The 72089-nt window shown below is 42.9% G+C and overlaps 2 protein-coding genes across 2 annotated transcripts; one reads left to right on the top strand and one right to left on the bottom strand.

Annotated features, from left to right (window-relative positions):
- Window positions 1-31482: 31482 nt before the first annotated feature.
- On the bottom strand, window positions 31483-34249 carry LOC122662964. The gene is made up of 3 exons (XM_043858674.1): window positions 33917-34249; window positions 31832-32851; window positions 31483-31767 (listed from the first exon to the last, which is right to left on the bottom strand). The coding sequence occupies exons 1-3, from the start codon at window positions 34247-34249 to the stop codon at window positions 31483-31485; spliced, it is 1638 nt and encodes a 545-aa protein (XP_043714609.1).
- Window positions 34250-53805: 19556 nt separating this feature from the next.
- On the top strand, window positions 53806-60016 carry LOC122662205. The gene is made up of 2 exons (XM_043857783.1): window positions 53806-53814; window positions 59702-60016. The coding sequence occupies exon 2, from the start codon at window positions 59715-59717 to the stop codon at window positions 59916-59918; it is 204 nt and encodes a 67-aa protein (XP_043713718.1). The 5' UTR covers window positions 53806-53814; window positions 59702-59714; the 3' UTR covers window positions 59919-60016.
- The last annotated feature ends 12073 nt before the right edge of the window (window positions 60017-72089 follow it).

Raw genomic sequence — 72089 nt, 5'->3', positions numbered from 1 at the left:
GTGTAATAAACCTGAAATCAACCTTGCATACAGCTGAAACCAAGTTTGGTACCTGGAGAAATCGTGGGTTACTATTCATTGGGCTGTCTGGGCAGCCTCTGGCAGCCAAGTGGTGGGCCTAGTTGAAAATCCACAAGGACCAGTGTACAGAACACCCCTAGGGGTACATGATGCCTAACATGCATGGGGGAATGATGTGGCCGCTGCCCATGGCTAGCAACCTTGGAAACTCAGCCTGTTCACGTTTTTGAAATCTCTGGGTGATGCACTGGGTGATGTAGACATCACCCAGAGACATCGCCCAGTGTGAGAAATTTGGTAGTTTTGCTGATCTGGCTTGGGGGACTTTACCCATTGGCCATGATACAGTGTAGGGAGATGGAAAATGACCAGAATGCCCCTCCCCACATCTGTCCATATGCGGGAATGCTTTGGGAACCTAAGTGGGCCCCACAGGACTTGGAAACCTTGCCTGTGATTGGTCCTGCAGCACTGTCAAGTTGGGGACAGAACTATAAGACTAATGTAACCTAGGATCATGTACCAATATAGTAAATGACCATTTTGCCCCTAGGTCACCAACTCTGGATGATGCACAGAGACATACACCTAAGGCCAGTGCAAGGCCCAAAGAATTCCAAGTGAAGACCGTCAACCCGGTGAGCTTAGATCAACCCTAGGACCTCCAAAAATAGTTTTGAATATTAAAATGACAATTTCTGAATTATATCTAGGATTTGATCCCGCGCTCGAGACCCACAGCCAGACTGCAGCCGGAACTGAATTTGCAATTGAGTTCTTAGAACCAGACCCAGGTGAGTGAAATATTATCGTGTATGTATGTGTAACTGTATTAACATGTTGGCAATTAAATTCTTAATTTATAAATGCTGTGTTATTTAAATTCTGTTCAATTACTTAAGAATTATTACACATTGATTGTCTGTTGATCAACACTGTGATTCTTATCTGATGATTGTGAATGTTAGACTAGATGCCATAGTCGGCTTGGAAATAAAGCCGATGGTAGCCCGTAGTTTGGGATATGGTTGACATCGCCCGACTTATACGATGTCATATAGTCATGGGGCTAGAGTTTCATCACCCGTGCTACGTACCCTTGCTAACAGGGGCAAGGTGTTGGATAACTGTGAGGACTATCGTAAAACCCTAGAGGCGTTTACGCCTAGAAGCCTTAGCACAGCTGGGATGCCCCAGGGCAGATTTGCCGAAAAGCCTAGGGCTATAAGCTTGGGAAGCACCGAAAGGTGAATTTTTGGCTGAGTGCCACACATAAAGATTATGCACCGATTTGGTGAGATTCTATTGAGTCGGTTAGCTCACAGGAGTTAATCTAGAGGGCCGGTCGGGCTGACCTGGGTAGGGAGATGCTGGAGCCGGCTGGTCCTCTTCGACAACTCAATGGGCATATCGCAGGAAGGGGTAACCAAACCCGCACCAGGGATACATGTATTGGGGATTGTAGTAGCACTAACCTACCTTAGTTGTATTGTTAAGTGGCTAATAAATAATCTGGACTTGCATATCATGTAGGATCATGTGGATTGTGGTTGCATGTGTATGCATGATGATATGTTTTGCTTATGAGCTCAGTGGGGCTCACACTCTGTTATATATGTTTTTCTTCTAGATGATTCTACAGGTGGATGCCGCTGTGGAATGGAGGCTCATTACAAGGAGGAGAGCCCTGGTTATTATGATGATATTGGTGTGAACCCCAACAGAGGTCATGCCGATGATGCGTGCATTCTCGGTGGTCATTGATGAAGACCAGTGAGGAGTGTACTTGATGCTTTTTGTCTTGGGGACTCCTTTTTATTTTTGTTAGGAGTTTATCTCTGTCTTGCTTGTGGTGGAATTTTAGTTTTCTTTTCTTTTTGGGGTTGAGTTATCTCACCCTGTGCATATATATATATATATATATATATATATATATATATATATATATATATATATATGTATTTCCTTTTAGCTTTTGTTCCTGTCAGTTTTACTTTCCAGTTTGTGGGTGTAATGGGGAATGTATTGGAACAAATTTATGTATGTATATATTATCATCATTCTCGTATCACTACGCTTTCTCTTTTGTTATTATAATTGTAGTCTATCTGCGACACTCTGATCTTGTTTTTGGTAAAGTGATGAATGTGGGACCGTGAATGTAATAACTGCTTCTAGATCCGTGGGGGTTTGGCTGATTGCCGTTATGCAATTCGGGTCACCTACTTAATCCTCCTAGGGGGTGGTTTAGGGTGTGACACTCTCCCCCTCCCAAGTAAACCGTGGAGGAGAAGAGATAAGAGAAGAAGGAGAAGGAGGAAAGAAGAAGAAGTAGTAGAAGTAGGAGAGGAATAGGAGGGGAAGGGAAGAAGATGGAAGCCATGCCAAGATGACTGGCTGCCCCACATCTCATCCCCAAGCTGATAGGACCTAAGGGAGAAGAGAAAGGGGAGGAGAAGAGATGGAGAGGATGGTTGGAAAGAGAATCTGACCAAGGTAAGCCCCCCAAACCTAGTTCTCCCCCATTTCCTCTTTGATTTTGATGGTTTCTTGAGCTTGAGCTAACCTAGGGTTCCATTTAGGACTCAAGGTGATGCTTGACCCTAATTGGGAGCTCTAATGAAGCTAATCCAGACCTCCAAGTGCTGCATTTGTAGCCATTGTTGGTGAACCCTTGGTCCTAAGCCATGAAACCCAACCCTTGGACCAATTTGAGACCAAACCTTATAGGATCTTGGATCCATGAGGTGAGCCTCGGATCTAGTGACCCTAGGAAGGCTTAGACACCTCTCCCTTATCCCTGAGAGCTTGAGGTACTCCAAGCTTCAAGCTGGAGCAAAAGCCCTCTAAAATCTCGAAAGAGACTGCCGGCGGACGAATGACCGGATCCACTAATCATGGTACCGTCCGTCAGTTCGCCTAGGATAACCCCTGTGTGTTGGAATGCCTAGATGAAGGAACGGACTCAAGTTTGTTGCATCGGCCAGAAGCCAGTTGCTCTCGGGTATGTCTCAGGGATTGAACGGATGCAGGGCCGGACCCAAGAAGCACATCCGCCCATTGATCCGCTCCCTTTTAGGTGTGTCTCAGGTGTCGAACGGATGCACGACCGGATTCAAGTGAAATGTTTCGCTCGTGGGTCCACTCGCTCTGTTTTTTACTTTTTAGCCTGAACGGAGTTAGGGACAGACTCACCTCTGCTGAAACCGGCCATGAGTCCGCTCGTGCTGTCTCGGTTGAAATCTGATTTTAACCTTGAGGGTCTAGCTTGGGACCCTTCTATGCATGATTTAATGATTGTTTTTGTATTCCTAGGCTACCCAACTCGATGGATAGCGGGGAGCCCAGGTGAGATTCATGTCAACCACATACGGCATCGCCCATGTTGGGTGAGTGGGTTCTGGGTGATTTGTTGGGCTTAAATATATATTTAATATGGAATCGTAAGCAGGTTATTATATATTTATAAGCATTGTGCGCATTGCATTATTATCCAAATGTGATCTGTTATGAATGTGATAGTATGCTCACCATTGTATCGGGCTAGAGTGTTGGGTGTGCCGGTTTCGAAACCCCAATTTATTTAAATTATGAAAATTGCTATATGTCATCCTGATCTGATGTCCTGTGCCATGCTGGTACCCGGGTACTAGATGGAATGGGACGTTGATGCACCCGAAATACCTCTCGGGACGATAGGACCTGCATATAGTATATCTGTGGCTAGGATGTTTGTTCCCTTATGCTACGACCCTTGCCAACAGGGGTTTATGTGTTGGATAGTCTGAGCACCTGTGGTTAGTGGTATCAGAGCCATGATGCTCTGCACCGGCCACAGTCTGGGCGTAACCTCTTGATTTACTCTCCACAAATAGGTTCTAAATTAAAAATCTCAAGAACATAAAGTGTTGTACGTGGACATAGGAGAAAACTAATTGGAGTGAAAACAAGAATCTAGATGATAATAGGTAACATGGAACTTAGAACTCAAAAACATAGGCTGTTGAATAATAATTATGCAATTGCTTGGTTGAGTCCTAAGTAGATACTAGCTAGGTAAATATATGCTACAATTCATAGACGGTAATGAATTATACATAACCAACCCAGAATAATCCACAATGATCTAAACAAGGGGGAATTTAGCAAATATAAACATACATATATAAGACTAATTACAATTTCCATATTGTTCCAATCCTTCCTTGAAGCTAGTTAAGCCTTTCCCAACTTCAAACCTGTGACTTCATTCATTCCAACCTGAACATGTAATCTTACCCTACCAAATCAAGCATATAAATTCAACCATCAATTTGTTCCAAATTCTCTGTTTGGACATAACAGTGCCCGTTTCAATCTCAAGCATAAGGTTTCAAAAGATCCAACCCAACACATCTAATTGTTCCACCCAAACCAAGGGTACATTCATCCATCATAATTCAAATGTTCTAGAAGTTCACCAAACCAACTGACTGAAAGAAAGAAAGAAAATGCAAGTAAAGGCCAAAAGAAAATAGTTCCAACATCCCAATCCATCAAAAGGCAAGAAATTAAAAGAACTGATTCAAATAACTTTAGAGAACTGCTGGGGAAGAACTGAGATAGGCATCTGCACCACCACCACCACCGTGACCCAGGAAGGCATTAAGATCTTTCACTCCTCGCTCTATGCTCTCTAGACGCTGAGCCTGATCAGAGAATTGCTTCTTGACATCGTCGAAGCCATCCGCCATCCTCAAGTTCAGTCGTCGAATAGCCATCATGATGTCGCTACCTCCCCTAGGTGCATCCAAAGTACCTACTACTGATGGTCTATAACCCATAAACTCTAGGTCATCATCGTTGTCATCCTCATCCTCCTCCCTGGCCCCTCTACCATTCCCGTACTGCACCTACTCCCCTGCACTATCATAATCATAGTATAGGTTCATCTTCTGCAGTGCATTGAACCCAATAGGTCCCTCAGTGCATGTTCCCTTGGGTTCACGGTCAAGATCAATCCCAAGGAATAAGAAAATCCTGGTGAGCAGTCGACCATAGGGTAGAGTGTTGTTTCAAGCAGCATTCATCACCGCGTGGGCCATGTGCTGCATGACCACGTGAGGTAGACAGATGGGCTGGCCAGTGTACAGAGAATGAGCCAGAACTACAGACATCAAAGGAGGAAGGGTGTTGTGTCCCTTAGAAGGAGCCAGATTGGTTTTGGCTATAAAAATCAGAACACGCTGTGAAGGAGGGAACTTGGAAAGATCTTCGTTCTCCTTGAACCTGTCATTGGAGAGAACTTTAAACAATTTTTGCTTCTCGTCTGGAGGGGGGCACTTGTCCGGATGACTGCCTTGAGGATAGTATACCCTCTCACCTTCTGAGGATACACTAAGAAGAACCCCCAGCTCCACGGCATTGAAGCTAATGACCACTCCCTTTACATAGGAAGTCAACCTGGAGCCGTCGTCATCTTCCTGGACCATTACCAGATTTGCATAGAATTCCCTGACCAGTGTGGGCTAGTAGAATTCTGGTTGAATGAGCATGTCGGTCCAGTTCAGCCAATCAAACCGGGCCCCCACTTTATAGGCCAAAAGCTCCTCTACTATTACATGTCTCTTTACAAGAATCTTCCTGTTAAAGAGATGGTCCCTGTAGATTCCTTCAGTTTTTTCTGAGGTAAATCGGTTTGCATTGTAGGCAGTGGGGATAGCTCGCACAATGGATAAATCTCTCTTTCTTTTTGGACCCATGATCAGATTTCCTACACATAAGGCACAAATCAAAGAAGGACGATAAATGTAAGCCAAAGTGGAATGGTGATATAGGATTGGCAAATAAATTATAGGAGTAAATGCTTAAAGGATATGGGAAGGACTTGAAGAGGAAGCTATACATGATGAGGAAAATCAAAATATACACATGTAAATGATGAGAATATGAAATATGGATACCATTGGAGACATGTTGAAAAGAAAAGAAACAGGGTTAATTCACACATGAAGCCTACATGAGATCCCTAGTGTCAAAATATGAGGTCAACACAAACGATGTATGTGCCATTGAATATTATATATTTCAACCAATGTCAAATAAGCAAGTTATTGAATGAGATATCCCAACAAGAGACAAGAACTAAAAAGGATCCCAGGGATTTTGCAAATAATCCCATAAATAAGAAATGCATTGGGGATACATCAAGTGAATGAATTATTTGGAGGATAGAGGATAGATTTCAAGGGTTTTGTCAACAATCTTACAAACAAGAGAAGATGCTTGAAGATAAAATAATGAGATAAATTCCTATGAGATTCTAGGGTACATAAAGAATTAAACACAAACTTGAAGATTTCCCCAAAGCATGGAAGGATTGAGGTCTTACCCCAATTTAAACCTAGAATTATTCAAGTAAATCCGACTACACTTGACAACCATAGCAATCAATCTCTAAAATGCTTGTAAGGGCTTTAAAAATTTATAAGAAATACAATAAACAAACAAGGAATCCAACTATGTAGTGCCATTGATCGATTAGGGCTTGATTCTAACCCAAGAACCCTAGCCTAAATAGATTTTGGCTTGGATTTGGTGTGCATAACCATGAAAATGCAAACAAAATCAAATCCAATCACAACCTAGGATTATCCATCTCAAATCCATGAAGAAAAAGGAAGAGAATATGAAGAGACTCAAGTCACAACTTCACAAATGGAAGAAAGAAGAGAATGGAAAAGAGGAATGGGAAGAAAATCTTACCTTGAACAAGTTAGAGAAGAACTTTGAGGCTTGAGATTGCAAGAAAACCCCCAAGAGAGTGCTAGGAAGCCCAAATGAAAGTCCCTGTAGAGTCTTTCTCCCCTACGGTTGCGTTTCTCTTCCTTAGAGCCAAAAGTGAGTTTTAAAAAATGCGGCTCTATTTTGTTAAAATTCTGCGAACGGACGAACGAACAGATCCACTTATCATGACTCCGCCCGTCGATCCGTCCCGCATAAAACTTGAAATTTTGGAATATTAGCCTGAGCAGATCAATGAGTGGATCCACATTCATGAGTCCGCTCGTAGATCCGTTCGATTCATTTTCTCTCAGCCATTGACCCTTCTGAGAACGGACGAAAGAACGGATTTATGTTCAACATCCGCCCGGTTAGTCTGCTCTCTCTATGTTTTGGTGGAGCCATGAATGGACCCGAAGTACTAATTTTGTCCGTGAATCCGCTAAATTTCTTTTAGAATTTTGAGCTCAAATTTTGGAGGCCTTTTAACCCCACCCATGTATGATGATTTTGTGTCTATACCCTAGATTGAACACCCTGGTTGTGTAACCCATTTATGGGGACCACCTAAGCCTCATCTAATGCCTCAAAATTGAAAGGGATTAGGACTTATACCCGACTGGGTCAGCCAATATGAGATGGCAGACATTAGTATATGTTGTGACTCCCCTCCCATGCGAGAGAAGGAGAGTTATCTTTGTGGATGAAAATCCTTAGACCCCGTTAGGGACTGAACCGAAACCTATGGATAGGAAACCCTGAACCTATGTGGTGTAGAAACCCTTATAGGGGTTTATAGGGTCCAACTCTTAGCTAGGCCTGAAGGAAGGAAACACTAGGCTGGTTTGGACAGGTTTAGTTGAACAAGCCATAAGGGCCACATGTACTTGGCAATCATTCATGATACCTAAAGCTAGTGACGACTCTATTTGTACTTTACTTGGTTCATCCAAACCTTGTATAGGCTCATAGAGGGAGTCCTACACTGTGACTTGATTTCTAAAGAGACCTAGTATACCGTACTTAAAGACCTCTTGTTCCTATGGATTGACCTAGGTTATAGATATGTCAGTAGGGATATGAATGTAATTATTTGATTTATACCTATGATTGGTGTGACTAGAAATAAATAAATGTATTTCTTAAACCTTTGCATGTGACTAGAGCTATTCTTTTGAGACACAAGTGTGACTTTGGATTGACCTTATGGTGGTAGCTAGTTTAAGCCCCAACCCTGGTCAACCAGACCTTAATGTTAAGAGGGAACTAATTTAAAAATGACCGGGTAGGTTAATAATGGAACATGCCTAAAGGATTTGACTCAGACAAAAACCATGAGAAGATTATGTGGTTCTCAAGAGAGGACTAGTATGGACTTTTCCCCTGTGGGATAACTGTGTGATAGGGTTAAAGGTTATGAAAGCTGAAACTGAAGGAGGTAACACGACCTTTTCCAACGACAGATATGAAAGGAATAATGGTTCGCCAGATGCATTCCCTCCATGCTGGGAGTGACATATATGGAGGTCCCATCAATATTCCAAATCATTCTACAACTGGGTTAGGTAATGAGATGACCCAAAGTAAAAGCATTCAGAATGTAAACCCTGTGCTGGGGACTAGGCAGGTTAAATCCTGCAACCCAAGAGTAACTAAAATAGTGAAGGCCTGAGTGGTATCACCTGATCTGGAGGATCTAGAGAACTGTCTGCTCCTGTGGCTTAGTTAGTGTGTAAGACCTTATGATTACCTTTGGAGTGTGGTAACCCCGACCCATAACCCAATAGAGCTTAGGATTACTGTGAACCACACCCCGGTGGTAATGTGACCATAAAAGAAAAGAGAATTGTAGAACCTGACTTGTTGTGTCAAATAGGCATTGTCTTATTTTGACCTGAGCTTTGACTTAATCCAAGTACTGGGCAAGTAGACATGTTGTTATCCAACAAGCCCTTATCCTTGAGACCTTAGTCACCTCAAATTTTGAGGACAAAATTTTTAATAAGGTTGGGGGGATGTTACACCCGCACCCCAGATATACCCCTATACCCGGGGCAATTTAGATCTTTACCTAGAGGGCAATGCCATGGTGGCATTGGCCAACACCTGCAACCTTAAGACTTAAGATATTACTAAAAGTATCCCTTTGAAGACCTAGAAGTGTGGGCCAAAGCCCTGTAACTTTCCTTTAAGTTTGGGCCCTGACAGCAGCACCGAAGTGACGAATGGACTCACTTATATTGAATCCACTAGAGGATCTGCCCGTGCTGTCATCTACCTTTTTGGTTCCTTTTCCCGTGGGACCCACATCCCGGTACCCTGAACACTATATTTAGACCTTTGGACCATATGGACCCCTACCCTTACCATTAGATGGTTAGTTGAACCATGAAAATGGGCCCACAAAGCATAACTTAAATGAATAATGGGTTTTATATACCCTAACCTAAACCAAATAGACCTTAGTGGACAATTAAGTCCTATGGACTTAGGGTGCACCCCAAACATGACCTAATGGACCTAATGGTTATGACTAAGGCCAAACAAGCCCTAAGACCTAACTAAAACCCATTTAAAGACCTAAGGGCCACTAAGTGTTTGGGGGTACCTAAACCAAACATGGCCTAAGGTCCATTTGACCCTTGAAAGGGTAAGAGAATCCTTATTCTCTTATCTCTCCCTTCCCAAGTAAACCATGGAAGAGAAGAGACAAGAGAAGAAGGAGAAGGAGGAAAGAAGAAGAAGAAGTAGAAGTAGGAGAGGAATAGGAGGGAAAGGGAAGAAGATGGACGCCATGCCAAGGTGGCTGGCTGCCCCACATCTCCTCCCCAAGCTGATCGGACCCGAGGGAGAAGAGAAAGAGGAGGAGAAGGGATGGAGAGGATGGTTGGAAGGAGAATCTGACCAAGGTAAGCTCCCCAAACCTAGTTCTCCCCCATTTCCTCTTTGATTTTGATAGTTTCTTGAGCTTGAGCTAACCTAGGGTTCCATTTAACACTCAAGGTGATGCTTGACCCTAATTGGGAGCTTTAATGGAGCTAATCCAGACCTCCAAGTGCTGCATTTGCAGCCATTATTGGTGAACCTTTGGTCCTAAGCCATGAAACCCAACCCTTGGACCAATTTGAGACCAAACCTTGTAGGATCTTGGATCTATGAGGTGAGCCTCGGATCTAGTGACCCTAGGAAGGCTTAGACACCTCTCCCTTGTCCCTGAGAGCTTGAGGCACTCCAAGCTTTAAGCTGGAGCAAAAGCCCTCTGAAATCTTGAAAGAGACTGTCGGCGGACGAATGATTGGATCCACCAATCATGGTACTGTCCGTCAGTCCACCCAGTATAACCCTTGTGTGTTGGACTGCCCGGATGAAGGAACAGACTCAAGTCTGTTGCATCCGCTCGAGGCCAGTTGTTCTCAGGTATGTCTCAGGGATTGAATGGATGCAGGGGCAGACCCAAGAAGCACATCCACCCGTTGATCCGCTCCCTTTTAGGTGTGTCTCAGGTGTCAAATGGATGCACGACCGGATTCAAGTGAAATGTTCCGCTCGTGGGTCCGCTCGCTCTATTTTTTACTTTTTAGCCTGAACGGAGTCAGGTACAGACTCACCTTTGCTGACACCGTCCGTGAGTCCGTTCGTGCTGTCTCGGTTGAAATCTGATTTTAACCTTGAGGGCCTAGCATGGGACCCTTCTATGCATGGTTTAATGATTGTTTATGTATTCCTAGGCTACCCAACTCGATGGATAGTGGGGAGCCCAGGTGAGATTCATGTCAACCACACACGGCGACTCCCGTGTTAGGTGAGTGGGTTCTGGGTGATTTGTTGGGCTTGAATATATATATTTAATATAGAATCTTAAGCATGCTATTATATATTTATAAGCATTATGCGCATTGCATTATTATCCAAATGTGATCTGTTATGAATGTGATAGTATACTCACCATTGTATACGGTGCTAGGTGTGCCGGTACCGAAACCCCAATTTATTTAAATTATGAAAACTGCTATATGTCATCCTGATCTGTATGTGTCGTGCCATGCTGGTACCCGGGAACTAGATGAAATGGGATGTTGATGCACCCGTAATACCTCTCGAGACGATAGGACCTGCATATAGTATATCTGTGGCTAGAATGCTTGTTCCCTTATGCTACGACCCTTGCCAACAGGAGTTTATGTGTTGGATAGTATGAGCACTTGTGGTCTGTGGAGGTGGGAGAGGCCAGGACAGGGGTAGTGATGGCTATCTAGGTCTGCCACTGGGTGATCATGATGGCTTCTACCGGCGTAGGTCCCCTCATGATAATTGAGGTTTCACTGGGGCGATAGGATAAGTGACCCTCAATGTCTCCCGAGTTGTCACAGTAGCATACACTTGACCGATAGAATTGTGTGTTAGGTGAAAAATGAATCTAACATTAGCATGCATCATTCTGATTGATATTGTTTGTGTAATGTATGCGCATTCCCCTTTGCTCCCACACTAGCTAGTGTAACTAACCCCGTTGCGCACCCCTTTTTAGTTGTTATGAAGGAGGTACTACTTAGATGAGCATCGTTGGATGCGAATCTAGTGGAGCCGGTGACTGTGCCTTGGATGTAGACGTATATCCAAAATTGGTGCCCTTGTGGCAATTATTTATCATTTAATTTTCTATCTTTATTTTCACATTCATGTATAAACTATGTGTTTAATTATAGGAGAGATTGAAGGGTTACATTTATGAACAGTGCACTATGTGATATCATTAGAGAACCGATGCTCTATAATTTTACATGATTTAATTAAATTTTGCTTTCACTAACTCTGTATTTGGAACGACTTATTCCATATTGGTACGTTCCTTTCTGTTATCAATATGTGATGACAGGGTGGACTGTGGCTCGGGACATTGTATCTGTGATCCTGGTAGGTAGTGGGATGACACGGGTTGTCCCAGTCACCCCCTATGTGGCAGTATATATATATTACATCGGGATGGGGGTGTGACAACTAATCTCCCTTGAAATTGTTTACCCAAATTAGAATGTAGGGTATTCATCCTCTAGGGTCTGCAAATATAGCTGACTCGAATCAGATCGAAGGGATGTAACCTCTCCAAAATTGGATCAAAGAGGTATTTTAGAAGGGATGGAGGAGAGCTGGGTTAGAAGATGGAAATGGGTTTCGATGGTGGTGGTGGGGCTGGCGGTGATGCTGGCAGTGGAAGAGGAACGGTGGCGGCAGTGGTGGCGACGATGGTGGTGCTGACGGAAGAAGAAGAAGAAACACAGAGAGGAAGAAGAGGAAATGGGGTTTTGGGGTTGAAGATATCTAGAGGGGTAAAATGGACATTTTAACTTTGGGTGCTAACTGTGCTTAACGTTAGGGGGAAGGTTGCCATTTTGACCAAGTTTGGCAAGTCCGTAACATATTGAATACTTAGAGGGGGTGTCCGTGAAATTTGCCCAAAAAAAAAGAGAGGCTTTTTGGCGACGGTAAACATATTACCGTCGCTAAAGATTCATTTTTACCGACGGTTATCTATATGTCCATCGTATAAATTAGATTTTCCTTGACGGTATACCAAAGACCGTCGTCTAATATTTACATTTATAGTGACGATTAAAACCGTCGTAAAACATAAACTTTTAGAGACGGAAAAGTCTACCATTGCAAAAATACATTTATAGTGACGGAAACATAAAATGTCGCCACAAATATATTTTTAGCGACGGTAACATAATGTGTCGCCACAAATATTTTTTTAGCGACGAAAATGTAAAAAGTCGCCAAAGATGATTTTGCTAGATGGGAGCAGTTTTACCGTCGCTATTTTCCCCGACGTCACTTTAGCCGTTCAGCGACGGAAATCTATTTTTAAACCGTCGCAAAAAATCATATTTCTTGTAGTGGCTATTCAACCAATCTGAGAACTTGGGTACTTGATTTTTTGGAAGCCTATGTGATAAGGAACTGGCAACCCAAATCGTTTTGGCAAATGGACACTCAAGGATCACGTGATCTATTGTCTATCTGTTTGCACCACAACGGCGACATGATGGATCGATATGAACTTGCCGTGAGAGGAGACTGTCACCAGTAGCAACGCCTTCCGCACATATTCTGTAGAAAAATAATTAATTATTCGGAGAGTTTGGAGTGACCATATCCATTTCCACACCGAATTAGGTACAAACTCCCATTGATGTACACGACAAGAAGAAGAACCCATGGCTGCATGCTCGAGATTTAGATTTGATAAAAGATTGTTTGCTGATTTTATAGTAAACACCCCCGTATTTGATGCACCTGACATTTGATTGTCTTCACTAGAGTATAGGCTCAGATTTATTTTGAGAATTACACCCCTATACTCCGGATGGAAATACTATTAGATCAAATCAACCTTCCACGATCTGTTGATAGGGTCAATAATATCTAAAACAAAATACAATGGGTAAGATGCTTGTTTTAGATGTTTCGCCTTTAAAAGAGGCTGGGCCAGCACCCAACTATCACACCAAAAATTCACTAGTGATCTATCTTTCAATTTGCCACAATAGGACTTGTAATAGTAATTTCCTCCCTTCCAATAGCCTATGCCAGCCCCATGAAGACTTAATATCCAAGTGAGCCTAAAGTAAATTGCATGTTGGAAAATAAATGTCTTTGATGAAGCAAAGAATGAGGGAACAAACCTATAGGTAATGAGTACATATGTTAAAAGATGCCAATATGTCATAAATATGGGAAAAGACTGGGCACACCACCATGGTGCCCAGCATGTGTCCTTCTCTCTCCTCCCATTTTGGAAAAGACTTCCTTACCCTTTTGTGTCCAGCAATATGATTTGTGTGTGCCACTAATTTATCGAAAGTTGATGGCATAACCAACCATCTCCCTATAAATATTTTGCATACACATGCATTATGTAAATATATGTACTACATTATACTAAAACATGCGTACAAGGGTCTCCTACTCTTCTTCTTCAATGATCTATTGAGGTAGTAGAGGCCACCAAGAGAGAGAGAGAGAGAGAGAGATGATAGATAGAGGAAGAGAAGCTTACGTTTTAGTTACCTTTTCCGGCAACTTCTGACGTTACCTTAATAGCTTAGATTTCCACAACTTTGTTGCTTACAAGATACAGTTCGAATAAGAGATTCCTTGGAAGCAACTCTCTCTTCTCCTATCGTAACTGAGCTGGAATAGAATCAGAGATACGAAGGCGACACATCATCTCTTGGCTGGAACGGATATCACATCATCCTAATTTTTGGTGCTCAAGTGTTGTAAGTTGGTAAAGGATGCTATTTACCGTAAACATGATCTACCTATTTTTTTAATGTCTTCTTCTATCTAACATGTTACTGCCAGCTGACTATCGTTTCTAGACACTCTCTTCTTCCTCTTCCACCGGACCACACAGGGGTTCTATCCAAGCACAGTGTCAAGGACGAGGGGATCTCAGGAGCGAGCTTCTCTGCCTGCTCTTCTTCTAGGCTCTGCGTTCGCCACTGCCTCCGCCTAACAGTGTGTCTTCTCTCCTTTATTTTGCTGTGAACCTCCCTTGTTTGATGTTTCTCCCACTTTACGTTGGGCGTTACTTCTTTCTGGACTTTCAGGCTTCCCCTTTGGTTGCTTGTTTTACTTTTTGGCTATGTCTTCGTGTCTGCCACTGCCGAACTGGGTGGTTTCTCTTTCTTTTGTTTAGCCTTGAACTCCCTTGCTTGATGTATCCTCTACCTTCTATAGGGCGATACTTCTTGCTGGACTTTCAGTCTTGCTTTTACCTCAGTTTGCTCTGGGATGTTTGCTCTTTCTCTCGGCTGAGCTGTTCATGCCCTTTTGCTTGCTATTTCTAGCTTGCATCGTTCCTGTGGTTGGTTTTAACGGCTATCCACATTTGCCTACGACTTGTTATTGTTTTTTTTTTTTTGATACTGTTGCCTGCATATGCCTTCAGGGATCTATGGCTGCTAGAGGTGATCCTTATAGATCGGCTGGGAGAGGGGCTCGTCGCAATCAGTGCGGCCGTTGGAGCTCTGGAGCATCTAGCTCTAACCCAGCTCTTGGTCGATCTGCTTCCTACTGTTCTACTAAGGGATTCATTGATGTACCGGTGGTTTCTGATACAGGGATGCTGAACAAAAAATAACGATCCTTTTCCAACTGCCCAAACCCGGTCCTATTTGGATTTTCGGTTGGTGCTCAAACACCAGCTGATAATATTATGCGAAACTTTTTTACGTCCTTGTGGATGCCAGTGGGGTTGCTCTCATTCACTTGTTTGGATAATGGAATGTTGGTGATTGAAGAATGTTTGTGATTGAACTCAAATCAATGGCTGCTCGGGATAGGTTAATGTCCCTCTGCCCGTGGTGGTGTGACAGTGCTGTGATCCAATTAGTTCCCCATGCTTTTGACAATGTATTTTTTGCTGCTGAGAGGTAGGCGGTGCATTTGTGGATCCAGGTAACCCCTGTACCAGTGGAGGCTTTCTCTTTTGATACTATTAAGCAAGCTGTTTTGTGCATTAGAAAAGCAATCGAATTATATTTAAAGTCGGATCTGGGGTTGCCTCCAAATACTGCAAGAGTGAAGGTTCAATTTAAATCGCGCCGTCCCATGTCTTTGAAATCCAAAATTCGAAATAATAGGGGAGATCTGCTGCCTGTCACCTTCAAGTACGAGGCAATTCAGAATCTGTGGAAAGTGTGGCAGATTATGTCATGACATATCCACATGCCCTTCCCTTACGGGTTCTTTTGGTTCTGTGGGGCCTCAGATTTTTCCTAACCTGTTTGAGCATGCATTGACTAGTCCTCTTCGCATGAATTTCTTTAGCCTTCCGGACGTATCATACTCTGTGGGTACTGATAGTCTGAAACCTGACTTGAATGTGAGCTTCTTCAAGCCGAATCCACCAGAGCCAATCATTACCGATGTCACAGAGGAACTGAACACTAGTGATGCTGATTTTGATAGAAACAACATCTCCATGGACTGGGAATTATCTGCACTGGATGACTTGGATGCGGGTATTGGGCTGAACTCTGGCTGTTTCGTGAGTCAGATGGACTTTCCTCTGTTGTTACCTTTTCTTGAAGGAAGTTCATGCAACCTTACTAGGTCTTCTCCTTCGATGGATTGTATCACGGATATCTTGTTCGACTCACAACCCATTAGCTTTCCGAAAATTGACGTGGCTAGACGCTCTGCTGCTTTGCTTGGGCCTGCTGATGATAGATCGGGTACCCCATCTCTACTTGACCTTGATCCCTCTTTCGGTAAAGTGCGTTCTCGTGTTGATGCTACTGCCCCCAACCCCACCCTAAGACCTACCACTGCCCATGCCGTAATCTATAGGGAGGATCTTACTGGAGGGCCTGTCCTGAAAAAGAGGAAAGTACTCTCATCCCCTGTTCACCCTGATGTGGCTTTTGAGTTTTCGGCTTTCCGCCAGGTGTTGGATCAATCAGTGTCTTCTTCTATGGATCCCAGCTCTTTTCTTGATCTTGTCAAACCTTATGTTGCGGAGCTCCATCTGGATGCTATTATCAGGCCTGCCACTTCTGCTGCTGTTCCTGAGATCACCTGGCACCGAGACACTACTGCTGCGATGAGACCCCTAATGCATAATCCGGTACTGTTCTCCACTTACCTTCGACATCTTTATAATTTTATCTCCTATTTTTTATCACTTTACTTTGCATATCCTTTCGTATCTGGATTCTCAACCAACGTGCCTTTCAAAGACAATTTATTCCTCGTCGCCTATTTCACTTTTGTATGTAATAGTATCTTTAATCTTCCTACAATGTTGTTTCTTGCATGGAATACTCATGGGTTCAATAGTAAATTCACTCAGAATTGTCTTGCTTTTCATGTTTCTCAATACAAACCTGATATCATATTTCTCTGTGAAACCAAATGTGTAGATCATGCTATTTTAAGGCTTAAACAACCTTTACCTTCATACAACTCTGTGAGCTATGTGAATAGTATGGGGCTAAAAGGGAAAAAAGGTGGTTTGTGGTTGTTATCTTCCCCTGCCGTCACCTTATTGAGACAAGAGAAAAATACAAACATGATTGCTGTGCTTATCTGTTTGGATACTATCAATTTTTGGTTAATATGTATCTATGCTCCTCTCCAACTGACTGATAGGACTTCTTTTTGGAAGGAGTTGTCAAATTTCTTGGAGTTCCTTAATGAGCCTTTTTGCTTATTCGGAGATTTTAATGAAATCATAGATGAGTCGGAAAAACTTGGTGGGGCTCCTTTCCACCCCTCCCCTAGTACCCTATTACTTAGGGAAATTATTTCGTCCTTTCTCTTGAAGATGTTCATTTTAATGGCCCTAGATTCACTTGGACTAATAAACAAAAACCCCCCAAGCTTGTGAAAGAATGCCTTGATAGAGGCTTGGCTCAACTTTCTTGGTTTTCTAATTTCCCGGACGCTTCTATTACCAAACTATCTGCTCTCGGCTCTGACCATAACCCCCTACTACTCTCCACGGTTGGTTCCAAACCGAGTTATAAAAAAATTTTCCATTTCCAAGATGCTCGGACTTTTCACTCTGAATTCAAATCCTTTTGCGACTGTTGTTGGAACCAGCTCCAACAGGACCTCATCACTGTCAAACTTGCCTCCTTGGCTAACTCCCTCAGACTTTGGAACAAAAACACTTTTGGTCACATTTCTAACCTAAAAAATCGACTCTTTGACCAATTTCTTGAAAATGCTGATGGGAGTAACCCTAACTCTGTTCTGCTTGATAAAATTCAAAAACAGGCAGAATGGATTTTTTATGCTGAAGAGGCTTTTTGGTTACAGAAATTGAGACATATGTATATTAAGGATGGGAATCGTAACACAAAATTTTTTCATGCTGTAGCTAAGACGAATCTTAGGAAAAGAAGGATCAATTTTATTCTTGACTCCTCAGGTAATAAGGTGGAGGATCCGATGGCTATTGCTCACTCCTTTACTTCCCACCTGAAGAATATTTTTGTTACATCCGCGCCCGGATTTACTATTAATTATAATTTCTCTCTCTTGTGACGTGTAGATTCTGTTGTCGTGTACGCTGGTGAGCTATTTTCACTTGTGGTCAAACCTAGCCACAAGATTGTTGACTAGTTCATGGGCCTGCCTGTGGAGGAGAGGTTCCTTAATCGGCAGTGGGGAAGATTTATCGATGGTGACTTCGTCGATCATCCTCCTAGAGCGAGTCCTCGGAGTGAAGAGTACTGGAAGGCATTCCCTGTGTCCCCACACGTAGACACCTCTTTCGGTGATGAGCTTAGCATCGCGATTTGGGAAACTCTTCGGGATCACAAAGGACACGTCGTGACGGTCAGGGGTAAGATACTGCTCTTTTGAATGTTAGTATACCTTTCCCTTGTTGGCCTTGAAGTGTGGGCCGAAGCCTGATCAACTTCCTTAGAATTCTGCCCTTTACAATAGCAACGGACGCACCAGTGGACTCACCAAGACTGCATCCACCCGTTAGTCCGCCCATGCTGTTTATGGCCTTTGTGTGTTTTCTTGATGGGACCCACACCCCGTGCCCCGGACATCCTAATTAGGGACCCAGACAAGGTTGGCCTCGCCCTTGATCTCCTTGGCTTGTGGGGGTTCTAAAGGTGGACCCATTGGCCTAGTGGGCTTTTAAATGAGTTTTGGCTCTTAAAGCCCAAGCCAAACAAGCCCTAAGTGGGGATTGGATATAAGACCAAAGCTTAGCCTTCAAGTCTCATTTATTCCTCTCACCTACCCAAAACATTGGAGACTTGGAGCATTGAAGGCTTTGGAGAAGAGGAGCTTGAAGGGACTGTGGAGGTGGAGAATCATCCATTAATTCATCCTTGAGGTAAATGCCCTCACCCTTCCCCCCTCTCTTTTCCATTTTTCGGGTTTGGAGATTCCCTTGGGATCGGTTCCAAGCTTGGGGGTTCTCTTGGAAACCCAATAAACCCTATTGAATGCTCCCTTTGAGACCTATATCCCCTTCCCTTAATGCCTTCATGGAGTTGATAACCTAGATGATGTTCAAGCATTGGAGACCTAGTTAGGTTTGGGGAAAAACCTTGGAGATGGATCCAATCTCTTGTTTCCCCTAAATTCCTTATAGGACTATGTGTTTTAGACCAACAACGAAGGATTGGACCCACCTCCCCAACCCTAGGACCCTTATGGTTCCATGGATGAAGGGCTGGAGGTGAGGATCTTCATGGATTTCAAAAGAATGGCGACGGATCAACGAGCGGATCCACTACCGTGCATCCACCCATTAGCCCGTCCAGTATAACCTGGCTGTTTAACCTGGGCGGAGCCATGAGCGAACCCACTTGGTAAATCCGCCCGTAGCCCAGGTCACTCTCGGGAAAATCTCAGGGTTTGGACGGATGCACGACCGGATCCGTGTTCCACATCTGCCCGTGAGTTTGTTCCATATATTTTCTGGGTATGGCCTGGGCGGATACACGACCGGACTCACTTGGCTGCCTCCGTTCCTGCATCCGCCCCTGCTATCTTGATTCAAGCTTCAAATGAATTGTTGGGACCCTTCATGGGACCCACCTATATACCTCTAACACTGTTCTCACGCATCCTCAGACTTTAGAATCTGTATGGGAGTACGTGTACTAGAGCAAACATTATCGAACACACCAAATGATAAGTAAACGATCTATGAGTGGGCTTTGGGTGATGTTTGGGCTTGATATATAAAGTATAACTATATAGATCATATGATTGATTATGCTTACATTCATTTTTACCATGTTGCATCCTTGCATATAAAACCTTGTTGGATACGAATTAATGAAATGTGGATATGTTACTTTACTTCATTTTATTGGCTTACGGTGCTGAAACCCCAGGAATTCTTTATTATATTTATTGCTTCCCATCCTGATCTGTATGCGCCGTGTCGTGCTGGTACCCGGGTACTAGATGGAATGGGACGTTGATGCACTTGAAATACCTCTCGGGACGATAGGACTTGCATGTAGTATATCTGTGGCTAGGATCTATACTCCCTTATGCTACGACCCTTGCAATAGGGGTTTATGTGTTGGATAGTCTGAGCACTTATTGCCTGTGGAGCCGGGAGAGGTCAGGTCAAGGGTAGTGATGGCTATCGGGGTCTGCCACTGGGTGGTCTATGGCTTCTACCGACGTAGGCTCCCTCGTGATAATTGAGGTTTCACTGGGGCGATAGGTTAAGTGACCCTTAGTGTCTCCCGAGTTTTCACAGTACCATATACCACGACTTAGACTATTTTCTAAGTGGAAAATACATATTTAACATTACATGCATCATGGACTATGTGTGATTGTGTGTTTGTGCACTCCCCTTTCCCCTCACTGGCTCAGTGGAACTAACCCCCTGTGTACACAACTTTTTAGATTTTGATGCAAATGGTGGCTATTTGGCTGGCCTAGAAGCTCAGCTAGCGGAGTATGACAGTATTGGTGTAGAGGATTATGCTTACGGGCACTGATGTTGTTTGGGGATTGTCCCCGCCTTTTGATTCTTTTAGGGCTTTGTGCCCGTATGAACACTTTTTGTAATAACTTACTAATATTCTGAGTAGTTATGTCATGGTCAGTTGGTGGTCAACTTTAACTATTACTGCATCACTTAGCCAGCTGAACATATTATAATTGCTATATTTAAATATTGCTTCCGCTTTTATTATCTCTGTTGTTTAATGAAATATTTCTTTCTTTATGCAAATGTAATCATTTGGGTAGGTCCTTGGTTGTTGACTATGGCTTGGGACACTATGTCATTGATCCTGGTAGGAATTGGGGTGACGTGTGTCATCCTAATCACCCTCTTGACTGTACTTAAGGCATAAGCTCGGGATAGGGGCGTGACAACGTGGTATTAGAGCGTGATGCTCTGCACCAAACATGGTTCACCAAGGACTCTTGATTTACTCAACACAATAGGGTCTAAATTAAAAGCTTTTAATAGGCATGATTGAAACGTGTGCAGAACATAGGAAGAAGACTAGCTAGGGAGAAATCTGGGAACCATAGCAAATAATAAGGACAACATGAGAATTTAAAAGAGTTAGTATATAAATATATATCAAAATATGTTCCACAGACAACTAGTTGTTATACTGCTTAACCTCCTGTGGAGGCAAGCCAACCACACACAAACCATAAAGAAAGTTCCCAAAATTACAACTGGCAGAACCATAATTACTTGTTAAAAAAAAAAGAGATAAAGAAAAGCCAAATAAAATACTGTTCATCAACACACCCAACCAAACCACAAAAGACATCAAAATGAGAAAGGGAAAATAGAAACTCCAATAGCTTGGGGCCTAGTCCCCCATCTCCTCATCATTGCCCTAGTCATCTTCATCATTGCCCTCGTAATACAGATATGCATTAATGTCATGAATGTCCTTCTCCATCCTTTCGAAGCTATGGTTGTATGAGGCAAACTGTCCATGGACACCTGTAAAACCCTCTAGCATATCTGAGTTGAGCCTGGCCATGTTGATGTTCATTTGGCCCAGGGCATCTAAAACAGTACCCATATCCGAAGTCCCAGAACTGGAGGCACCAGCAGCAGACTGCACTGGGACCCCTTCCTCATCATCATCACTTGCCTCTGCACCTACATCTCCACCACCCTCTGGGACCACTGGCTCCCCATCACCATATGTGTTGCCTCTGATCTGCATGCAGGCCAGGGAATTTCTCCCAAATGGTTCCTTATAGCTCTCACAAGGTGGGTAATCCTTCAGGTTAACCTGAAAATGCTGGAAGATACGGGTGAGAAGTCTTCCATAGGGCAGGGTCTTCTCTATTCTAGACTTGAACTGGACTTGCTCCATATGCTTGACTATGACAAAGGGCAGACTTCCTTGGATACCCTGATGCAGATAGTACCCCAGAGTAGTAGACATGAGGGAAGGCTCAGTGTTATGGCCCTTGACAGGCACTAGATTGGACTTGGCTATCATAGTCAAAATTCGCTGAGAATTGCCAAAAGCAGTCATGTTTACCCGGTATTCGTATTTGTCATTAGTCATGGTGTTGTACAAATGCTTATATTCTGCCTTGGACATGCAAGTTAAAGGATCCCTCCCAAGTGGATGGTACACTTGGTTCCCCATAGAACTAATCCCTAGAATGACTCCCAATTCAATCTCATTGAATGAAATTCTGACTCCCTTGACAAAAGAATTTATTCGGAGTCTCCCTGCATCCTCTTGAATCACTGTCATGTTGGAGTAGAAATGCCCAACCAATTTGGTGTAATAGTACCTGGGCAAGGTCAACATGTTGAACCACCCCAAGTGCTCGAATCTTGGCCCCACCTTGAAGGCCACTAACTCCTCCACTATGACATCTCTTCCCACCTCAATCTTTCTACAGGGAAGCTTTCTAGTATATAGGTCCTCCACCTCCGCTGACACAAAGAGATTAGCATCAAAGCGGACTGGGGCTGGGACTGGAGCCGGTGTTGCTGCTGCTGCAGGAGCCCTGCTTCCCCTGGTTTTACGAGCCATCTTTTCACCTTAAATGATCTACACACACCAAATAAAAACAAAGGAGATAATGTGAGTGATTAATCACTCCAATGTTAACAAAATATGGTAATTTAAAACAAAAAAGTATAACAAACCATTGATCCACAATCATTAGGACAGTAAAAGGGAATTGGTATGACAATAATTCTCTTCAGACCCAGATTCGAGAGAGAAAATTTCAATAAACCCTCTATGGAACTAATATAATAAAATGGATCAAACACAAAAAAGAAAGTAACATATAACATATATATACCCAAGACTAAGAATAGATCTCCCTCTAAAATGCCAAGAATTGGAAATTTCTTCAACTTTCCATAGAGACATTAACAATGATGCCAAACAAGAGATAGTATACTAAAAATGCCAACAAACCCATGTAAGGTGGGGAGAATAAGCAGTACATTTCATGTCATAAGACTAAATCACCAAAACAGTGGGAGATTTTCGATTTTGGCAAGGGTTTGACTAACCCTAGCCCCAATCGATGGGTGTTACATGTTTAAACATGTTCACAAATGGTTTTGGAACTTAAAGGAACACGAAAGACAAGATTTCAACATCTTTCAAACAATCAAACCCAATATGGAGAAAAAGGGGAAGAAAACCTACTTAAAAAAAAACCTAGGAGAAGATAAAAAATCAACTCAAGGGAACCAAAATGGGAAGGGAATCACATACCTTGAAGTGAGGAGATGAGATTTGGGGTTGACGAAGTCCAAATCCACGATCTTGGGGCTGAAAATTTCTAGCGGACGAAGTTTGGGCTTCTCTTGCTCTGTTCCTCCGCCTTCACCCAACAAGCCAAAATGAAACTGAACTGTGCGGTTAGTATTCTTACAAAAAATTTTTGAGCGGACGCACGACCGGACTCACTATCGTGAATCCGCCCGTGAATCTGCTGAGTATAAAGACCCTGACCTTTCGTTTGTTGAACTGAGCGGATGAACGAACAGAACCATGATCCAAGGATCTGTCCGTTGATCCGGTCGGCTCAGTCATCTCGGCCAATGAACATGCTGAGAACAGACGAATGAACGGACTCATGTTCCACATCCGTCCGTTAGTCCGGCTAGTCTAATTTTGCGAACGGAGTCACGAATGGACTCAGAAGATTAGATCCGTCCGTGAGTCCGCCCGTGTTCTAAAGGGCTATTGGCCTATATTTTTGGCTCAGCCTCACTCTTAGGGTCCTAGCTACTCTTGTGTGTTGTTACACACACCTTGTTTAGAATTTTATGCTTGCTTCCATAAGGTCCCTTACCTTGTGTAAGTACCGTGGTCCTCATTGTGACAAGGTTTCCATAGCCTCATTGGTGACATGAATATTAATTTTGAATAGAGGGGTGTCCTTCTGACACATCATCATGGGATTGGGGGCATGCATTAAAATATGTTAAAAAAATGTGAAGTCGCCACCTAGGGTTAGGGCCTAGGACCCAATAAGTGTAGCCCTGTCCGTCATGAACAGAGTCGGGCTACGAGGCTCCATATGGTCTGGTCAGAGGTTCGGGTAAGGGGTCAGGTTACAAGTATGGGAAGGTGTTAGGCACCCATCTTGCCCGGCCGAAGCCGGTCTCTCTATTATAGATGCTACTAAATGACGAACATTCTCTCTCCTTGTGTGATATTGAGGCTAAATACATACAACAATTTATATTTACAACATATACATTAGAGTGGTAAAACACTAAGGACTACATTGGATTAATAAAGTGCAGTAATTATACCTGTATGAGGATATTCCCTTGGCTCAAGGGAGACGAACAAATGGGCTGACGCCGATTTCTTTTGACAGAGTAACGGCTCTTCTAAGTAGCTTGGCGGTAAGCAAATGGATAGAATAACGACTGTAATGGGGAATTTCGCTTGTTATCTGTGCACTGACGGGATAACAAACTCTAAGAGAGGGAATCGCTTGATTATCGAATGGGTAATCGAAGGATCTACCCATACTTGAGGATCTCACTTAATCGAGCACTCTTAAGAAAGGAAATCAGGGCAAAGAGGGCAAATAAGGGGTGAAATTCACACCTGGGGGGTCTCCCTACCCTGAAACTCCTTTAAATGAAGGGAGGGGGACCCTCCTATTTATAGGGGAGGGTGCCCCACAATCTGGGCCAGAGAAGTCCTCCACGGCATCGTGGACAGTGTGGTCCCCCTCATTTCACTTGTTGGGCCCAAATGGGCCATTTTTGGGTTCTAGAAGGTATTTGGGCCCATGGGCCAGGTATTTTGGGGATCTAGAAAGGGGGAGGATGCGTCGTCCATCGTCTGTGTCCCGTTGTCATCCTTGCCAAGGGTGGTGACAAAAATCAGTGGCTATAGTTTCCCCCTCTTTGGTACAGGCCTGTACCAACCGCTGAAGGGTAAAGACCAAAGACCAACCGATTTTGTCACCAAGAGCATGTGCTACTGACGCTTTGCTCAAAGGCGGCAGAGTTGCCAAAACATGTGTTTAATCACGACGAAATCGTTCGATAAACCTTGAGAAACAATTAGGAAGATGGTATCGTGACTAAAGGGTGTAACGATGATACGACATCGCCCCAATTTTAACATGTGTAACAATGAGACGGCATCACGATTGATTTTTGAAAATGTGTAACGATGAGACGGCATCGCGACCAATTTTTGAAAATGTGTAACGATGAGTCGGCATCGCGACCGATTTTAAAATGTGTAACGATGAGACGGCATCGCCACCGATTTTTGAAAATGCATAATGATGAGACAGCATCGCGATCGATTTTAAAATGTGTAACGATGAGACGACATCGCGACCGCTTTTTTTAAAAATGTGTAACGATGAGACAGCATCGCGACCAATTTTTTAAAATGTGTAACGATGAGACGGCACCACGACCGATTTTAAAATGTGTAACAACGAGACGGCATCGTGATCGATTTTTTAAAAATGTGTAACAATGAGACGGCATCGCGACCGATTTTTGAAAATGTACATCAGCAAAATTTTTTTTTTTGGGGAAACCATGGCGCCGTGAGGGGGTCTGTGGCCATGACACCATGGGGGCTATCTCATGGTGCCTTGGAGATTTCCATGGCACCACGGTCACGGTAGGCCTCCCCTATATATAAGAGAGGTCCCCCCCTCATTTTCCACCTTGTTTTTTATCTGAAACTCTGCCATTTTTTGCATTTTCAGCATTTTTGGGTGATATGGCTTACCGTAGGCGCCCTCGATAGTCCTCTCACGGTCCGCTACTCGGGACCACAAATGTGGACGATCACGTGGATTGGTACCCAGTCGGTACGACCTTGCGGGACACCTCTCGCCATATTTGCTACGCTATCTGGGGACGGTTGCCCGGGGTAAGTGTTCCTACTTAGTCTTGTATTTCCTTATTTATTACATTTATTTAATTATTAGTCAGCACTTAGTTATTTAGACACAGATAGCAGGGCGGAGTCCTTAGATGCTATATCAACTATCCTTGGGCACACCAATCAAGGTAAGTCCTTAGAACTCCCTCCTAGGTTCCGTTAGGTACATAAATTGTTACAAGGCCGTCAGATACCAAATCGGTAATCTTTCGGCCCAGAAATCAAGGCAGTGCCATCAGACGCGACATCGGCTGTCTTTTGGCATGCAAATCGAGGCAAAACCCAAAAAACACCAACTTAGGTATTTTTAGGCATGCCAATCGGTACAAGGCTGTCAAATACAAAATCGGTAATCTTTCGGCTAGAAATCAAGGCGATGCCATCAAACACCACATCGGCCATCTTTTGGCACACAAATTGAGGCGAAACCTAAAAACACCAACGTAGGCATTTTTAGGCACACAAATTGGTACAAGGTCGTCAGATACCAAATCAGTAATCTTTCACCCTAGAAATCAAGGTGATGCCATCAGATGCCACATCGGCAATCTTTTGGCATGTAAATCGAGGCAAAACCCAAAAACACCAACTTAGGCATTTTTAGGCACGCAAATTGGTATAAGGCCGTCAGATACCAAATCGATAATCTTTCGGCCTAGAAATCAAGGCGATGCCATCAGACGCCACATTGGCTATCTTTTAGCACGTAAATCGAAGCAAAACCCAAAAACACCAACTTAGGCATTTTTAGGCACATAAATTGGTACAAGGCCGACAGATACCAAATCAGTAATCTTTCGGCCCAGAAATCAAGGTGATGCCATCAGACTCCACATCGGCTATCTTTTGGCATGCAAATCAAGGCAAAACCCGAAAGCACCAACTTAGGCATTTTTAGGCATGCAAATTGGTACAAGGTTGTCAGATACTAAATCGGTAATCTTTCGGCCCAGAAATCAAGGCGATGCCATCAGACGCCACATCGACTGTCTTCTAGCACGTAAATTGAGGCAAAACCCAAAAATACCAACTTAGGCATTTTTAGGCATGCAAATTGGTACAAGGCCATCAGATACCAGATCGGTAATCTTTTGGCCCAGAAATCAAGGCGATGCCATCAGACACCAAATTGGCTGTCTTTTGGCATGCAAATTGAGGTGAAACCCGAAAACACCAACTTAGGCATTTTTTGGCACGCAAATTGGTACAAGGCCAGCAGATACCAAATCGGTAATCTTTCGGCCCAAAAATCAAGGTGATGCCATCAGATGCCATATCGGCTGTCTTTTGGCACGTAAATTGAGGTGAAACCCTAAAACACCAACTTAGGCATTTTTAGGCACGCAAATGGATACACGACCAGGTTGATCATGTTTAAATTTACATTTTTTTATTATTATTTATTATCAATTGACTGGTCTCTAATTGGAATTTTCTTCTCTTGTTTTATGTAAGGTAAGACTATTCCTATGCCAAAGAACTATGGCACGTAGAGAGTGCAGGAGTGGTACGCAGAGCTTTGCCTGGATGTATTATCCTGGGCCAGGCATATCGGATTGGGGCACATCGCTGCCTGCCCCGTCTGTGAGCTGGACACCCTGACCATCCAGGCTCTAGTGGAGAGATGGTGGCCGAGCACCCACACTTTCCATCTCCCACTAAGAGAGGTGACCATCACGCCTCTCGACTTCTATATGATCACGGGGCTACCGTTTGGAGGGGCGCCAGTGCCACTGAATCCAAAGGACCAGGCCGACCGCCTCTCCTACTGGGGTCGTATGACCGGACTCGAGGTCAGCCACAGAGGCATTCCAGCTGCCGCCATAAGGCAGTTCTGGAAGGCGAAGTGGGTGACTGATCAGTCCCCTTCGGAGGAGCACGACCAGGAGGCGAGGTGCTTCCTCCTCTACTTGTTGGCCGGGGTCATCTTCAGCGACATGATCGGTAAGGTGACCGTGGATGCCACATTCTGCCGCTTCTTCGAGGACTTTGATGCTGCGGTTGGGTTTGATTGGGGAGGTTCGGCTTATGCCCACCTCCTTTATATGATGGACTTCTTGGTCCTGGGTTCCCGAAACCTCCTCGGGTGCTCCTATGCCATATGGGTACGTCTTCTCCACTTTTCTTCTTTTCTTTTATTATTATTTTTATTATAGTGTAAACTAACCAACTTCTTTTGTTGTTTTTTTTTTGTTGCTTACAGACATGGAGCTATGAGGTCCTATCCTTTCGGGGTCCCTTCTTCAATGGAGGAGAGGATCAGGGCACTAAATTCCCTCGGGCTCAGCGCTGGTCCATAGGGACTCTATTAAAAAGTGGGCGTCACAAGGATCTGTCGGTCGTTCAGGGTCTCCTGAACGACCTGCAGCTCGAGGATGTAAGTTCGAAACCACTTCTCCTTATTATTATTATTATATTTTTTTTTTGCATTTTTTTTGTTTACTAACACCTTCTGTGTTTGATAGACCTCCCTTCGCCCCTACTTCTTGGAGTATCCTCTTGAGCCGGAGCTCTTCCCTCGGGCAACCGTTCTCTGCTCTCGCCGGATCCTCTTTAAGGGTCCGTGGGGGTTCTCCTTTTATTTAGGAGAGTGGGTGTCCCCGCAGTGGTTTGAGGAGAGACTTGTTCCTTGTCTCCCTTCGGCTCAGATGCACTCCCCCCATCTCCTAAAACCGGCAGATATCCAATGCCTGCGAGTGGGCGAGTCGACAGCGCAGCTGGCCGTCGTTGGGGATTACACAGCCTTTCTCTACCAGGAGATGGTCTGCGTCCCCTTAACCCCGGAGGGTCCATGGGTAAGGCGCCATTACTTCTGTCTTTCTCTTTTTTTTTCTTTTTCAAAATAATGAAGGAATTGTGCTGACTAACTCTTGTTCTTTTGCAGTACCCTGTTCTCCCTCTCATTCCTGGGTGCTTCGGGCGAGGGCAGTCTTCTCACTCCTCGCAAACGACAGGGGTGGACCCTAAGGTGGAAACTTCTAGTGGAGTCCCGCCTGTGCGATTGGCGGGCATGGACGATCATATCCCTTGCTATCGACCATGGTCGTCAGGCGTGACGACCTAAGTATGCTAGACATCAAGCTGCCGCCCCTAGGGCAGCAGACCAGGTCCTAGGTCTTCCTCTTCCCTATGATGGGGCAAATTTGCTTATTTATTGCATTTTTACATTACTTTCTTTTTGTATTAGGTGAATCCCTCATATTCTCTTGTTTTCTGTAGGTGTTTACGGACCGGTACACCGACATGCGGCGTATAATGGCCAGTCTTGATGAGGTCATCATCTCTCAAGGAGAGACGATCCGTTACCTGGTGAGTTTTCCTCTATCACACCTTTCCCTTCCTTTCTCTTTCTTAGATTTTGCTTTTTATTTATTTTTTGTTTGTTTTGTTGTTTTATCTTCTTCTTCTTTTTTTTTTAGAGAGAGCGGGACAGGCTTCGTCAGGCCGAGTTGGATAGATGCCAGATCGAGTTAGCTCAGGCCAGAGTGGAGATCGATGCTCTTCAGTTGAGTTGGGGTGCACCCGATGGTACCGGGGCGAGCCTTTCTGTAGACGATTATTACCGCGATGACTAACCTCCCTCTCTTTTGTTATGTGTATATACTTTTTATTGTACATTTCCAAAAGATTTTATTATTTTTTGTTGAAAGTGGATCATTTGTACATATTTTTTTGTATGTTCAATACCAGAATGATTCTTTCTCCTCTTTTTTATAGAAGCACAAATTTTATTGATGATAGATTTGATTACAGAAGGAAGATGGATCAATCAGCTATCACTTGTTTACAGCATTTTCCTTTTCCAGTTTTTTGAAAGTAAAATCACTAGTTCTTGGGTCAGAACTTCTGGTGCCCAAAAATTCCTTAGCTTAGGTGATTCTTGCTCTGGGGACGCTAATGAAGGGATGTAGAAGCTAGTATGGGTTAGACCCATGAGCCTCACATAGTCGCATCCAGGTGTTTCTGATAAATCTGCCTTGGCCCTTATCCAATGGCAATCCCATTGTATATCTCGAGTAGTCCTCTTATCTAGGTATTCTTTCCAATCTTGGATCTTGCAGAATTCCTGCGTCTCTCTTCTTACTTGATAATGCATTGGCCGGAGTTGAGGACACGGAATTGGTCCCACTAATCTCAGCTTTTCTACCAACCACATTTGGAAAATTGCTAGAGATCCATGGAAGAAATCTGTTCCATACTTCTGAGATTGGCTCATGAGGTCAAATCCTTTGAAAGTCTCTGCCAGAACTGTGGGAACAATGTCACACCCTTTCTCTATTTGATTGACAACTTCTGCGATCATGAGAGATGTTCCCTTCCCTGGAGTTGTTAAGAGGTATTTCCCGATCATACAGAATAGATACGCTCATTTTTTGCATTGAGTTCGGGCTTCTTCTTCGGCTCTGTTACTACCAAAGATTCTTACTATCTTCAATGCATCAACTTTGTCATAGTTAAGAATCTATTTTAACCCCTTTTGGTCCATGGCGAAGAAGTCTTCTAGTGTCTTGAAAAGCTGATCTTTCTGCATGATCGGGAGAAACAACTTTCCTCGAGGAGGTGCCATCATGCAGGCCCGGAATTCTTTAACAGTTGGAGTTATCTTGATTTTCCCGAAATGGAAAGCATGCAATTGAGGGTACCAGCATTTTGAAACTTCTCTGAGTAAACCATGATGGATCTTCAAGCATCTGATTCTTCCCAGTACTGACAAGTGGAGATCATCCAGAAGTGTAGGTTCCTCTACATGCATACGGAGGTTCCATTGGCGCAACTGCTTCTTTCTTTGGTCCTCGCATACTACCTGCATCAAGGATCCTGTTAGTACTTTGGGGCATGAAATGAATGAGTCTTCCATTAATAGCCAGCTCGGAGCAACCCTATACCTAGTATAAGTCCAAGAAATGAATTGAAGGCCAAATGGCGAGACTTAACCATATTTGCAGGGGATGCCGGGTGGCAGGATCACAGACGAGACTAACACAATGCCCTCTTCTCTTTTTCTCTTTTCTTTTTTGCATTATATATTCTATTTTTTTTTGTTTTTGTTTTTGTTTTTTTTTTCTTTTTTGAGACCGCACCTGAATACATCGAGTTGCCTACGTATCCCTTGAGAGGAATCAGGTCAAACGTAGTTCAAGTTACTTCAAGAAACCCAGATGAAATATTTCTTCAATTGATCCATGCTGACTAACCCCCAAAGATCTTCTCCATCAAGGTCAACGAGTTGAACCGCCTTGCTTAGCAATATGGCTTTGACTCTGTAAGGCCCACTCCAATTGGGCCGGAACTTTCCTCTTGGATCATGAATTGGGGCCCTTTGCTCTCTCAAGACCAAATCCCCTTGTTTAATGTTTTGAGGGCTTACCCCTTTATTGAACGCCCTAGCCATTCTTTGCTTGTATTTCTTGAGGTTATCCATGGCTTTCATCCTTCTTTCATCAAAGAGGTTGAGCTCTTCATATCTAGCCCTCACCCATTCTCCTTCTGGCAATTGGTTGTCGAGTAAAACTTGAAGGGAGGGGACTTGAATTTCTATGGGCAGTACAGCCTCTACTCCGTATAGAAGAGAGTACGGAGTTGCCCCAGTAGAGGTTCGGATTGATGTCCGATAAGCCCATAAAGCCAATGGGAGCTTCTCCGCCCAATCATTATGCGCATCTACCATCTTCTGCAATATGACCTTTACATTCTTATTGGCTACTTTGATTGCTCCATTAGTTTGTGGTCGGTAAGTAGTGGACTTATGCCTCTCAATGCCAAATTTGGTATAGAGTTCTTCCACTTTTCCTCAAAAATTCAAGCCTTGATCTAAAATCAATTGCTGAGGCACATCGTATCTGCAAATGATGTTTTCTTTTATGAACTTTGCCATCTTAGCAGCAGTCAGAACTGCGTAAGATTGAGCCTCCACCCATTTCGTGAAATAGTCAATGGCGACCAGAACAAATTCATGCCCGTTAGAGGCTTTGGGAGTTATCTTTCCAATCACATCAATTCTCCAAGTAGAGAATGGCCAAGGGGCGATCAACGAGTGCAGCTCTGTTGGAGGAATATGGATAATGTTGGCAAATATCTGGTATTGATGGCATCTCTTTACAAAGGCAGCACAGTCAGCTTCCATTGTCGCCCAATAGTACCCCATTCTGAGGATCTTCTTGGCCAACATCTTTGCATTCATGTGTGGTCCACATATTCCTTGGTGGATTTCCTTCAATAATAGTTTGAGCTTGCTCCTCATCTACGCATAATAGTTGGATTCCATCATAAGATCTTTTATACAGCAGGCTTCCTTGGAGGATGAATTGAGTAACATATTTCCGCAAATGCCTCTTCTTTCTTTTGGAGAAATGCTTGGGGTACCTCCTTTCCCTGATGTAATCAACTATTGGTGCATACCAAGGTCTTCTATCCTTGGTGAGCGCATTGACTGGCTCTCCATATGCCGGGCTAGTCCGTCTTTCTATCAGAAAAGGTCGGATCCTATCCCAAGGATCACATTCTACCATGGAGGCTAAAGTAGCTAAGGCGTCCGAAAACCGGTTGCTATCTCTGGGTAGATATTCAAAAGAGACTTCTTTGAAGCATCGGGCCAATTGCTCCAAATAAACCTGGTAGGGCTTTAACTTTTCGTCCTTAGTCCTCCACTTCCCTTCAGTTTGACATATCACAGCAGAAGAATCTCCAAAGACTTTGATCTTTTCCACTCCCACAGACAAGGCCATTTCCAACCCAATGACACAGGCTTCATACTCTGCTATGTTATTGGTGTAGCCGAACTCCAACTGGAATGCCATAGGTAAATAAAAATCTTCTAGGGTTATGAGCAACACCCCGGCCCCAAACCCTTTTTGATTTGTGGCTCCATCAAAATATAATTGCCATCCTTCATTCAGGTCTTCTTCTGCAAAGTGCAGATCTTCATCTGGGAAGGAATCCTTTGTTGGTTGTGAATTAGTCTTCACAGGAAATGCTGTCAAATGGTCTGAGATTGCCTGCCCTTTTACAGACTTTTGATTGACATAGGTTATGTCGAATTCCGATATAACAACAACCACCTGGCCATTCTTCCGGTCAATGCTGGTTTCTTGAAGAGATATTTGATTGGATCCATCCTCGAGACCAATTTGACCGGATGTGATATCATGTAATGCCTTAGCCTTTTAGTCACCCAAACCAGGGAAGTGCATGTTTTCTCCACTGGAGTATAGCGAGTTTCATACTCTAGCAATTTTCTGCTCAAGTAGTAAATTGTATGCTCTTCTCCATCTCTTTTATCAATTTGTGCCATCATCGATCCAATCGATGCTTCCCCTACTGACAGATATAGGAGCAAAGGCTTACCCAATACGGGAGGGATCAGTATAGGGGGACAGAGCAGATACTCTTTGATTTTCATGAAGGCATTTTTGGCATTCACCATTCCATTCTTTTGTTTACTTCTTTCTTAGAAATTTGAAGATGGGTTCACAGGTCATGGTTAAACGTGATATGAACCTGCTGATATATTGGATGTGGCCTAAGAATCCTCACACTTCTTTCTCCATCCTTGGTGGTGGCATTTCTATGATGGCCTTTATCTTATCAGGATCTAACTCTATCCCTCTTTCGCTAACTAGGAAACCCAGCAGCTTTCCTGCTCTTGCCCCAAACACATACTTCTGAGGGTTTAACCTTAGCTTGTATTCTTTTATTCTTTCAAAAAACTTTCTTAGAGCTGTAAAATGACCTTGCCGATCAATGGATTTGACTATCATATCATCGACATACACCTCTACTTCTTTGTGTATCATGTCGTGCAATATAGTCGTGGCGGCCCTTTGGTATGTTGCCCCAGCATTCTTTAATCCAAAAGGCATCACGTTATAGCAAAATATCCCCCACGGTGTGGTGAATGTCATCTTTTCTCTGTCCTTTGGGCACATGCTAATTTGGTTATATCCCGAGAAACCATCCATGAAGGATAGTAGGGTATGGCCTGCAGTATTGTCGACTAGAATGTTGATGTGGGGTAGCGGAAAATCATCCTTAGGACTGACCTTATTTAGGTCCCAAAAATCAACATACATTCTGACTTTCCCATCTTTCTTGGGGACTGGGACAATATTGGACAACCACAGAGGATATTGAGTCACTTGGAGAAATCCTGCATTCCATTGTTTGATGACTTCTTCCCTGATTTTCTCACTCCATTCCGATCGCATCCTCCTTGGTTTCTGTTTAACCAGATGAGCATCTAGATACGTGGGCAGCCTATGTTGCACGATCTCTGAGTCGATGCCAGGCATGTCCTTGTAGGACCAGGTGAAAACTTCCTCGAATTCTTTGAGGAGAGAGGTCATTCGGGAGATTTCGTCATTATTGAGAGAAGAACAAATTTTGATCATTCGAGGGCATTGGTCAGTTCCTAGATTTATGAGACTTGTGTCCTCTCGGACGGGTTGAGCTCTTCTTTGCTCCAATTGTTCCAATAAGTTCTGATGTTCAAGAATATTGTCATCCTCAGAAGAATAGGAAGAAGAAGATGAATCATACTCGGAATCAGCAATTTCATTCATGATAAAAGGAGGAGTACAGATAGACTCAACAGATTAAAAGTTTCTAACAGATACAAACCCAGAAACAGACTCAGATAGGACTAAGCTAGAGCTGGCTACCACTTCAGACTCACTGATATGGAAATTCTCCGTCATTCTTACCCAATTTGCTATGGATCCTTGAAGAGGTTGTATGAGGAGCTATGGTGCTGGCCCTTCTTCTTCTTCCTCGATGATGACTACTACTTCGAACAACCCGCCAATCCCTTGATCTTCTTGGATTCCATCCTTTCTTTCTTGATCTAGTTCCATGGCCAATTTAGTCTACTTCATCTTCAAAGAATATCTCAAACCCCAGCTGAAGTTGGCCTTTCTCTTGATCAAACCATGGCTCATGGTTTCCACAATATGGAAAGTTCTCCCCTTCCTTCATGAAGTATCCATTCAGAGTCTTGAAGTAAGGAATGCTCCCTACTGCATTGTTTCTTTGTCCCAAGGCTTCCTTCTTCATGTTCCTTCTCGGATCAAAACCCAAATAGTGACGGTTGGCATTGGCTTGTATTTTTGGGAATGTCGGGATTCCTTGCTGATTCTTTCCCAATCCTAGTCCTGGAAAATACTTCATATTCTTCATGATTTTCACAGAAGCTTTACTCCACATCATTGGAAACTTTGCAGGGACGGGCTCTTCCTCATTCATAGATACCATGCAAATATTTCCAATCTCAAATCCTCCTAGTTGCACTTCTAGTAAGGGCGACCGCCCCACCTCTATGTTACCCAAAGTATGCACCATTTCTGGGTCTTCGAAAATGGTGATCACTTTCTGGTCATGTATAAACTTCAGCTTCTGATGGAGACTTGATGCTAAGGCTCCTATTGAATGCAACCACGGCCTTCCAAGCAGATATTGAAAGATGCCTGAATGTCGATGACTTGGAAATCTATGGTGAAACAAGTCAGTCTTATCTTGATATTGGTGGTGAGAATCCCGATCACCTCCCTCCTGGAGTTATCATATGCCCTGATAGTCTGGCTGGACAACTTCATTTTATCCAGGAGTAAACCCATGCATTTTGCAGCCCTTAGAGGCATCATATTAAGAGTGGATCCATTATCAATCAGAACATGAGGGACTTAATTTTTGTTACACTCTACGGTTATATAAAGTGCCCTGTTATGATTCTTCCCTCCTGGGGGTAAGTCTTCCTCTGAGAAAAAGAGTGATTGGATGGCATAAGTGGCCCCTACTATGTGAGACAATTCTTCTGGTCCCATTTCTATGGGTACTTGTACCTTGTTGAGGGCCTTCAAAATAGCTTCTCGGTGAGTTGGTGAGGCCATCAACAATCCCCAGATTGAGATATTGGCTTGAGCCTTCTTTAGTTGGTCCAATACTCGATTTTCTGGTTCGTCACTCGGTCTTGAATGACTAGACTGGTATTTTTCCACCGTTAACCCCTTATTCTTGAAGTTCTTGCTACTTCTGGTCTCTGTGACTTTGGAGACCCTCTCTTTGATGATTAGTTCAACCGGACAGAGGTTATCATCTTCCATATCACTGTCTGTGATGATAATAGGGGTCTTAGGATGACTCTGCTTTTTTGTTCCTTGGTTACCTTCATCCTTGTCTGTCAAGGCTATGATAGATCTTTGAGCTTGGCCTAGGATTCCAGACAAGGTTTTTTGCTTCTTGGTAATCTGCTGGATCATAAGGTGATGATCAGGGCTTATTGGATCCTCAGGGATCAGCTGACTTATGGCCTGAAAAGCTTCTAGGGCAGCTTGGTACATTTTCTTTGCTTCAACCAAGGATTTGTAGAAATGGCGATGCTTCTCTTCCTCTTATGAATCAGAACTTTCCGAGCTCTCTTCAGGACTTGAAATGACTGGGTGGATATTCTTTGTCGGATCCTGAGCAGCTCTTTCTTCATTGACATGACAGAGAAGGAAATCATCATGTGCCTTTATCCATGCATAATGTTCCCTACTTCCAGGGTTAGGAGAAGAAGGAGGAGTCCCACACAAATCCTGAGCCAAGGCCAGTGTTTGAGTTAAAATAATACCGCAAGCGTACGGGTCAATCGTAGCTACGGGTCGAACACAAGGAGATATACGCCACTCTATTTAACTAACTTAAAAGTAATGCAAAGTGAACCAAATTAAAGTGTTAAATTAAACTAATTAAATTAATAAAAATTAATGCATCTTAACTCATAAGCATCTAACAAAATTAAGGGATTAAATTGGCGTCCTAACACATGAGCATCTAACCTATCAAACTAAAGCGAATTGAAAGAAATAATAAAAACGCAGCCACACTTCATAATCACATAAAAAGAAATAAGGGAATAAAAGTGCATCCACATACCACAACCATATAAAAAAAATAAAAGAAATAGAGGGAGAAGGAGAAGAAGATAGAGAGAGATATAAGAAAGGGAGAATGAGATTAAGGGTTTAGAGAATGAGATACCTTGATGTGCTTGAATACTTGAATAAACTCACCATGGCTTCCTCTTCTAAATCTCCATGTCTTGTCATCAACATAGGAACTTAGACTAGGAAGCTTTAAACTAAAACTATTACAACCATTAAACTAGACTTATGAAATCAAAACTAAGAACTTGAAATCAAAACTAAGAACTTAAGCCAAAAATAGGAAAAGAAGAGAAAATTTCACTAAGTGAATGAGATAAAAATTACACTAAAAAACTGAATTAAAATTGAACTAGAAACTAGCTAAAAACTGAACTAAAAAACTACTCCTTACAACCCAAAGGGCAAGGGGTATTTATAGGGGAAGAGAGGAGAAGAGAGAAGGGGAAGTGTAGGAGAAATATTCCCTAAGAAAAGAGAATATTCTCTTCTCCTTCCTCTTTTACAATGCCTTGAATCCTAAGAAAAAAAGAAAAAAATAGAAAGAAGAAGAAGAAAAGATTATTTACATAGACCTTCTATTTCTAGAAAAATAAACTTTCAATTTTAACAAGTGCTTCCTTTTCTTTGTAGATATCTTCTCCAAGCAATAAAATCAAAGCATCTTTGATTTTTCAACCTTCCATAGATGAGAAAATATAAATCTATCCCAAGTAGAATTTCAGAAGTGCCCTTGAGAAGTTGGAGGAGAGAGAGAGTAAGGGTGATGACTAAGATTCCTTCAAGAATAAATAAAATACCCATTCTGTCCTTCAGAAAATGTGGAGCATGGGATGCTTATATAGGTCTCACCATTGTGTTCCTTGCGAAAAATCACACAAAATAGACCCAAATTTCATCCAATTCGGAGTTGGGGAGCCCAAGATATCTCAAGTTGAAGTTGGACTGTCCAGAGCCTTCCAAATGGAATCTTTCGGGTACAGTAAAGTAACTTCTGATAATTGCATTAAGGCCCCTAAAATCCGAACTTCTGCTTCACTTTGTCCCCATCCGACTGTCACTAATTATAAATAAACCCCTACAGACCATTTTCACGCTGTCGTTACTTAAACGGCCATAACTTCTTCGTTTCAACTCGGAATTAAGTGCCGTTTGAACCATTGCGGTTGATTCGATGGGCTATGCATCCATTTACACTTCTAAAAAGCTTAAAAACATCTCCTTAGCATCATCTCCTTCATTTTCACAAGAATTCACCTAAACCCTGAAAAGCACAAGAAAGCACCGAGTAACTCTGTCCAATGTGGTAAAATGTATAATTTATGCCCTAAAATTTCACACATAAATGTGCTCATCAGATTCCCCACACTTGAACGTTACTTGTCCTCAAGTAAACAAAAGAAAAACTAACCTAGAATGCAAAAATCCTAACTCACTTTCGTAGGAATCACGGTTGCACTTAGCATGTGCAACAAGCCTTTAAACCCCTAGGTTACCCCTAGTGGATGAGTTTTGTCTCATGGGTGTTTGCAGTGAATATACACCCAAAATTCAATTGTAAATGAATACGCAAATTTTAATCATAGCATAAGTAGGGCAGTGCACATAATCCCAAAAAGTGTTCAACTAAAGATCAAGGAGCCAAAGGTTCCCCACACTTGAATTTTATCACCCCACATCAATTCAAATAACAAGCATGCATCAAGTTCAAGAGATCTCCTCATATTTTCTGAATACTACTCACCTTCAAGTAAACCCCCCATAGCATCGATGGAACCAAAGACTTAGGCATTGAGTATTGTTGACCATATTTTTTTTTTTTTTTTCCAGGCATTGAGGCAAAAGTTTTTTCTTTCTCAACCACAAACTCTATTTCTACTCCAGATCTTTTTCTCCGAATGACATGGTGGAGCATACACGTTACACCCAAATACTTGGTAGCTTCGCTTTTGCATATATCCATAAGACATTGAGACATTGATGCAAGAGTTTTTTTTTTTGAGTTTCCTTCCAAGGAATTTCGATCAAGTCACTCTGCTTCATGAGGCACAGGTGCCTGCCTAGTCCCAAGGAATTCCACTTTCTTTTCTATTCCTTGTTTTTTTCTTTTTCTTTTTTTCATTCACTTCCACTTTCATGCCTTGCCTTGCCACAAACAAATTGGTCTCAACTACTAGCCAAAAGATCAAAGGGTCCATAAAACACATAGAGGAATCTAGCCATCAAATGAAATAACGCTCATATTTTTCAATTCAATCCCTCTCATCGGATACAAACCAATTATCGTCCTTGAAAAGGGATTTTTTATTATTTCGCATGCTAGGATACCTAATTCCTTCTTTCTCTCGCTTTGCAATCAAAGAGATATATGCACAAAACCAAACTATTGTCACAATCAAAATTCACCAATTAAGCCCAACATCCCCCCACACTTAATTCATGCGGTGTCCTCAATGCATGCATAAAAGAAAAAAATAAGGACAAGGAGGAGATGAAGGGGCTTACCGGATATAATCAACAAAGAGAATCATGAAGAGTCATGAGCTTTACAAAAAGTGCTAGGAGCAAAAGAAAATCTCAATCCATGGCCATAAATGGAGAAATAGCTTCTGACCCGGATAACACTCGACCATGAATTTTAGTAAAGCGAGAAATAATATAGAAGTTAAGAACAACGAGAAATATTCAATAGAAAAATCTATCATCATGGGACGGTGGAAAATAAAGGCATTAAAACTCGTGCCATAAATTCGTCCCTCCTCTCCCGTTTGCAATGTAGAACACCTATCATTCTTTGAAAAACCAATCAAAAACGGATCACAATACGCATAAAAAGGATTATGAATAACCTCATCTAAATAATCATCAAAAATTGGAGGTTTACTCAAATCAATCCTGGCAATACAACTATCCGCTCTTTGCATAACTTGGTTTGCCAAATAAGGATCATGGAAATATGCTTGAAAGGCATTATGACTAACATTGTCTTCCTCAATAAAATCGTCAAACCTAGGAGGTTTGGACAAATCAACATGTGAGACAATGAAATCCTCAAAATGACAATTATCTAAGTTTTCCAAAGAGAGAGGGGAGATCGAATTTTCGGCTTTCTATGTTATCATGAAAATCTGATTCTAAATCAATAAATTCACTAGGCTCACTAAAATCGAAATTTCGGGCAAAAGGTGGACTTCCTCGTAGCTCATCAAACCTCGCTTCACTAATATCTTTAGGAGACTCAATCTCAACAAATAAATTATCATGAAAAGCATCTTGTTGGGAGTGACTCTCATTAACCTCAAATTGGGGTGGTGGACTTTCAATATCATTAAACTGGGATGGGGCGGTTCAGTGACTAGGTAATGTACCCGTTTCCTCCTCTTGCACCATGGTGATCAGTTGAGAGAGTTGCTTCTCCATAGTATTTTGGCTTGTTGTGAGAAGATCTATGTATTTTTCAAGTTCATTCGATCCGACCTCCTCACCCATGTTCGAAATTCGGGGTTGGTGGTATGGTTCAAGGAGAGGTGGCCCATTGAGATTCAATGGAGGGTTGGGCATTGGAGGACCATACGACCATGATATTGGAAATTGGGTGGTCCAGCTTGGTTATTCCATTGATCCCACAAAAATCGGGATGATCACTCCACCTCTGATTGCAAGTGCCAAAAGAATTGTATTGAAATTGAGGACTCACATTCTCATCACCATAGCTACCCCCATAAAGATTATGGCATCCTTCCATAACATGGATTGTCCGGGAAGTGACCAATCAAAATTTTCCAAAGCCCATAGTTGGGTTGGGGAGCAAAATTGTCTTGAGGTGGTGCAAAATTGTTCTCTCTCTCACTACTTTTGGTTTCCCTAACCTGTTTAAACATTTCCTCCAAAATCATGGTTGCCTTAGCATAGGTCCATCTTTCCCCCAAAGTCTTATTTGGAAGTGTATCTCCCATTATTCTAAATTAACCACCTATCCCAAATTGAGGTCTCCCATACAAAAAAAAATTTAAAGAAAATAAAAGACTAGAAAAAGAAAAAAAAATACTAAAAATAAGAGGGAGCCCAAGGTAGATGGTGCATCTATCCTCGAATTCGAAACAATGGTTCCAAAGTCGTAAGGTTGCCATATAGGTTGACGAAGGGAACCCGTATAGTCTTCACGAGCCACCTACGGGCGACTCCAAATGGATTCTCGATGTAGGGTGGAGGACTACTATACGTTTATGTTTCCAACGCTCTCACTATGTCGCTTTCTCGTTATCAAGAGTGGTCACCTCCAAAGATAAGTCACATGCCAATCCAAACCACCCAACGAATCAAGGGGCACCAAGATTAGCGGGTTTGGGCATATGAAGGACTTTAGATTGGGCGCACACTATTTGAAACGGAAGAGAAACAAGAGGAGGTTTTCAAAAACTAATTTTTTTTTTTTCAGAAAAAGAAGAGAAAATAATAAACTAAAACACTTCGAACTACTTAAAAATCAGAAAAATAAAATGGACTATAATCTCCGACAACGGCGCCAAAAACTTGTTTGAGTTAAAATAATACCGCAAGCGTACGGGTCAATCGTAGCTACGGGTCGAACACGAGGAGATATACGCCACTCTATTTAACTAACTTAAAAGTAATGCAAAGTGAACCAAATTAAAGTGTTAAATTAAACTAATTAAATTAATAAAAATTAATGCATCTTAACTCATAAGCATCTAACAAAATTAAGGGATTAAATTGGCGTCCTAACACATGAGCATCTAACCTATCAAACTAAAGCGAATTGAAAGGAATAATAAAAACGCAGCCACACTTCATAATCACATAAAAAGAAATAAGGGAATAAAAGTGCATCCACATACCACAACCATATAAAAAAATAAAAGAAATAGAGGGAGAAGGAGAAGAAGATAGAGAGAGATATAAGAAAGGGAGAATGAGATTAAGGGTTTAGAGAATGAGATACCTTGATGTGCTTGAATACTTGAATAAACTCACCATGGCTTCCTCTTCTAAATCTCCATGTCTTGTCATCAACATAGGAACTTAGACTAGGAAGCTTTAAACTAAAACTATTACAACCATTAAACTAGACTTATGAAATCAAAACTAAGAACTTGAAATCAAAACTAAGAACTTAAGCCAAAAATAGGAAAAGAAGAGAAAATTTCACTAAGTGAATGAGATAAAAATTACACTAAAAACTGAATTAAAATTGAACTAGAAACTAGCTAAAAACTGAACTAAAAAACTACTCCTTACAACCCAAAGGGCAAGGGGTATTTATAGGGGAAGAGAGAGAAGAGAGAAGGGGAAGTGTAGGAGAAATATTCCCTAAGAAAAGAGAATATTCTCTTCTCCTTCCTCTTTACAATGCCTTGAATCCTAAGAAAAAAAGAAAAAATAGAAAGAAGAAGAAGAAAAGATTATTTACATAGACCTTCTATTTCTAGAAAAATAAACTTCCAATTTTAACAAGTGCTTCCTTTTCTTTGTAGATATCTTCTCCAAGCAATAAAATCAAAGCATCTTTGATTTTCAACCTTCCATAGATGAGAAAATATAAATCTATCCCAAGTAGAATTTCAGAAGTGCCCTTGAGAAGTTGGAGGAGAGAGAGAGTAAGGGTGATGACTAAGATTCCTTCAAGAATAAATAAAATACCCATTCTGTCCTTCAGAAAACGTGGAGCATGGGATGCTTATATAGGTCTCACCATTGTGTTCCTTGCGAAAAATCACACAAAATAGACCCAAATTTCATCCAATTCGGAGTTGGGGAGCCCAAGATATCTCAAGTTGAAGTTGGACTGTCCGAGCCTTCCAAATGGAATCTTTCGGGTACAGTAAAGTAACTTCTGATAATTGCATTAAGGCCCCTAAAATCCGAACTTCTGCTTCACTTTGTCCCCATCCGACTGTCACTAATTATAAATAAACCCCTACGGACCATTTTCACGCGTCGTTACTGCGCCATAACTTCTTCGTTTCAACTCGGAATTAAGTGCCGTTTGAACCATTGCGAAGCTGACTCGATGGGCTATGCATCCATTTACACTTCTAAAAGCTTAAAAACATCTCCTTAGCATCATCTCCTTCATTTTCACAAGAATTCACCTAAACCCTGAAAAGCACAAGAAAGCACCGAGTAACTCTGTCCAATGTGGTAAAATGTATAATTTATGCCCTAAAATTTCACACATAAATGTGCTCATCAGCCAGAATCAATCTCAGAGAGTTCTCTAGATGGCATATCGTTGGAGGGAGTGACCATTGTTCTTTAACAGGTGCCAGTTGCTGAAGCTCCTCTTGGTATTTATTATCTAAGAATACCATCCTTGCGATCATTTCTTAAATTTTGTCAACATTTCTATGGATCTTGTTCACCTGAAATGATAAAGCCCATGGCACTGGCCCACAAATATTCTCATACTTTTTGAGGCACGTCCTTGGTTGATAAGGCTCTCCCCCTTCATCAAAGCTCTCATCTTTAGTTTCTTCTTCCCGTTCGGGCTCTTCATCATCTGACTCTCTGGGCCCAATTTCCTGCTTGCCTTCGCTTTCTTCAGATGACTCTTCTCCTACTAAATCCCCTCCATCTTCAACTTCCATAGGATGGATGTTATCAGTTAGGTCGATGTGAGATTCTCCCAGGTTGATATCATTGATCGATGCTTCCCATGTTTCACTCCTCCTGGGTGGTTCAGGATAAGATAAAGTATTTGAATATAGGAGAAGGTCCTCCAGAGGGGCTCCAAACAAATCATGTACCAAGGCATTGGCCAACCATGCCATGTTTTTCAATTCATGGAGTGTCCGAGCGAGCACATCATTCTCATTTGGCATTACCAGTCTTTCACATCATGCTACAAAGTTACTGCACACCATATCATGGAATAGAGAAGTCGCCTTGTAGAGGACTTCCTGAGTATTAGTGGAAATGTCTAGTATGTCTGATATCTGATAGAAGACGCTCATGCTCCAGCATTCAAAATCTTCTCTAGACACAGTCCACTCCCCTCTCGGAGCTTCCGGTGATTATATCTCCCCATCATCTCTACTTTCATCATCACTTAACAGAATAGGTTGGATGAGATTGGTTGGATCATCACTATCATCATTCTTGATGTTGTTCACCCAATCTATCACATGGAATTCCTCCTTGACTGTAGCAGGGTCTTGTTCTTCCTCGTCATATTCCATCCACTCTTCATGGACTTCCATATCCTTCGCTTCATCCGTACTATCATCAGTGTCTCCCTCTATATGGATGAGAGAAACTTCTTCTGATAGAGCTTGGCCTATGGCCAATGTCGATACTGCTTTGAGAAGCTTGGGCATGATTCTGGTGAAATCATCCACTTCTATTTCTTCAGGGATCAGGTGACAGATTTTGAATGGTGAGAAGCCATACTTGCGCAGAGGTGCCCCTACATCAAGGCCTTCCAATCCAAATTCTAAGAAATCCAATTTTTGAAGCCGATTTTTGGATGCCATGCCCTTGCCACGGTCACACGATTGTCCACCTGTTCGAACATTTCCATCACAGTTTGTTCTTACACAATGGATGCAAACTTGCATTTTCTCAGATCGTACTCGGCGTGCTTGCTCATCTTTCCTTAAATACCGTGGGATAGGTTGGATTAGCGTTGTCAGGTCCCTGATCGGTGCTTCCTCCTGCAACATGTTTACCGACCCTGTGGAAGATTCTGGAGAATAGGTTCCTTTCAAGAGCGGCTATGGCGCTTTCCACTCTGGTATCGGGTATTCCACCCATGTAGTGCCTACCTACCTCGGATGATAGAAAGGGGAGTCCGGACGATCCACCTCTTGAGAAACTTCCTTCTAAACTGGACACCTCTTTTCTCCTTTATGCTTTTTTGCCAAAATTGCTCTATAAGCACGTGCATTCATCAATTTCTTCCTCTTTTCGATCGATTGGATCAAGGAGGTGGGCTCCACTTGCTTAGAATCTTCTTGGAGCATGTTTACCCCATGAGCGGGCAGGGGGTTGGCAATAACATTTGGCTGCTGCTTTATCTGAAGTTCTATTTTACCCTTGTAAATCAAGTATGGGATTGCATTCTTGAGGAACGCGTACCTATCCGTGTGATGACCTTTCTCATCATGATAATGGCAGTAGAGGTTAGACTTATACCATGTGGGTGGATTATTTAGATCCATGGGTCTGGGGGGAACTGAACTGATCAGCCCTTCCTTTTTGAGCTTGGTAAATAACAATGAGGGTGTCATCCCTCTGAAGTTAAAAGTTCTTTTAGGAGGTTCAGGCTCGGCTTGGATCACAAGGGGTGTGGTCCCAGTGGTTACCACCTAGACTTCTGCTGCTTGGTGACTTGTTCTTGTCGCATTCCCTCCCTTTGCCCTTGAGTTTTTCCTTCCGACGTAAGTTCCTATAGTCTCTCGGGTCACACATTGGGCTTATTTCTCTTTGAAGATCTTGTCCTCAATCTTCTTTTCAATAGTCATGAGGGCATCAAATGTCTTGATATGTTGGTAATATATTTTTTCTCGATATTCTCCATACAAATTTTCCAGCAGTAGCTCGACTTGTTCCTCCTCTGTAGGGCGGTTCCACATTTTTACGGCCTTTTCTTTGAACCTCATGATGAAGTTCGAAAACTCTTCATTTAGTTCTTGCCTCAAAGTCTCCAGCTCCCTCTGGGTGATATTTATCTCAGTGTTGTACGAATGCTATTTAGTGAATGCTTTTACCACGGATGCCCAGGATTGGGTTTGAGTATGGTCCAATTGGGTCAACCATCACAGTACAGATCCGGCCAAGGAAAACAAGAATGCTTGTCCCATTTGGTTCTCAGAGAGCCCCCACGACCTAGCGATGGTGGCAAAAATCTTGAAGTGAGCTCTAGGGTCTCCTGACCCATCAAACTTGTCCAGTTTCCACTTGAAGTCTTCAGGGATTTTTCCCTCAGGAAAGAACATCAAATCTTCTTCATCTTTTTCCTTAACCTTACCTTCGACGGACACCTCTAGGTCAACCACTTTCTCTCTCATTTTCTTCTCTCTCTCAGTCTCAGGAGGATCCAAAGGTTGACTATCATCCCCCTCCTCTACCAGTATGGTGATAGGAGTCTTGGGGGTTGCAGGGATGGTCCCCCTGACTTCTTGCTCAGCCGGCCCAGATGTAGATCCTCCCTTAGAGATTTCATTGACTGATTGCACCAATTGTGCCATAAGGTGTCGCATTTCGGCCATGTCTGTTTGCAACCTATCCACTCGATGCTCCATATGACTTTCAGATAAATGATCATCTGTCGGATCCATGCTGTCCCCATGTGATATCTCAGTTGAAAAGTCGGAAGAAGAAGACAGAGAATTTGGGAAGGGCGACGGACTGGCTCGGATCAACCTTCCTTCTCATCAAATCTAGACGGGCAGGAATGATCTTTTCGGGTATGGAATTGTGCTTCTACGAAAATGGAGAAGACCTAATTTAGGTATTGATTGAATTGAGAATGTTCGCATATTAGACAATTTAGAATCAATTTCTCCATTATTTTTTTGTATTTTGTTCTTTTATTTTGCACAATCTTTATTGTATTTTTTTGTTTTGTTGCGGCTCAAGTAATTGAAGTCAACGTCGAAACTTTCAGTATTGTAGCGGTTCTTTTCGACTATGATTCGAATGCCGCCATCGCCCAAACAAAAGAAGAACAAACAAACAAAGAAGAGAGCCTAGTTTCAGATTCCTAATGATTATATCTGGAATCAATAAGAGGCACCCCATTCTTGAGGGTCATGTAGGATTCCATTATACGGGAGTGGACTTCCATCTTTCTTCGAGGGACTATCGTGGGACTATGGAATTCCTTTCCTTGGTATTGAAGCTAGATCAATCACTAAGTGACCTTAAACTCAGTCCTTCTTATAGCTAACAAAGGTTAGTTTGTGTCGTACCCTAATCATATATGGTCTATTTTCCTACATGATGCATGCAATGGGTAGGCTTGATAGGACAAAAAAAGGTCACCCTTGACTGAACCGAAATACCTATCACTTGTGGTCGCGAATTGCGGGTACGTGGCTCTTTTAATATTCCTGGAGAGTAGGTCACGCAGTCTCAGAGTAATCAGACTAGTGCCTTTTTTGAGTGGCTAAAGCACCCCACAGCACACTAGTGAGTACCCTCGCTAGTGATTCTAAACTCGTATGGTAAATATCAAAGGCTGTAGCTTCGACGCGAATTACCCATGACTACTCATGGGGTCCAATGACTAACTAAGGGGGTAAAAGTGTTCCCATGCAGTGCATGTGTGTAAGAAAATGGTACAGGAAGCGGCTATCATTCGATCTCAGAGTACTTAGTATGAATTGCCCCACCTCCCCAGGGGTAAAGGCACGACAGGGAGTACCCTCGTCATTTGGTTTCACTTCGAATACTATGCATGATGTAGTTAGTACACGGAAATGTTAGCCACAGAGATTTTTATACAAACTTTGGAGAGAATATTCGTACATTTGTTGGTAGCATCCATTTTAGAAAGCTTGACCTCAAGTGGGTGTTTACCCACTGGGTCCCCAGTGAAGTCGCCACTGTTAGTACTGTGGTCCTCATTGTGACGAGGTTTCCGCAGCCTCGTTGGCCACTTGAATATTAATTTTGAATAGAGGGGTGTCCTTCTGACACATCATCATGGGATTGGGGTCATGCATTAAAATATGTTAAAAAAATGTGAAGTCACCACCTAGGGTTAGGGCCTAGGACCCAATACGTGTAGCCCTGTCGGTCATGAACGGAGTCGGGCTATGAGGCTCCATATGGTCTGGTCAAAGATTCGGGTAAGGGATCAGGTTACAAGTATGGGAAGGTGTTGGACACCCATCTTGCCTGGCCGAAGGCGGTCTCTCTATTATAGATGCTACTAAATGATGAACATTCTCTCTCCTTGTGTGATATTGAGGCTATAGAATACATACAACAATTTATATTTTCAATATATACATTAGGGCAGTAAAACACTAAGGACTACATTGGACTAATAAAGTGCAGTAATTATACCTGTATGAGGATATTCCCTTGGCTCAGGGGAGACGGACAAATGGACAGACGCCGATTTCTTTTGACGGAGTAATGGCTCTTCTAAGTAGCTTGGCGGTAAGCAAATGGACAGTATAATGACTGTAATGGGGAATTTCGCTTGTTATCCGTGCACTGATGGGATAACAAACTCTAAGAGAGGGAATTGCTCGATTATCAAACAGGTAATCGAAGGATCTACCCATACTTGAGGAGCTCACTTAATCGAGCACTCTTAAGAAAGGAAATCAGGGCAAAGAGGGCAAATATGGGGTGAAATTTGTACCTGGGGGGTCTCCCTACCCTGAAACTCCTCTAAATGAAGGGAGGGGGACCCTCCTATTTATAGGGGAGGGTGCCCCACAGCCTGGGCCAGAGAAGTCCTCCACGGTGCCATGGGCGACATCAGCAGGCTGACTTCAAAAACCCCCGCGGCAGCGTGGCTTCGTACACCCTTTCCGTGGGGGACCTCCACAGGGCCGTAGGACACTGTCCACGGTGCCGTGGACAGTGTGGTCCCCCTCATTTCACTTGTTGGGCCCAAATGGGCCATTTTTGGGTTCTGGAAGGTATTTTGGGGATCTAGAAAGGGAGAGGATGCGTCGCCCATCGTCCGTGTCCCGTTGTCATCCTTGCCAAGGGTGGTGACAAAAATCAGTGTCTACACCTTGCATTTATTTCCCTTGTCTTTGTGCTAACATGTGAGGCATCTTATTTATATCAGGTGCTAAATCATGGTCAATACTCGTAACCAGAATCGTTCCCCTCCTAGGGATGACGCCGGTGATGTTTCCGAGGAAGGTTTGCCTACATCACCTCCCGTGAGAACTAATGTGGATGTTACAGCGCTCTTAGGGAACATTTTACATGATATGCAAAGGGAACACCGAAAATCCCAGAATAAGCAGCGCACTTTTATGTAGAATGTGACTGCCCAGCTTCAGAATGTTGGTCGGGAAGGACCAAGAGTGCCACCTCTGGTGCACGAAGTCCCAAATCCCGCAGCCAATGCCACTCCTATCATTCCTCCTCCTGGGCCAACTGTAGTTGAGGTTTCTCCAGTGCAAGTGTTTCCAAATCCACCTCCTCCTGCTCCGGCTGCCTTACTAGTCAAAAATGTGGTACCAGAATGGGTTGATGCCTCCAAACTTTCTGAGAAATTCCAAAAGCACCGTCCATCGACTTTTTATAAGTTGATTCATGACTCTATGTTCCCAGCTACTTGGATACAGGATCTCAAAAGGATCTTTGAGGTACTACCGTATAGTGACCTCGAGAAGATTCGATGTGCCACTTTCTAACTCCGAGGTGACGCTAATGCATGGTGGCGTTCCTTAAAGGAACATTTCTGGGCCAAGTACCCAAATGCAACTTGGGCTCAATTTAAAGAAGCCTTTCTTGAGAATTACTTCCCAAGGAATTTTTGAGAGAAGAAAGAGATTGAATTCATGAGCCTCAGTCAGGGATCCAAGTCGGTCCTTGAATATCAACAGATCTTTGAGGAGTATTTCTACTTTGCTCCGACCCACTTGAAAACTGAGGACGTGAAAGCAAGAAGATTCAAAAGGGGGCTTAGAGCCAGCTTAAGTACTTCTGTGGTACGACACAAGTACCCCACCTATGCAAAAGTAGTTGAAGCGGCCAAGTTGATAGAAGATCAGCAGAGGGAAAATTACAAGGCCATACAAGCGGGCAAGAGGCCAATGCCATCTCATGACTCTAGGGGACCCAACAAGTTCCAGAGGAGAGGGGCCTACACCAATGTAGCTCCAATTCAGTCCCGTAGACCTGATGTTGCCCAAGTGCCTAAAGCTACATCTGCCCATTATTATGGGACCCAGACTCTTATGTGTTACAATTGTAAGGAGTTCAGCCACATGGTTAAGGACTGCCCACAACCTCGGTAGCCAGGTTCATGGCCAGTTGTGACTTCTAAGGCGCCCCAGGCCAAGACTGTTGTTCGCCTACTTATTTCTCCTCCAGCAAGCAAGACTCAGGGGCGAGTTTATTCTGTCACTCATAAAGAAGCCCAGTCTGACCCTGGTGTTATCATAGGTATTGTACTTAACCAATTTAGTAAAATTCTTTATGTTGAGTTTATCATGTTTGGCTATTCGGTGTTTGTCAGGCATAATTTCTGTGTGCTCCTTACCTGCATATGTGTTATTTGACTTAGGAGCGTCGCACTCCTTTATATCACCTTCCTTTGCCGAGAAATTACCGATTGAATCGGCCAATATGGAATAAAAGTTGATAGTTTGTACACCGATTGGAAGTAAGGTCGAGCTTGACCAAGCCTTCAACTCTTGCCCTGTTCGAGTGAGCGACCATGGACTTGAGGCCAGTTTGATAATCCTAGATATGAGAGACTTCTATATCATTTTGGGAATGGATTGGTTGTCCACTCACGGAACTAGCCTAATCTGTGCAGAGAGGAAGATACTCTTCAAGTCAGGGGAAGATAATGAATTTGTGTTCAAGGGCAACAAAAGTAAAAAGCCTAGAAAGACAATTATTTCAGCCCTTCAAGTTCAGAAGCTCTTAGCACAAGGTTGTCAATGTTACTTAGCCTCCGTGCTAGACACTGAAGCTAAGGTTACACCTATGGAAGAGATAAGTGTAGTAAGAGATTTTCCTGATGTCTTTCCGAAAGACCTCACACGGTTACCACTGGATCGGGAAATAGAATTTATGATTGACCTAGTGCTCAGTGCTGGCCCAGTGTCTAAGGTACCATACAGAATGGCCCCGTTAGAATTGAAAGAACTTCAAGAGCAGCTTAATGATCTGTTGAAGAAGGGCTTTATCAGGCCAAGTGTTTCCCCGTGGGGTGCACCTATTTTGTTTGTAAAGAATAAGGACGGTAGTATGCGTATGTGCATTGACTACCGTGAACTCAACAAGCTTACGATCAAGAATCGGTACCCGCTGCCTAGGATTGATGATCTGTTCGACTAATTGCAAGCCGTAAAAGTATTTTCCAAGATTGAACTCCACTCTGGGTATCATCAGTTGAAGATCAGAGGTAGTGACATCAATAAGACTGCATTCAGATCGTGATATGGACACTACGAGTTTCTGGTTATGTCCTTTGGGCTGGCCAATGCCTCGGCAGCTTTTATGGAGCTAATGAACAAGGTGTTTCACGACGTGCTAGACAAGTACGTTATCGTATTTATTGATGACATCCTGGTCTACTTTAAGAGTGAGGAAGAACATGCTGATCACCTTTGCTTTGTGCTACAACGCTTGAGAGAAAAGCAATTATATGCTAAGCTCAGCAAGTGCAATTTTTGGTTATAGCAAGTGGCTATCCTAGATCATTTGGTTTCTTCGAAGGGTATTGAAGTAGACCCCGATAAGGTACAGTCAGTAGTTGACTGGGAGACACCCAAGAATGTAGCAGATATTCACAGTTTCCTCGGTCTAGCCGGCTATTGTAGGAGATTTATCGAGAACTTTTCAAAAATCTCTGCTCCTATGACTTGACTGACCCGGAAGGGAGTGAAGTTCGAGTGGCCTGACGACTGCGAGAAGAACTTTCAAGAATTAAAGCAACGACTGATTTTGGCTCTGATGCTTACCATTCCAAATGGTACTGAAGGGATGGCAGTTTATTGTGATGCTTCCAAGATGGGCCTCGACTGTGTTTTGATGCAAGATGAAAATGTGGTAGCCTACGCTTCTCATTAATTGAAGGATTATGAGAGGAGTTACCCAACTCATGACTTAGAGTTGGCGGCTGTGGTCTTTGCCCTGAAGATCGGGAGACACTATCTGTATGGGGAGAAGAGTGAGATCTACAGTGACCATAAAGAGCCTCAAATATTTCTTTACTCAGAAGGAACTCAACATGAGACAGAGACGTTGGTTAGAACTCATGAAGGACTATGATTACACCATCCATTACCATCCGGGTAAGGCAAATGTTGTGGCGGATGCTCTTAGTTAGAAGTCCCAAACTTTATCCATCGCATCCTTGGCTGTCAGTAAAGAACTTGTGGAAGAAGCTAGAAGGATGGATTTGGAATTGCTGGTAGAGGGTGTTACTCTATCTTTAGCAGCCTTATCTATGCAATCAACCTTGGTTGAAAGGATTCAATCAGCTCAAGCTTTAGATGAACGCTTTAAGGAGATAATTGAAGCTATCCAGGGTGACACACAGTAAGATCTGGATTTCACATTGACAGATAGCGGCGTCCTTATGTTCAGAGAGTGGCTATGTGTTCCTAAAGATGATCAGCTGAGAAAGGAAGTGTTGTTAGAAGCACATAATTCCCCCTATTCAATTCACCCAGGTAGTACAAAAATGTACAAGGACCTAAAAGGACATTACTGGTGGAGAGGAATGAAAAGAGATGTAGCTGAATTTGTGGTCAGGTGTCTCACTTATCAGCAAGTGAAGGCAGATAGACAATGGCCCCATGGTCTTCTACAGTCATTGCCCATGCCATAATGAAAATGGGAACATGTCACCATGGACTTCGTCATTGGACTGCCCCGCACACCCAGAGGTGTTGATGCTCTATGGGTTATTGTGGATAAGTTGACGAAGATAGCTCATTTCATCACAATCAAGGTCACCTATACTATGGATAAGCTGGCCCGCTTGTACATTGATAACGTGGTTCGCCTGCACAGAGTTCCAGTTAGCATTATCTCGGATCGAGATCCTAGGTTCACGTCCAAGTTTTGGGGTGGATTTCAGAGAGCTATGGGTACCCTATTGAGTTTTAGCATTGCCTTCCATCCACAAACTGACGGCCAGTCGGAGGACAATACAGACCTTGGAAGACATGCTTCGGGCCTGTGCCATTGATATGCAAGGCAATTGGGATGAGCATATCTCGCTTATCGAATTTGCCTACAATAACAGTTACCAAGCTACTATCGAAATGGCACCATTTGAAGCTCAGTATGGGAAGAAGTGTCATACTCCATTGTACTAGGATGAAGTAGGTGAGCGGCGTATCCTTGGGCCAAAATTAATCTAAGCAACCTGTGAGAAGGTGGACTTGATCCGTGAGTGAATAAAGACTGCCCAATCTAGGCAGAAGGGCTATGCAAACCAAAGACGGAAGGATCTAGAATTCCTTATCGGTGATAAAGTATTTCTCAAGGTATCACCTACCAAGGGCGTGATGCAGTTCAGCAAGAAGGGCAAGCTAAGCCCGAGATATATTGGGCCCTATGAAATTCTTATGAAGATTGGACCGGTGGCTTATCGGCTAGTGCTTTCACCATCTTTAGATGGCATGCACGATGCCTTCCATGTGTCTATGTTATGGAAGTACTTGCATGACCCCAGTCATGTTTTGTCCCAGGAACCATCGAAGTTGGTAGCTGATATGTCCTATAAAGAACAGCCTGAGAAGATCTTAGACAGCAAGGTGGTGAATCTCCGCAATAGACCTATTCATTATGTGAAAGTGAAGTGGTGCAACCACATAGAAGAAGAAGCCTCCTGGGAAGCTGAGGTGGAAATGCGAGCAAAGTACCCTTCCCTTAGAATCTTACAAGATAAGATAATTTTGGGGACAAAATTTTTGTAAGGTGGGGAGGATGTTACATCCGCGCCCGAATTTACTATTAATTATAATTTCTCTCTCTTATGGCGTGTAGATTCTACTACTGTGTACGTTGGTGAGCTATTTTCACTTGTGGTCAAACCTAACCACAAGATTGTTGACCAGTTCACGGGCCTGCCTGTGGGGGAGAGGTTCCTTAACCGGCAGTGGGGAAGATTTATCGATGGTGACTTCGTTGATCATCCTCCTAGCACGAGTCCTCGAAGTGAAGAGTACTGGAAGGCATTCCCCGTGTCCCCACACCTAGACACCTCTTTTGGCGATGAGCTTAGCATCGCGATTTGGGAAACTCTTCAGGATCACGAAGGACACATCGTGACGGTCGAGGGTAAGATACTGCCCTTGTGAATGTTAGTATACCTTTTCCTTGTTGGCCTTGAAGTGTGGGCCGAAGCCCGATCAACTTCCTTAGAATTCTGCCCTTTACAGTAGCAACGGATGCACGAGTGGACTCACCAAGACTGCATCCACCCGATAGTCCGCCCATGCTGTTTATGGCCTATGTGTGTTTTCTCGGTGGGACCCACACCCTGTGCCCCGGACATCCTAATTAGGGACCCAGATAAGGTTGGCCTCACCCTTGATCTCCTTAGCTTGTGGGTGTTCTAAAGGTGGACCATTGGCCTAGTGGGCTTTTAAATGAGTTTTGGCTCTTAAAGCCTAAGCCAAACAGGCCCTAAGTGGGGATTGGATATAAGACCAAAGCTTAGCCTTCAAGTCTCATTTATTCCTCTCATCTACCCAAAACGTTGGAGACTTGGAGCATTGAAGGCTTTGGAGAAGAGGAGCTTGAAGGGGCTGTGGAGGTGGAGAATCATCCATTAATCCATCCTTGAGGTAAATGCCCTCACCCTTCCCCCCTCTCTTTTCCATTTCCGGGTTTGGAGATTCCCTTGGGATCGATTCCAAGCTTGGGGGTTCTCTTAAAAACCCAATAAACCTTATTGAATGCTCCCTTTGAAACCTATATCCCCTTCCCTTAATGTCTTCATGGAGTTGATAACCTAGATGTTGTTCAAGCATTGGAGACCTAGTTAAGTTTGGGGAAAAACCTTGGAGATGGATCCAATATCTTGTTTCCCCTAAATTCCTTATAGGACTATGTGTTTTGGACCTCCAACAAAGGATTGGACTCACCTCCCCAACCCTAGGACCCTTATGGTTCCATGGATGAAAGGCTGGAGGTGAGGATCTTCACAGATTTCAAAGGAATGGCAACGAATCAACGAGCAGATCCACTGTCGTGCATCCACCCGTTAGTTCGTCCAGTATAACCTGGCTATTTAACCTTGGCGGAGCCATGAGCGGACCCACTTGGTAAATTCGCCAGTAGCTCAGGTCGCTTTTGGGAAAATCTCAGGGTTTGGACGGATGCATGAGCGGATCCATGTTCCACATCTGCCCGTGAGTCCGTTCCATATATTTTTTGGGTATGGCCTGGGCGGATCCACGATCGGACTCACCTGGCTGCCTCCGTTCCTGCATCCGCCCGTGCTGTCTTGACTCAAGCTTCAAATGAATTATTGGGACCCTTCATGGGACCCACCTATATACCTCTAACACTGTTCTCACGCATTCTCAGACTTTAAAATTTGTACGGGAGTGCGTGCATTAGAGCAAACCTTACCGAACACACCGACCGACAAGCAAACGAAATGTGAGTGGGCTTTGGGTGATGTTTGGGCTTGATATATAAAGTATAACTATATAGATCATATGATGGATTATGCTTGCATTCATTTTTACCATGTTGCATCCTTGTATATAAAATCTTGTTGGATACAAATTGATGAAATGTGGATATGTTGCTTTACTTTATTTTATTAGGTTACGGTGTTGGAACCCCAGGAATTCTTTATTATATTTATTGCTTGCCATCCTGATCTGTATGTGCCGTGCCGTGCTGGTACCCGGGTACTAGATGGAATGGGACGTTGATGCACTCGGAATACCTCTCAGGACGATAGGACTTGCATGAAGTATATCTGTGGCTAGGATCTATATTCCCTTATGCTACAACCCTTGCCAACAGGGGTTTATGTGTTGGATAATCTGAGCACCTGTTGCCTGTGGAGGCGGGAGAGGCCAGGTCGGGGGTAGTGATGGCTATCGGGGTCTGTCACTGGGTGGTCTATGGCTTCTACCGGTGTAGGCTCCCTCGTGATAATTGAGGTTTCACTGGGTCGATAGGTTAAGTGACCCACAATGTCTCCCGAGTTATCACAGTAGCATATACCACGACTTAGACTATTTGCTAGGTGAAAAATACATATTTAACATTACATGCATCATAGACTATATGTGATTGTGTGTTTGTGCACTCCCCTTTCCCCTCACTGGCTCAGTGGAACTAACCCCCTGTGTACACAACTTTTTAGATTTTGATGTAGATGGTGGGTATTTGGCTGGCCTAGAAGTTCAGTCGGTGGAGTATGACAGTATTGGAGCAGAGGAACCGGAGTTTGTGTCAGATGAACACAGCGACGATTGCCCCTGTGATGATTGTGCTTATGGGCACTGATGTTGTTAGGGGATTGTCCCCACCTTTTGATTCTTTTGGGGCTTTGTGCCCGTATGAACACTTTTTATAATAACTTACTAATAGCTGAGTAGTTATGTCATGGTCAGTTGGTGGTCAACTTTAACTATTGCTGTATCACTTAGCCAGCTGAACATATTGTAACTGCTATATTTAAATATTGCTTCAGCTCTTATTATCTCTGATGTTTAATGTAATATTCCTTTCTTTATGCAAATGTAATCATTTGGGTGGGTCCTTGGTTGTTGACTATGGCTTGGGACACTGTGTCGTTGATCCTAGTAGGAATTGGGGTGACGTGTGTCACCCTAATCACCCTCTTGACTATCCTTAAGGCATAAGCTCGGGATAGGGGCGTGACAATTTTTACCTCTTCTAACCCTCTTGAGGTGGAATTTATTGAATGCATATTCCCCCGGGTCATTTCCGTTGCGGATTCGGATAGTCTTTGCTCCCTTCCATCTTTGGAGGAAATTAAGCAAGTAGTTTTCTCTTTGGGGCCCTTGAAAGCCCCTGGAATTGACGGCTTTCAGGCAGTTTTCTTCCAAAAATTTTGGGATATTGTTAGCCCTGATATTTTGAAAATGGTAATCTCTTTCTTTAGCAATGGTTTTTTACCTCCTGGGCTCAACCATACTCTCATCTGTTTGATCCCTAAGAAGGACTCTGCTGCTTATGTTGAAGACTTTCGGCCGATTAGCCTGTGCAATATTTCGTATAAAATAATCTCTAAATTAATGGCTAATCGCTTGAAGAACTACCTACACACAATTATTTCACCTTTCCAAGCTGCCTTCGTGCCTGGCAGACAAATTATTGACAATATTGTTATGGCACAAGCAATTTTTCACTTTCTCAATCGAACTAAAGGGAAGAAGAAATTTGCAGCGATCAAAATTGACATGTCTAAGGCTTATGACTGTGTTGAATGGTGTTTGTTAACATATCTGTTTAAATTTCTGGGATTCGATGAGAAATGGGTTTCCTTGATTAATTGTCTGATCTCATCTACTAGTTTTTCTATTAAGCTGAATGGGAGTCCCTTTGATAACTTTAGAGCCTCGAGGGGAATACGCCAAGGTTGCCTTCTAAGCCCTTATCTTTTCCTTTTTGCTATAGAGGCTCTTTCTCGTTTACTAACTACCTATCGTGATCTAAATTTGCTTCAAGGAATCAAGATATCCAAGTCAGCACCTGAAATATCACATTTATTCTTTGCTGATGATATGTTCATCTATTGCTGTGCTGAGCAGGATCTTCCGACTATCAAGGCTATTTTGGATCTTTTTTTTGACCTGTCTGGTCAAGAAATTAACCTGAAGAAGAGTGTAATTCATTTTAGTAAAAATGTTACTACAATTGAGAGATGTGCCCTTTGCTCTCTTATTGTTGTCGCGGAGATGTCCAAGGACGCTACTTATTTGGGCACTAACCTATTTCATGGAAGATCAAAAGTGAAAGATCTCAATGGGATTGTCACACGGATGCAACACAAATTGGCTAAATTGAAATCTAATTGTCTATCCTTTGCAGGACGTGCGGTATTGATAAAATCTGCATTAGCTGCAACCCCATCCTACCTCATGAACTGCTTCTTGTTTCCATTAAAAGTGTGTCGTCAAATTGATTCTATTTGCTTTAATTTTTGGCTTGGATCTCATGAGGGTAAGAAAAGAAGAGCTTGTTACATCACCTAAGACAAATTGTGCCTCCTCAAAGCCAAGGGGGGGCTGGGGTTTAGAAAGGCTGAACAACATAATAGAGCTCTCATCTTAAAATTAGGTTGGAGGTTAATTTCTGATACTTCTTCTGTTTGGTCCAGAGTTATCAAGGGGAAGTACTTCCCAAAAAATTCTTTTTTTTGACCCTGCTACTAGAAAAAGAAATGGTTTGTGGGTTTGGAATAGTATTACAAATATTATTCTGGATCTTGAAAATCTGTCATTAGGAAGGTTGGCAATGGCAAATCCACCTTCTTTTGGACTGACAAATGGATTCCTTCCCTCCCTGGGAACCTGTTGGAGCACTCTTTAACTTCTGTTAATAAGGATATGCTCTCTTATTCTATTGAAAAATATAGGATGAGAGATTGTTGGGATGTCAACTCCCTGAACCAAATTTTACCTCCCAATATCATTTCGCATTTAACTCTTCTCAAATTTTTTCATTGTGAAGATGGATGGTGGTACATACCCTCCAAGCAAGGCCTCTTCAAAACTAAGTTAGCTGCCACTAGATTGAACCCTTCCATTAAGCATACTCATCCGATTAACAATGCTTGGTGGAAATTTTTTTGGAAACTTCACATCCATCCGAAATTTAAAATTTTCTTCTGGCGTCTTCTGAATGCAGGACTCCCTATCAAGGCTTCTCTCTCTAAATGGCTTCTGATCGACCCTTCCTGCGTTCTTTGTGGAAATTGTGCAGAATCAAACTGACACTTATTCATATCTTGTGATTGGGTTAAGCATCTATGGGTGGCGAGACCTCTGGGCTTGAGAACTGAATTTTTGGCCTCTCAAAATCTGCTAGAATTATGCATTTCTATGTTCCTCAAAACCAACCTCGAAAAACAATCTTTAGACTGGTTTTTTAATGTGTTTATTATAACTTGTTATTTTATTTGGAATGCCTGAAATATGGTTGTGTTTGGGTTAGAGAGTCCTAATCTGACTCGGATTATAAAGCTAATTTCACGATATTTATTTGATATGAAAATATCCCCCCCCCCCCCATATTACATCTCTGAATGTAAATAATGATCCGGATCTTTGCTTGTCTATTTCACAATTTCATGGCTTACCAAAACTAGACTTTCATGTTTTAATTTGTGCAGGACACTACATAACCAGGGTTGAGTACAGCTGGATGGTCCTATTTTTTTTTGAAAGGAGGAAGACTTATCTTTTTTGTTTCTGATTTTCAGTCTACTTCGTCGGAATTGGAGCCGGTATTGTACAGTATTCGGGTTGGGTTGGATCAAGCTTAAGTTTTGGGGTTGCAGATTCAAGAAGTGTGGTGTTCTTACCCTACGATCACCGATGTTCTTCCATCCCCAACCAAATAAGCCTGGCCCCGGCAACATCTTAATGATCTGCTCTATATTTTAGACTCGTATAGTAACATTAAGTTTATAGCTCAGGGAGACCCTTTTTGTATAACTATAGCTATGAATCTGACTCGTCATGCACTAATCAACAAAAGTGTATGTATCTCCTTATCTTAATATATATTTTCTTATTTTATCACCAAAAAAAAAAAAAAACATGCGTACAAGGTCTAGTTCAAAGTCTTCTGACTAATTCACATTGAAACTCGGGAACTAGGATCAAATGGCACTCTGGCACTCTGGCAATGCCAATTCAATTAAGAGAATTAGAAAGAGCCCATGCTCAAGCCCAGACGTACACATCTGTGCTTGCCCAAGCTCAAGCCCAAACTCACAAATCTGTGCTTGTGTCCAAATTTCTCAAGGTTATACAGCCCAGACACTTGCAGGATCGATAGAATTTGAAAAGTAGAGAAAGAAAGAACAAAAAGAGAGCGCGTGATACTTATACGCCACTTTTTATCTCGGAATTTTTTTTTTTTTTTTGGTTGAAATTTTTATCTCGGATTAGGTCCATTGCAACTTGTCAGCACCTAAAAACGGCAGCTACGCGTAGTAGCACAGAAAGAACCTTCTTAGAAACCGTCAAGCGTGTGTGGAATCTTCTCGATGCGCGTGGGCTTTTACCACCCTCGTCGAATATTCCATCCATAACTCTTTTTTTTTTTTGGGTTTGGTAAAGTTCCTGCCTTACCTCTTGTCTATATATTCTGAATAGATCTCATTCTTTCTTCGAGTGTAATTTTTTTCCAATTTGGAACTGCAAACGATCATCTGCGATCAAATTAAAGAAAAGGTCACACAAGAGAGACCTCAAAGATGTGTTTGGTATTTGTATGCGACGAAGAAGAAAAGGTTTTGGGAAGACAACCAGCACCTGGAGCTTGTCCGTACTGTGGAGGAATGATTCAAGCTGTGGATATGGAGAACCAATGGAGGTTCTGTTTCTTACCACTCTGCTTCAAGACCAAGAGGAAGTATTTCTGCACCATATGCCTTAGGCGTTTAGTTGTCAATCCATGAAAGAACAGAGAGCTCGGGAAGAAGAGATCAATTCAATCACAAGAAAAGCCAAGGAGCATGGTTTGGTAGATTGGGTTTGATGGTTGGTTGATGATCTCTGCTCAGAACCAATAAGTTCAGATTTTATTCATTTTCTCTATATGTATATAGGTGGGTTTTCATTTTGTGCATCTTCGTTTCTCTTCTATCGGAAGGGAAAGGCTTATGTATGCACAAATAGATTGGTTGGTGGGGGGGGGGGGGGAATTGGAATTTCTTTTCTGATTCTCTCTGTTTCTTTGCTTTTAAGTGATAGATGTTTTCATATCCATGAATTATAGTTAGCTCTCTCTCTCTCTCTCTCTCTCTCTCTCTCTCTCCCCGGTTTCTGTAGCTTAAGAAATTGCAGTAAAGGTTCTAAATACTGTGTATAATTTGGGTTTCTTATCATCCTTACCCCTTTGTTTGTTCACCCGAAACCATTGAGTTCTTGGTTCACGTTTTTTTATTTTATTTTTGGTAGGAATGTAATCTATTGATGAGAACGGGAAACATACCCATGGTCGGGTACAATCTCACCAGCTACACAGGGATTGGAATTAAGCCAAACTGTCCTTCCCGTAACGGGCAGTGCCCTCCTTATAAGGGAATCCGCAATACCATTCGCGACCCTTGGAATATAAAGAAAACTACATTCGTCCAAATAAGTATATAGGTGGCAAATGTCCTCCAAAATTGGTTGAACATGTAACGAAGGAAGAGTAGACGTGGACTTCAGGGAGGAGACCACTCCTTGGTTATCACTCTCAACCTGCACCATTAGTGTTTGTTAGATCATAAATACCAAGATCCAATTAAACTAGGGTTTGGATCATACCTGAATGTGTACGGAAGCGCAGTGGAAGAAGAATCAATAGCCAAGCTTATGGTTACGAGCATTCGAACAAAGCTCCACGATCTCTACAGGTTTCTCCTTAGAGAAATCGACACCACAAATCCCTGGGCAGCAGGGACGGAAACCCAAAAGAAAAACACAGAACTTGAAGTGGGAGAGAATAATTTCTTATGCACCACCTAGGGCTTTGGGCTATCTTAGATTATATAAAGCCAAAACTCTGGACCACCCTCTTTAGATCCCCACTGGGTCTCTATCAGAGAGGGGGGGGGGGGGAGAGGAGTTGGTCACTTAAGTGACCGGCTCCCTCTCCCCTATGCGGGTTTGGCAGGTCTACCCTTAAGGGCGGTCTTGACCAGGCCGACGGCCCAATATCGATTTACATCTCCCACTCGTCCACATAGGGCGCATAAGTTTAAGTATGCCTTCAAGTTTCTCTCAATCCGTGTTTATCCATCATACAAGAAATGGGGTGTGCGACCTGTCGAGATGATTCAGGGTAGGAGTACTATATCAAACTTCTATCTAGCCAACATAGTACATCACTTATAAACAATTTTGAAATACCCCAAACGTTCCAATTACACTAGATCTAGCACTCTCGACCCCTCATGGTGAGCAATGCTAACCCTTTGTATGCAATGTACTCATGACTACGTCGATCACAAATACGACAAGTCGCCCGGGCAATGAGTCACAAAACAAAGGTGTAATGTCAGATGATTTTTCCTGAGCCCCTCATGTCAATCAAATTATCTCCAACAGCTTTCCCAATTGTTTCCCGCTGGACTGCATTATCCATGATCCTAAGGAGAACGTCAAAATAGCGTCATTGGATGTCCTCTTCATGATATTGTCTCAGGTGAAAAGGGTACCCTGGGATTAATATAATCCACGTGGCTCACACAGTGACGAGGTAGGGATCCATTCAGTCACTCTCACAATCAGTCGATATGAGCACATGCAGTATAATATGCATGCTGTGGGGCAACTCCCACTAGGGTGGGCATGTCACTCGCAGTAAATAAGTGCCATACAGATCTTAGTCTAGTCGCTACTTCAAGCGTCTAACCTAAATTTCTAGCATAGTTACCCTCATGGTTTCTGCCTAGAACCTCACAGCCGGCTTCTAACAGGCTACTTAGAAGGGGCAATATCTTCCAAGTTGGACCAGATCGTGGTCTCTCTTAGCTCTAACTAAGGCGCCATCGAGCACACATGCTTATGGGCTCATCTCGCTCGCTACGCTCAAGTGTCGAGGCGAATCACCCGTGTGAGTGGGTCGATTCAATATCTGGGGACATCATTACAAATAATGAATATATACACACAAAATTGCTTAAACAAATATATACTCATTAATAAATGTAAGAGGAATACTAATAAATATCCATCCATAAAAAGTGTTCCGAAAAATACACATCATATCCGCATGAGTCCCAGGTTCCTAACATGAACTAGAAAAACATCTTTAGCAATGGGCTTTGTCATACAGCCAACATATTGCCAGTGGAGATGTGCTGCAGAACAACTTCACCTTGCACGATCGTATCTCGAATGTAGTGATATCTTATGTCAATGTGCTTGTCTCTACCATGAAACTTGGGGTACTTCGCAAATGCAAGCATTGTCGTGCTGTCACAATATATAAACACAGCGTCGTTTGAGTGAGTAGAAATACTAAGTCTCTGTAAGACTCTTCTGAGCCAAACGGCCTCTTGAACTGCTGCTGAACATGCGACGTACTCTGACTCCATCGTGGATAGGGCGATGCGGGTCTATTTCTTGCTACTCCAAGTAACAGCTCCACCTCCTAGGACAAACGCATACCCCAAAGTGGACTTGCATTTGTCTCTGTCACTAGCCCAATCAGCATCACTATAGCCTCTTAGTCTCAAGTCTCGAACCACCAAAGGTGAGCGAGAGGTCTGTAGTCCAACGTAGGTATCGGAGGATTCTCTTCACTGCTTGCCAATGACTGGCTAGGGTTACTTTGGTAATGACTCACCATGGCAACGACAAAGTAAATCATCGCGTACATCAGACTGCCTATCGCCGCTGCGTAGGGTATTTTGGACAGTTGGATTCTCTCTTCATCGTTCTTAGGGCACTGGTCTAGGCTCAAAGTGCATGCCTTGTCCATTGGAGTGTCAATGGGTTTCGAGTTGCTTATATGGAACCACTCCAGGAGTTTCTTTATATAAGTCTCTTAAGACAAACTAAGAAGTCTCCTAGTGCGATCCCTCATAATCTTTACGCCCAATACAAAGTTGGCTTCACCCATGTCCTTCATCTCAAAAGTAGAGGACAACCACTTTTTAGTGACGACAATCATTTCAATGTCATTTTCAGCCAACAAGATGTCATCAACATATAAGGATAGGATAAAGAATTCTTCCTTAGACCACTTAACATACACACAGTGGTCCTCTTCAATCATATCAAAAACCCATAGAGGTAATGGCATGATGAAATCTAATGTACCACTTCCTGGACGATTGCTTAAGGCCATAGATGGATCGTTTGAGGTGGCATACTTTGCGCTCATGTCTCTTCTTCCCAAAGCCCACAGGCTTAGCCATAAAGATCTCCTCGTCTAGTTCTCCATTGAGAAAAGTAGTTTTAATGTCGATTTGGTACCCTCCTTTTGGGTATATCCCTTCGCCACAAGGCATGCCTTATACTTGTCAATTGATCCATCCGCCTTTCGCTTGACCTTGAACCCACTTGTTCCCGATGGCCTTGTGCCGGCGAAAGATCAACTAACTCCCGGACTTGGTTCTTACGCGTAAAACTCAACTCGTCTTCCATAGCAGCTTGCCACATTTCCTTAGGCGGAGAAGAGAGCGCCTTACATATTGAAGTTGGCTCATCCTCATCTCTTGGAACACAAATGAGGGTAGCGTCCCCTTCATTCTCAAAATGACATTGGGGAACATGTCCACTTGTGCTCCTACACGCAAAGGGTTCTTGACCTTCTGGTTGTACGCTGTCACTGAGTGGCGCACTCCTACTAGGCTGATGATCAATCTCACCCTCTCTGGCGACCTCTTGATGAGTTATTAATTCCTCACTCGCCAAGAGTAGGTGAAATGTTTTCATCGGTCTCTATCTCAAAGAGATCAAGATTTCTACTAGCTTCACTAATGTTTGGGAAATCGGTCTCAATAAAATCCACATCACGGGACTCACTCTCTGTCATCCCTTCAGCTTGATGTTCATTGTACACTACATAGCCTTTCGAGGTATCGGAATACCTTATAAAGATACTCTTTTTAGCTCTAGGGCAAAGTTTCCCAAACTTATGGGAGGTATTGTGAACATATCCGCACAACCCCATGGTCGCATATGCCCCAAAGTGGGCTTTGTGTCTTTCACAATTCATAGGGAGTGGAAGAAACTGATTGTGATGGCACGTGGTTAAGGACATAGGCAACGTTCAACATGGAATCCCTCGAAAGATATTGGGAGGTTGTCCTACGCCATCATCGATCTAACCATATCTAAAAGCATCCTATACCTCAGCTCCGCTACACCATTTTGCTGCGGGGTGTGGGGAATAGTGAGCTATCACGGTGATTCCTTTCTCCTTACACATCTCTTTAAATTGATCGACAATTATTCGCGTCCTCGATCGGTGCACGAGTTTTTAAACTCTTGCTCTGTGATTCTCAACTTCTGCTACAAAGCGTTTAAAACAATCTAGCGCTGTAGTGGTGAGTGATTAGATAAACATAACCAAATCGTGAGTAATCATCGATAAAGGTGAGAAAATAAGAAGCACCATGATGTGCCTTCACGTTCATTGGTCCGTAGATGTCCGAATGGACAAGTTCTAGGTGCAGGTGGACCGTTTAGCCTTTAAAAATACTTTGGTGGGCCTTACCCGTTAAACTTGCCTCGCATGTCGGTAAGTTGACTTTAGTGAGTGAGCCAAGAAGGCCTTCTCTAGCTAGCTGTCCCATCCTATCTCAGCCTATGTGTCCCATCTAACATGCCATGTAATTGACTCGAACTAATATTAGAATTAACTACAAAAGATGAAGAGTAAACATAGGAATTATCAAATCTAAGTTAACAAAACAACTCTCAAGCTTGCAATACCCAAAAAGCTACCATCCAAACATATCTCAAAAGAGTCACTATAAAGACATAAAGGAATAACCTAAAGTCAAAAGTGCGATGTAGAAGTAGATTATGCTGAATTTTTGGTGTGTATAGCACATCATGAAGTAGCAAGATGCGCCCACTGCGCAAGGTGAGTTGATAAGTACCAACTCCTCGAATTGCTTCACTCGTGCCATTCCCTAGGTAGATGTTCGGGTGCCATCCAGAATCTTTCGTAATCTATGAACCCCCTCGATCATGAGCTATGTGTCTTGTTGCTCCTGTATCCACAATCCAAGTCATTGGGTTTGGGTAACCAAAACATGTGTACACATAAAAGTAGAAATAGTACCTTCTTCGCTTCAGTGCAATCACGAGCGAAGCGCCCCATCTTCTGGTAGTTATAGCACTTGACATTGTGTCGTGCTGTCACAATGTATAAACACAGCGTCGTTTGAGTGAGTAGAAATACTAAGTCTCTGTAAGACGCTTCTGAGCCAAACGGCCTCTTGAACTGCTGCTCAACATGCGACGTACTCTGACTCCATCGTGGATAGGGCGATGCGGGTCTATTTCTTGCTACTCCAAGTAACAGCTCCACCTCCTAGGACAAACGCATACCCCAAAGTGGACTTGCATTTGTCTCTGTCACTAGCCCAATCAGCATCACTATAGCCTCTTAGTCTCAAGTCTGAACCACCAAAGGTGAGCGAGAGGTCTGTAGTCCAACGTAGGTATCAGAGGATTCTCTTCACTGCTTGCCAATGACTGGCTAGGGTTACTTTGGTAATGACTCACCATGGCAACGACAAAGTAAATCATCGCGTACATCAGACTGCCTATCGCCGCTGCGTAGGGTATTTTGGACAGTTGGATTCTCTCTTCATCGTTCTTAGGGCACTGGTCTAGGCTCAAAGTGCATGCCTTGTCCATTGGAGTGTCAATGGGTTTCGAGTTGCTTATATGGAACCGCTCCAGGAGTTTCTTTATATAAGTCTCTTAAGACAAACTAAGAAGTCTCCTAGTGCGATCCCTCATAATCTTTACGCCCAATACAAAGTTGGCTTCACCCATGTCCTTCATCTCAAAAGTAGAGGACAACCACTTTTTAGTGGCGACAATCATTTCAATGTCATTTTCAGCCAACAAGATGTCATCAACATATAAGGATAGGATAAAGAATTCTTCCTTGGACCACTTAACATACACACAGTGGTCCCCTTCAATCATATCAAAAACCCATAGAGGTAATGGCATGATGAAATCTAATGTACCACTTCCTGGACGATTGCTTAAGGCCATAGATGGATCGTTTGAGGCGGCATACTTTGCGCTCATGTCTCTTCTTCCCAAAGCCCACAGGCTTAGCCATAAAGATCTCCTCGTCTAGTTCTCCATTGAGAAAAGTAGTTTTAATGTCGATTTGGTACCCTCCTTTTGGGTATATCCCTTCGCCACAAGGCATGCCTTATACTTGTCAATTGATCCATCTGCCTTTCGCTTGACCTTCAGAACCCACTTGTTCCCGATGGCCTTGTGCCCAGGCGAAAGATCAACTAACTCCCAGACTTGGTTCTTACGCGTAAAACTCAACTCGTCTTCCATAGCAGCTTGCCACATTTCCTTAGCTGGAGAAGAGAGCGCCTTACATATTGAAGTTGGCTCATCCTCATCTCTTGGAACACAAACGAGGGTAGCGTCCCCTTCAATCTCAAAATGACATTGGGGAACATGTCCACTTGTGCTCCTACACGCAAAGGGTTCTTGACCTTCTGGTTGTACGCTGTCACTGAGTGGCGCACTCCCACTAGGCTGATGATCAATCTCACCCTCTCTGGCGACCTCTTGATGAGTTATTAATTCCTCACTCGCCAAGAGTAGGTGAAATGTTTTCATCAGTCTCTATCTCAAAGAGATCAAGATTTCTACTAGCTTCACTAATGCTGGGGAAATCGGTCTCAATAAAATCCACATCACGGGACTCACTCTCTGTCATCCCTTCAGCTTGATGTTCATTGTACACTACATAGCCTTTCGAGGTATCGGAATACCTTATAAAGATACTCTTTTTAGCTCTAGGGCAAAGTTTCCCAAACTTATGGGAGGTATTATGAACATATCCTGCACAACCCCATGGTCGCATATGCCCCAAAGTGGGCTTTGTGTCTTTCCACAATTCATAGGGAGTGGAAGAAACTGACTGTGATGGCACGTGGTTAAGGACATAGGCAACGTTCAACATGGAATCCCCTCAGAAAGATATTGGGAGGTTGTCCTACGCCATCATCGATCTAACCATATCTAAAAGCATCCTATACCTCAGCTCCGCTACACCATTTTGCTGCGGGGTGTGGGGAATAGTGAGCTATCTGGTGATTCCTTTCTCCTTACACATCTCTTTAAATTGATCTGACAAATATTCGCGTCCTCGATCAGTGCACAGAGTTTTTAAACTCTTGCTCTGTTGATTCTCAACTTCTGCTACAAAGCGTTTAAAACAATCTAGCGCTTCGTAGTGGTGAGTGATTAGATAAACATAACCAAATCGTGAGTAATCATCGATAAAGGTGAGAAAATAAGAAGCACCATGATGTGCCTTCACGTTCATTGGTCCGCAGATGTCCGAATGGACAAGTTCTAGGGTCTGGGTGGACCGTTTAGCCTTTAAAAAATACTTTCGGTGGGCCTTACCCGTTAAACTTGCCTCGCATGTCGGTAAGTTGACTTTAGTGAGTGAGCCAAGAAGGCCTTCTCTAGCTAGCTGTCCCATCCTATCTCAGCCTATGTGTCCCAGTCTAACATGCCATGTAATTGACTCTGAACTAATATTAGAATTAACTACAAAAGATGAAGAGTAAACAGTAGGAATTATCAAATCTAAGTTAACAAAACAACTCTCAAGCTTGCAATACCCAAAAAGCTACCATCCAAACATATCTCAAAAGAGTCACTATAAAGACATAAAGGAATAACCTAAAGTCAAAAGTGCAGTAACAGAAAGTAGATTATGCTGGATTTTTGGTGTGTATAGCACATCATGAAGTAGCAAGATGCGCCCACTGCGCAAGGTGAGTTGATAAGTACCAACTCCTCGAACTGCTTCACTCGTGCCATTCCCTAGGTAGATGTTCTGGGTGCCATCCAGAATCTTTCTGTAATCTATGAACCCCCCTCGATCATGAGCTATGTGTCTTGTTGCTCCTGTATCCACAATCCAGTCAGATTGGGTTTGGGTAACCAAAACATGTGTACACATAAAAGTAGAAATAGTACCTTCTTCGCTTCAGTGCAATCACGAGCGAAGTGCCCCATCTTCTGGTAGTTATAGCACTTGACATTGGTGTTGTCTCTCTTTCCACCTCGCTTGCCACACTGGCGCTTTGTGGTTTTATGTCCAGTTGGTGCAGCATTCTGATCTTGGTCCTGATTCCCGATGTTCCTTTGTCTTTTACGCTTAAACCCATTCTTGCGCTGCCCCGCTTGGGCGACAAGGGCGTATAATTGGGTCTCCTCTAGGCGCTGTCTCTTATTCCACATGAGCGGCAATGTCGTTAAATGTCTTGACAGTGTCGTTATGTGTTAGAACTATCTTCATTTACCCCTAGGAATCAAGCAACGTACTGATGACGGCTTGTACTTGCTACTCATCGGTAAGGTGTACCCTAGCATCATCTAATTTTCGGATCATGTCCTTCACGACCCTGAGATGTTCAACCATAGTGTGCTTGGGGTCCTTACAATACATCTCAAACTTCAAGTTCATGGACCTAAGTCTGGTAGTGGATGTACTGCCACAGTCGAGCTTAACCTAGTCCCACATGGATTTGGCCGTCTCACATTTCTCATACTGGCCAATGAGATCATCGTGCATCGAGCCTAACATTATAAAGCGAGTACTCCGATCTTTCTTAAACCAATTATCGTAAGCCTCTTTGTCTTGATGGTGACGGATGGAAGTACCCACTTCAGGTGGGGCCATCTCAGTGGTCAGGTGTTCTAGGTAATCTTGCTCATTAAGTAAGAACGTAATCTTACGGTGCCATATGTCATAGTTGGTGCCATCCAACTTATTACCTTGGTTAAGGTCAGCAACAACTATCTTGGTGGCCATCACTACGATGTACAACGGAGGACATTTAGCATACAATATTCATAAACAAATGTTCAAGAAATCCTAATTAAAATTAATGGTTCCTTTTTCCACACGGTGAGACCAAAAACTTTGCTAAGCTAATAATCAAATCTCTCATTGTGTGGGTATAGGGACGTATAATTTTAATTGATTTCGAACAAATATAGGAGGAAAGGGCATCTCTTAACGACAATTTAATGCACCATACATCGGGTGCACAAGGGACTCACACAAGAGATCCAAATTGGTACTTGAAGTGATATGCCAAGTCGGTGCGGGGTTGTGATACACAGTGCAGTAGCTCCCATTACATGGCTTCTCAAAATAAAATATTAAAAAAATTACAACCAGCTCTTTACATTCAAGAATCCTACTACATCACTACTGGGGAGCACACACTTTGTATCATGTCCAGGTACCAACTCTATTGGACATACATCAAAACATATCACTTATGACAAGCATCAATCTTCCATCCCATAAAATATAAAATAAAATAAACATAGGTTGCAAGGGATGGAGTTTGACCTCTTACTCATATGGTGCGAGTCAAATAAAGTCAATACTGTCACGGGAGGGTAAAATTGCCAATTTAAATTGCAAGCACATAAAAGCAAAATTAAAACACTCAAGGGCAATTAAAATCAAATAAAACTGAGGCCCACATACACAAATATAGCCCAATGAGAAAAAAAGAAAGGATGTGGGTGAAGGGATTCCACTTCACCCATCTCCTTCTAAAAAAAAAACCCTAAAACAAAAAAAGAAAAAGAACGATTCTTCTCCCCCCCCCCCCCCCCTTTTTTTAAGTTTTGGCTGGTCATGGCAGGCTGAGGGTGAGAAGAGAGGATTTGAGGGAGATCAACCATGCCCCATTTTTTTTGTTTTTTTTAAAACAAATCATATGCAAATCAAGTCGTGATACAAATCATGATTCAATCATTACTCATTTTTTTTTTAAAAAAAATATCATGATTACTCTTCTCAGCCGTGACATCACCCTCCATTAAAACTTTCTCTTTTTTTTTTTTTCTTCTTTCTTTCTTCTTCTTTGTTCTCGTTTTGTTTTTTATTTAGCTTGGCAGTAACTACTTGGCCTTGCTAGCGGCTGCTGCCATGTGCACGCCCAAAGACCATGGCATGCCTAGCTGTGCATAGCCGTGGCAGCGTAGGCCACAGCCCGCTGCTGCCACTGTGCATGACTAGCGTACGCCAAGGGCCACTCATCATGGGGAAGAAAGAAAGAGAGAGAAAAAGGAAGCTGAGAGAGGGGGAAGAGAGGGAAATAGGGGAGAGGCATGAGTAGCGTGTCATGGGCGGCGCTCATGCTCCTTCCAAAACCGAAAACCCTAATTCTACAATCCAAAAAATAATAATCTCTTTCCCATATAAGCGAACCATAAACCAATAGCTCTAATCCCATTGTTCGATCACATACACCAAGATCCAATTAAACTAGGGTTTGGATTATACTTGAATGTGTATAGAAGCGCAGCAGAAGAAGAATCAATAGCCAAACTTATGGTTACGAGCACTCGAACAAAGCTCCACGATCTCAACAGGTTTCTCCTTAGAGAAATCCACATCACAAATCTCTAGGCAGCAGGGATGGAAACCCAAAAGAAAAACACAGAACTTGAAGAGAGGGAGAGAATAATTTTTTATGCACCACCTAGGGTTTTGGGCTATCTTAGATATATAAAACCAAAACCCTAGACCACCCCTTTTAGATCCCCACTGGGACTCTATCAGAGATGGGGGAGAAGAGTTGGTCACTTAAGTGATCGGCTCCCTCTCCCCTATGAGGGTTCGGCCGGTCTGCCCCTTGTGGGTAGTCTAGACCGGGCTCACGGCCCAATATCGATTTATAGTGTTCCTTCAGAAATGACCTCTAAGAGTCCTTCTCGTAACGCCAAGGCTTCACCAATCATGACATCGCGGAAATGCACCGGATTAGAAACCGCCAGTTTTGCTCAGTCTGAGTGATCACGAATTAGAAATCCCAGTCCACTCCTCTGGCCATCCTTACTCAATGCACCATCAGATTTTAATTTATTAAAACCCATTTCTGGTGGGGACCAGACTAGGTTGGAAACCTTCAACGCTTGTTGAGTACCACCACCAGGTTTTTCCCAAATCGACATAAACTCCTCGCTAGCAGAATGGGCCGCAGCTATCACCGCCTCTGGACTCCACTTCCTTCTATCAAAGATGAGGTCATTATGGGCTCGCCAGAGAAACCAGCAAATAGATGAGCATCCGGATGAAAAGTTCTTGGCCATTGCTTCCCCTTCTACACAAAGGAAGACCAGCCTTCAATCAACAGATGTAGCTTGGCTTCTTCCCCAACTGGTAGTTTATAAGATAATGTGCATCCAAACCATACCGCATGTGCCATGGAGCAATTCCCGAATATATGATCTGTTGTTTCAATAGCCAATCCATAGCGTTGGCACTGGGTCTCAACTGGAGTATTTCAATGGTTCAATGCTATAGTAGAGGCGAGTCCATCAGTACATGCTATCCATAATAAACTCTTGATCTTCAGTAGGGTATTACAATGCCATATTGCATTCCAAATAGTTGAAGGAACCTCTAGCCAACCATTGCTAGAAGAGTGCGACGAATTTGCCAATTCTTTATATCTCCAACGGTTTACACAAGAAGTGATACGCACTCTTAACTGAAAATAGGCCATGCTTTTCTGCTCCCCAAACTCTATGGTCCTCTACTGCAAATAAGCCAAGCTGGACCTAATAAATTGACGCTGCATCAATAGGGTGGAAGAACTGGTCAATGAGAACTCTCTGCCATACTCTATTTTACTGATCAATCAGCTCCGAAACCTTAGTGAAAGGGCAAGGTTCCAGCGGCTGGAATTGAATTTTAAGAGTCGGCAAAGATGGAGGCCAATTGCAGCCCAAATATTAATGTGTTCCCCAATACCTACACGCCATAAAACGCTAGATGTAAGGACCTCCATGGGTTCTTGGTTCACGTTAATAAAAGTTGTTCTAGCAGGTGGAATTGGAGTTTAAGAGTCGGCGAAGATGGGAAA

The sequence above is a fragment of the Telopea speciosissima genome, chromosome 5 (assembly GCF_018873765.1).
Source record: "Telopea speciosissima isolate NSW1024214 ecotype Mountain lineage chromosome 5, Tspe_v1, whole genome shotgun sequence".
NCBI classification, from domain to species: Eukaryota; Viridiplantae; Streptophyta; class Magnoliopsida; order Proteales; family Proteaceae; genus Telopea; species Telopea speciosissima.
Note: the sequence above shows the minus strand (reverse complement) of the source record. Positions and strands in the feature narration are given on the sequence as shown.

Coding starts and splice junctions, on each gene's coding strand:
- LOC122662205 (XM_043857783.1), top strand. CDS start 59,715: ATGTGTTTGGTATTTGTATGCGACGAAGAAGAAAAGGTTTTGGGAAGA.
- LOC122662964 (XM_043858674.1), bottom strand. CDS start 34,249: ATGAATGAAATTGCTGATTCCGAGTATGATTCATCTTCTTCTTCCTAT. Junction 32,852..33,916: donor CGTATCTAGATGCTCATCTG/GTTAAACAGAAA, acceptor GGTGACTAAAAG/GCTAAGGCATTACATGATAT. Junction 31,768..31,831: donor AAGAAGATCCTCAGAATGGG/GTACTATTGGGC, acceptor CATCAATACCAG/ATATTTGCCAACATTATCCA.